Source organism: Larus michahellis, chromosome 9 (genome assembly GCF_964199755.1).
Source record: "Larus michahellis chromosome 9, bLarMic1.1, whole genome shotgun sequence".
NCBI classification, from domain to species: domain Eukaryota; kingdom Metazoa; phylum Chordata; class Aves; order Charadriiformes; family Laridae; genus Larus; species Larus michahellis.
In genome coordinates, this window is record NC_133904.1 from 1284381 (window position 1) to 1353209 (window position 68829).

General features: G+C 59.3%; 1 protein-coding gene across 16 annotated transcripts; it reads left to right on the forward strand.

Moving 5' to 3' along the window:
* The first annotated feature begins 24581 nt into the window (after window positions 1-24581).
* On the forward strand, window positions 24582-55131 carry TLE3 (TLE family member 3, transcriptional corepressor). 16 transcript variants are annotated; one of them, XM_074600159.1, is made up of 21 exons: window positions 24582-25001; window positions 25559-25674; window positions 25747-25847; window positions 25948-26011; window positions 26949-26993; window positions 35438-35500; window positions 35969-36073; window positions 42563-42767; window positions 44127-44143; window positions 46471-46590; window positions 46838-46888; window positions 47072-47227; window positions 47369-47501; window positions 47778-47959; window positions 48623-48699; window positions 48936-49185; window positions 49347-49594; window positions 49878-50025; window positions 51201-51351; window positions 51828-51904; window positions 52181-55126. In XM_074600159.1, the coding sequence occupies exons 2-21, from the start codon at window positions 25651-25653 to the stop codon at window positions 52286-52288; spliced, it is 2325 nt and encodes a 774-aa protein (XP_074456260.1). In that variant the 5' UTR covers window positions 24582-25001; window positions 25559-25650; the 3' UTR covers window positions 52289-55126. The 16 variants fall into 16 exon arrangements, with proteins under 16 accessions (XP_074456260.1, XP_074456258.1, XP_074456262.1 ...); XM_074600157.1 differs by having other exon boundaries at window positions 42566-42767; window positions 47778-47974; XM_074600161.1 differs by having other exon boundaries at window positions 35969-36043; window positions 42566-42767; window positions 47778-47974.
* The last annotated feature ends 13698 nt before the right edge of the window (window positions 55132-68829 follow it).

The following is a 68829-nucleotide window of genomic DNA, read 5'->3' on the forward strand; positions in this document are numbered from 1 at the left end:
CTAGTCCAACCGCCAACCTACCACTGACAGAAAACATCGCTAAAAGTCGTGCCAGCAAAATGATTTGTCTCTCCTGGGGATGGGTGATGGACCTCTTCGCCTTGCCCTGGTACTACCTTTGGCTCTGCCTTGGCATCGGCGTCCGGAGTGCTTGGAGGAGACGCCTGGCTGTGGTCCATCACCTCTCTAGGGACGCAGCCCAAGCGCTTGGATGAAGCTTGCTCCGATGGTCAAAAATCTCTCCGTGTTTCTCTGGCTGGAGTTTGCAGAACAGAGCCTGGACCTCCAGCATCTCCCCGCAGCTCCATCGTTGCTGGGGAGAAGAGCCCAGGGAGCAAAGTTGAGCTCTGCCCATGGCCGGTGCGTCGAGGAGCTTGTGTTGGTGAGGGTGAATTTTCCAGCAAACCAGCCGTGCATGTTTGATGTGGTTTAAATTAATCTCTATTGCTGTCTAATATTTTAAAAAGACACTTTTTATAACATGCAAGAATAATGTAGGAGAACTAATGTTCCCTTATGAAATGCCTTTCAGAATAATGATAAAAGTGCACTTTAATCTGCTGTGAGAAGTCTCCGTGAGGGAGAGACATCCTACGAACAGGTGGAATCGTGGAATAAAAAAAATAATTAATGAGAAGGAAGAATTTGCATCTTCTGACTTTTCCACAACACCTGCTCTTTTTTTTTTTTTTCCAAAAGGCTTTATTTTGTTTCCTGAGGGGGTCAGGAGAACCTGGAGATTCAGGCTTCTGGCCATTAGTAAGTTATACTTTCAAAGACTATAAAATGTCAGGGAAGCAGCGCATGGGAACTAAGTGCTCCATTAAGTTTTCCCTATGAAATTAAGCACCTTTATTGCCTGAAATGAGAACTACCGCCTAATGATGGACCGATGCAAATTCCCATCTGCATACCCGAGCGCGAGGGCTGGTTCCCACCGTGGCGGGCAGGGAGGTGCTGCCAGCCCGCTCCTTCCCTGCCCAGCCTCATGTCCCGCAGGAGGGACCCCGGGGTCCCTTGTCTGAGCCCACGGCGATGGCTGCCAGCTGCCGTGGACCAGGAGGAGGGGGTTTGGGTGCTGGCCACCCCTGGTCCCACACGTCAGGCCGTTCTGTGGGGCAGCAGTGTGAGCCCAGGTTTGGCTTGTGCTTCCCAAAAGCGAGATTCTCATGGTGGGGTCGGGGCTGCACCTTTCCCGGCTCCGGGGCTGCCTGTAAGCAGCTGCTCCCGGCCGGCAGGGCCAAATCCTGCTCCTACGCCCCCGTCCCAACCGCTCACAGAGCCTTTACTGAGCGGGATGGCTCACACCTCACCCCACGGACAGTCTCCGCTACAGACACTGCCACCACACTGTGCCCAGCTGGTGTCACCCTGAAACACCAGCATCAGCCCCAAACATCAGCACCACCCCTAAACACCGGCACCACCCTTAAACACCGACATCACACCCCGACACCAGCATTGCCCTTAAACATCAGCATCACCCCCAAACATCAGCATCAGCCCCAGACACCAGCATCACCCCCAAACACCAGCATCACCCCCAGACACCAGCATCACCCTTAAACACTGGCATCACTCCCAAACACCAGCATCACCCCCAAACACCAGCATCACCCCCTGACACCAGCATCACCTTTAAACACTGGCATCACTCCCAAACACCAGCATCACTCCCAGACACCAGCACCATTCCCAAACACCAGCATCACCCCTAAACGCCTGGCATCACCCCCAGACACCAGCATTGCCCTTAAACATCAACATCACACCCAGGCACCAGCATCACCCTTAAACACCGGCATCACCCCCAGACACCAGCATCACTCCCAAACGCCAGCATCACCCTTAAGCACTGGCATTACCCCCAGACACCAGCATCACCCCTAAACACCAGCATCATTCCCAAACACCGGCATCACCCCCAGACACCAGCATCACTCCCAAACATCAGCATCACCCCTAGACACTGGCATCACCCCCAAATGCTGGCATCACCCCCAAATGCCAGCATCACCCCCAAACACCAGCGTCACCCTCAAACACCAGCATCACCCCCAGACACCAGCATCACCCCACACCGGCATCACTGAAATGGGAACCGCAGAGGACCCGCACAAGCCGCGGATGCACTCGAGGTGCTGTTTAACGTCTCCACGTGAGCAGGGGCCGCCCAGGTCAATTTTTTAAGCCCCGTTTCTGCTTGTTGCTGAGAATGTCCCCTTTCTGGCGGCCCGCAATGCCACCGGGAGCTGCGGAGAAGCAGCGCCTGGGAAGAGGTGTGCAGCCTCTCACGGCTCCAGACATTGAGTTAGTAACAGGTTTGGACACAGCAAACAAATCATCCATTCGTGTTTAGAATACCTCCCTTCCAGAGGTTCTACTTTTTCTACGGTTTCTGGAGAAATCTTACGGTTGCCTTCATTGTCTGAAACCCTGGTGTTACGGCAGATAAACGTTTTGCAATTGCCACCCAGGCAAAGCCCTTGCAAAATGGAAAAACCTTTAGCAACGGGTTAATTCTGGCTGGGAAGAGTTTCAAATACGGAAAGTTGTGCACTGCGTGTTATTTCTTGCTAATTGCAGCATCTCGGGGTGACTTCAAAGATCCCCATCAAAGAGCAGAAAGCTTAATATACGGGCGGCAGCGGCGGGCCGGGCTGTCGGCACTTGCCGAGCACCCACGGCCGTCGCCGCCGAGCCGCGCTGAGCCCGCCAGGCTGCAGCCAGCACACCAGCACCAGCACTCCTCTCCCCGTGTTCCCGCAATATCGCTTTGAAAAGGAGGAAGATGTAAGAGGACAAGCATGCCAGACAAATTACTGCCATTGTTAAAAAAAATAATGTGTCAACAGCCGTTTGAAAGAACCGGCTTCTGGTTCGTTTTGGGGTTTCAACCATGAAAATTTGCTGGCTGCTCAATTTGGGTGCTGCGTCCCGCTGCTCAGCCCCTCCGGCAAGGCAGGACCTCTGGAAGTGTCTGGGAATGAGCACCCAAGTGCCCTCATCCCACCTGGGAGAGCCCGGCCTTGTTACTACCTTGTCAATTATGAACTATTAAATTATTTTTATCTTTTTGATCTAAAGGACGCAAAAAAAAAACCCAAAACCAACCCCGAACGGTGGAATCCAAATTAAATCACAGGAAGGTTGTCTGGTTTGTTGTTGTTTTTTTTTTTTTAACTAACCTTTTTTTTAACTAAAAAAAAAAAAAAGGAAATTTGGATGGCAGCACAATTATTTATTTGTTTAAGCATTGGTAAAAACTCGTGCTAATTCAAACACGGTAAAACATTGTGGAAAAAAAGAAAGGCAGAAGGTCTCAAGCCCTGCGTGCGTAACGCACCCAGCCTTGGAGGGACCCCGGCTCGCGCCCCCTTCATCTGGGCACGGAGCAGGCAATGAGAGCGCCTTAAGTGAGATGTATAATGTCATTTATCCACCCATCACCATGCGTGGAGGTACGCTTCTAAATATGTTAAGTATGTCCTTGAATTACTGAAATAAAAGCTAGCGTCACTGGGGTTAAATTTGAATCGTCCCTGCGAGTGTTTAATTAGAGCCATTGCCCTCGGGACAGCAGAAATGGTGATATATACCTTGCTGTAAAGTGTTCATTTTATATTGTATATCTGTAAAGTATTCGTGAAGATCAATACTTGCTTTTTAAGGCGTTATCGGGATAATCTTCTGCAGTCATCCTACAATGGCAGCGATTTGGCTGGGAAAATCTTCCCGAAGGGTTTCAGCAGGACGCCCGTGCGTGCAAGCGGTGGCTGGGGAAAAGCAGAAGCCGCGAGGGGGCTGGGGGGGGGGCGGGGGGGCTGCGAGCTGGGGCCTCGTCCCATTCACCCACACTGTGCATGGAACCGGGAATACACGAAAACAGGAGGAAAACGCTCCCCAGCAGCGCCTGAGCCAGTCAAAGGACAAGTTGAGTCATTTCGTGGAGCAGGAGGACAAGGGTTCATTGATCTGCTGCTGGAAAATATGTCCCCAGTGCGGACGATGCGCTGCCAACGCTGCAACACCGCAGCGGTGCCTCTCCTTAGGGCAGAAAAACATGCAAGAGCATAGAAAGTACCAAAACTGAGCGCAGCGGTGAGGGTGCCTCTCCCGGGGCATCGGCTCGTGGCCGGTGCTGCTCCATCCCTCCCCTGGCAGCGCCCAGGCGGAGCCACCCCACGCAGGGACTGCACCCGCAGCCTTTTCCACGTGAATCATCCCAGCTCTGCAAAACGTATTTTAGCTCCATTTGATTCCCCAGTGGCGGAGCAGACACAGCCAGGGCATTTGGAGGCCATCAGCCCGTGGGTCATCAGCCCCTGTGTGCACAACGAGGGACCTCCCAGGGTCCCCCAGGAGCTGCAATGGTGCCCGTTGGAGGGACGTCTGGGGACAGGAGCGGAAGGGTGTCCCCGGGGCTGTGTGGGGAGGTCTGCGGCAGTGCTCCCAGCTCCGCCATGGCGACTCGGAGGGCAGGGCTGGGGTGTCGTGGTTTTGGCCAAATTGGCCAATGGCCGGCGACAGGTGCTCCTCCCCCGCCTCTTGCGCATGGAGAGGAGGAGGAGGAGAGATAAAGGGGTTTACGAGTTTAGAAGAAACTAAACCACTTTAATGAAATATTAAGAATAAAATAAAAAGGAAAATAAAGAAATCGATACAGTATATACAAAACCATATCAAGCTCCCAGGATGACGTCACCGGCAGGCACTGGGGAAGTCCCAGACTGGGCTCAGCGACGGGTGGGAAGTGGGTTCCAGAGCTGGAGTCAGGAACACACGGATCGGGATCAAAGTCCGATGAACAGACTGGGTCCTCCTCGGACGTCAGCCATTGAAGGAAGAGACTGACCCTTTGATCCCTCAGCTTTTGTACTGAGCGTGGGGCAGATGGGATGGAATACCCTGTTGGTCAGTTTGGGGTCCCCTGTCCCGTCTGCTCCTCCCCGCAGCTGGGACTAACCAGGCGTCCTCTAACCAGGGCATGGGGTCACAGAAAGCTGCCGGCCACGCCAGAGACCTGCCTGCAGGGTCCCGTGCCGTTCGCAGGCGGCAGAGCCACAACGAGCAGCTTCACGCGCAGTCGGAGAGGCGGCAAATCCCTCCGCTGGCAACGGGGCCGAGGGCCGGACCTCCTCTGCGAAGGGCTGCGAAGGCGCCAGGCAGGAGCGTGGGGAGGCTGGAGCCCATGCTCCCCCCTAGGCAGCGTTCGCTCCGCGGGAGCACGTCGGGCGGCCAGGGACGGCGGCCGGGTCGGGGCTGCCCTTCCCTCCTCCTGCCCTCCGTAACCAGCAGCAATCAGGCAGCCCAATTTACGGCTAATCGCTCCCATCCTTCGGAGAGCTGGGGAGCCCAGGCGTGGAAGCAAAGCTCTGCCACCAAAGTTTTCAAGGAAACACTTTCATCTGGTAAATAACATATTATTAATTTGCATGAGGGTTAAACTACTGCGCCGAGATGTGTCTGCTTCAAAGCGATGTAAAGAGCAGACATTGAAGTGGTAACTCAGGCATCCTCTGAACAGCTCTTAACCAGTCTTCCCTGTTTTGTAAATGGCATTAGTATCTTAGCTGCTTATTTAAAGCTTTAAAAAGTAACCGACTTCCTTGAAGTCATTAAAGTCTAACCTTTAAACTCCAGGAGTCTAATGGTTCAAGCCAAGCATAATGTTGAGGCACATCTGTGATAAATCTGCTTTTAATCTCCACAAAGTGCTTTTCATAGATTCCAACTTTAACGTATTAGGTGTTAGATGAACACACTGAGTGCTAGTAAAATACACTAGATTGTAATCTATTACCTTTTACACAAAGCAGCATTTAGTTTTATTAACTATTGAAATATACTGAAAACTGTTAAAAAAGCACCGTGTAAATCTTTAAGATTCATGCTGTTTGATTTTATAGAGGCCTAATTCCTTGCAAAAGTAGCAGGAGAGTAGTTTGGCCAATGACTTAATAGTTTGTAGCTGATTAACAGAAACCTCCCATCTAATTCCGGGGAAGCGCTGGTTAATGAGGGGCCAGATGCGGCGCAGGGACAGAGGGGGCTCTGCAGGAGCTGGTACCCTGACACCCCACTGCACCCCGAAACCGCTCTCGGCGTGGGGCCAGGGGCTCGGGCGCAGCTTTACAAGCGGAGTGTTTAATACCAGGGTGTCTCTGGCCCCGGGTGTCTTCAGGGGTGTGCTGGGGCCAGAGCCCAGCCTGCAGCCAGAGGACGAGCACCGGCGGGGACAGGTAAGGCCACCTCTTTTCCAGGGGGTCCCTCTTCGGATGTGTGGGAGGGAGGACCTCTGCCCAGCTGGCGATGGTGGGAGAGCCTGTCGTAACGTCCCTGCCGCCCAAGAGGTTGCTCTCGCTGTGTTTTAGCCCGGCGTGGAATTCGGCAGAGAGGTGCCTGCAGTCCGCTGGGACTCCCCTGGCTGCGGCAGGAAGGCGGATGGGCTCTGCCTGGGAGCGGGGCCGGTGGGCTGAGCGCCGGGCAGCGTTACCGGAGTGCGGTCGCATGTCCTGTATCCTTGTAATCGTGAGGTTACACCTCCCCGTTGCCTTCAGTGGTTATCCGGGTTGCGGTGCGCAGGGGCTGGTGCGGAGCCAGAGGCTCCCTGGGAGCCCGGCGCACCGGAGGGGTGATGAGCATCCCCGGCAGCGCTCCCAGCTCGGCTCCCGCAGCACCGGGGCAGGGGGTGGGTGCCCACGGGGGCTGCCACCCGCCGTCTGTCCCTGCTACCCGGTGCCCTCTGTATGTCTGGCACCCTCTGGGTCAACCCCCTGTGTGCCCTCGCCCTGGCCGGCAGCCAGGTGCCGGGTTGTTTGCACATGTGTAAATCCCCACTGACTCAGCCAAAGCCCAGCGTTATTTTTGGGGTTTCCTCAGGTGCAAAAGGGCAGAAGATAACCGCCCGGTGGGGCTGGGACCCACGGCCAGGGGTGAAGCGGGGATGGGGCCCGCATGCCGGCGAAGGACCTTTCCGCCCCGTACCCGCACACGTGTGTCCCGGGAGTTTCCAGCCGCGCAGCCGGGCACCGGGCAGGATGCGGGATGAGTCAGAGCGAGAAACGGTGGGGCTGGCTGGGGGGGAGGCCTGGGGTTCCCCTCCTGCCGCTACCTTACGGTGTTGCGAGGGAAAATAAAGCCCACGCATGAGCCGTGGGACATGGCCGGGGCCGCTGCTGCTGGAGCGTGGGGTGCGTGCTCCCGGCCCAGCTCCGCTGGAGCAAACGCCCCGACGTTTCCAGCCACGCTTGGGACGCTTCGAGGCCCTGGTTGCAGGGGCACCGGGGCCGTATCCTGCTCCAAAGCAGGGCCGGGCAGCAGGAGGCTGAGGATATTGAGGGTCTTTGGGTGCATGAACGTCTCCAGACCCTCCCTGCACCCCCGGAGAAAACCCATCTGGGCTCGGGGATGCCCTCGGGCAGCGGTGCCCTCCTGCTCCAGCCACGGCACGCCAGACAGGCTCGGCGAGGGGCAGCGGCAGCGCTGCGGTTTGCTTCTCTGTTCTAGGCAACAATGCAGCCAAGCAAAGCGGACCCCCCGCCCGGCCGCTGGGGCGGGAGAGCGCGGCGAGCACGCACGGACCCCACGGACCCCCCCAGAAAGCAGTGCTCGGCCCTGCGACCGGCCGGGGGGGACGGGCTGGGCCCCCTGGGGAGGGCGAAGACGCGGCCACCGCCGAGCAGGTCCATGTGAGCCCGGGCTGGCGGCACGGAGAGCCGGCGGCGGGGGGAGCGCGCCCAGCCATGGTTTTAATTTGCTCGCTTGCATGCGAACGTCGGGGCTGAGCTTGCACGGGAGGCTCTGGGCTCGCGTGAGCCCACGGGACCCGTGCCCCACGGCTGCCCGGCAGCCCATCCTTCGCCCCACAGCAAACCCTGGCTGCTCCCAACCTCTGGCTGTGCCACGCTGACCGCGGGGCTGGCCGGCTCCTGGCTTGCTTGGCTGGGGGGTCCCAGCCCAGGGCACGCATGGTGGGGGTCTGGTGCTGAGCCAGGACGGGGATGAGCCTGAGCTGGGACTGGGCTGAGCTGGGACCGGGCTGAGCTGGGACCGGGCTGAGCCGGGACCAGCCGCCGGCACCGCAGCGAGGAGGGAGGTTTGGATTTCGGAGCTGGGCTCGTCTCCGTCTCCAGCTCCTCATCCGCGTTTTTACAGCCAGCAGGGCTAATTGTCAGGCAAACAGGCATTTAAGGGGGGAAAAAAAAAAAATCCTTTAAGCCACAGAAAACTCTAAACATGGGAATAATTAAAAGATACGCAAGGCCAGAAAGTCAGCACAACAGTAGGTGATTTAAATACGTGCAGAGGGATCTCTCACCATACTTCCTAGCCAGCCGCTCCCAGAGGCCTCTGAAACGGTGAAGGAAATGTTTGTTTGGATGCCAGCAGCACAAGTAGGAGCTATAAAGCCGGGTACGGTCACGGCGGCATGGGGAACCTCCGTGGTCGCGGGCGGCAGCTCTGTGCAGATTTGCCAGGGCATGGCTTTATTTTAATAAAATGCTAAATTGAAAAACGTTGTTCGAAAGGCTGTTCCAGATCTAGAGGGAAATAACTCCGTTTCAGAGCTGATGAAGCCAAAATGTGTTTTGGTTCTTTCCACTTTTGGAAGAACTGTTGATAGATTATTTTTTTTTCCCCTTGCTCTTTCTCCTTTCCTCTCCCTCATGTGATTATTCAATTTGCCATGAAAGCTGGGACCAAACCAAAACCTCAGTGCCAAAACCTCCGCACTTGGAGAATATTTGGACCCCGAGCTGGAGCTTAAATTACATCTTGCACATGGCCCCAGCCGCATTGGATTAAAATCCAAAATATACATGAGTTCCTGGTTGTCAGAACCCGGCTCTGAAGCGAGCCACTTTCCACCCCGGGGATTTCTCTGCCTTCCACCAAACCCAGGGGATCAAAATCCCGGGGGCGCTGGAGGGTGTTCCCCACGCCGGGACCCCCCGGTACCGACGGGGGCTGCGGTGCCGGGGCTGCCCCATGGCGTAGGGGGTGAGGGTTGCGCCTTTGGGGTGTTTTTCACTGTTTCTGTGCCGGTGAGAAGGAGCTGGGGGTCCCTTTACTTATGGGTCAGGCAACTGCTCCCTCCCCTTTGCTCCCACCACGGCCAGGGAGGAAGCACCTTCAGCGGCTCGGTCCCTGGGGGGGCGGGATGGGGAGAGAGCGGCTCCTGCCAAAACCTGCTCCGCTCTCCGGCTGCAGCCAAGAGGGTGGGCGCTGGGTCAGTCCCCTGCCGTCGTCCCTCCGTCACCCAGCTCAGGTGGGGTCTGCGCGTGGCCGGACACCCCTCAGTGATGTCCTGGCAGGGTGAAGTGGGACCGGCAGCAAACGCAGGGGGTTGCCCGAAGCCTCTGCTTGCAGCTGAACCCATGGACCCGCTGGGAGGAATTGCAAGCCGTTCTGCTGGGAGTCTCCCAACATCTCCCCTCCTTGTGCTGCGGAGAGCCGGCTTTGCTCCCCAGCCTCCGCACTGGGATTTCACAGGGCTTTGAGCTGGGGGGGATTGTGACAGCCTTGATGCCATCACCAGGGCTCGGAAGGAGACCTTGGACATCGCCCGGGCTCCCAACAGCACCCATCCTGCAAGCCAACCCTCCTGGCGATGACGGCCTCCGGGCATGGGTCCCTGGCAAACAAACACAAAACATGGCAGGAGCAGAGGGGTCTGGGTGCAAAGCAAGGGCGAGGTGCTTGCTCCTGTGCTGACAACCGGCTGAGAACACCCCTGGCCTCATGAAGAGGTGCCAGCGCCCGCCATAGCCTTGATGCCACCAGCCAGGGCAACTCCCAGCATGTGGCCGAGCCAGCGGGACCAGCCCTTTCCATCAGCGGGATCAACCTTTTCGATCAGTGGGATCAGCCCTTTCCATCAGTGGGATCAGCCCTTTCCGTCAGCCTTTTCACCTGCAGCGTTATCCTCTCCATCCCCACCATCTCCCTCTCCATCCAGGGGTCTCCCTTTCCGTGGGATCCCGCTGGGGCCTGAGCCACGGCCACCAGAGCTGTTCCCCTGGACCCTCTCCTTTCACACTTCAGCAATTTCCTTTCTTTGCCCCCATTCCCACATCTCTGCGCTAGTGTTCATCAGGCAGAGCCCGTAAACAAGATGCGTCCTCCTCTTGTGGAGCCCATGACCGGGGAGCTCTGGGCCTCATTTTAGCAGCACAAGGTGTTCCAGTGATTATTACCCCTAAATAATGCGGTTTAACAATTAACAGCTTGTTTAAACAGTATTTGCATTTTCCTGCTACTGAAGAGGAGACTTTAATCTCCGCGCACAAACAGCGTCTTGTCAGGACAAGCTGCGGGATCTTGGGGCTGCGGCGCGGCCGTCCTCGCCCCGGCTTGCTGTCCCTCCGCAGGGTTTTGCCTTAAATTCCTGCGACGTTGCCGAGACCTGCGGCGTCAGCCCCGCACGCTGGGGTTCAGCCGGTGCCGAGGGGCTGGCGGGGGGCTCGGCAGGGCCCCGGTGCCGGGGGTGGGACGGCGGGGAGCAACCGGTGCCGTGCGACAGCGCAGCCGGCTCCAACGCTCCGCCGGGGCTCGGGCTGCTTTGAATGCGCTCGCTTCAATTACCTCTAATTACACGCGGTGTATCAGAAGCCAGACGGCTTTGAACCTGCAAGAGAATTTGTGCCGTTTCCAGGTGCAGAGCAGCAAGCCGCCCCAGCCACATGAAAAGTCGATATTTCTGGAACTATTAAAGAAGTGTCTTTTAATGATTTAATAAAATGGCCAGCGTACCAACGAGTCCTCTCAGAAGTCAAAACCCCAATCCAATAAACCAGCACTCTGACGACCGGCTTCCTCCGATGCAGCGTCAGGGAGCGATTTTCCGAGGCAGCCTGGGATGTCCGTAATGATGGAGCTGAGAGGGACTGGAGAATCCTAGAACGGTTTGGGCTGGAAGGAACATTAAAGGCCATCAAATCCCACCCCTGCCCTGGGCAGGGACACCTCCCACCAGCCCAGGTTGCTCCAAGCCCCGTCCAACCTGGCCTTGAACCCCTCCAGGGATGGGGCAGCCACAGCTTCTCTGGGCAACCTGGGCCAGGGGCTCACCGCCCTCACAGCCAAGAATTTCTTCCTCAGATCTCATCTCAATCTTGTCTCTTCCAGTTTGAAGCCATCACCCCTCGTCCTATCGCTACAAGGGTCAATAGAGAAGGGTTGTTGGTGCTCGCCAGCTCCGGCCGGGGCAGCTTGTCCCCGAGTACGGGCTGCAGCGTGCGCAGAGACGAGTGAGCCACGGGGCACCTGAAAATAGCCCTATTTATTTTGAGGATGCCTGGTGACCTTTTGCAGGCAAGGCAGATAAATGCTGGGCCAGGCGGCATTGTTCTCTCTTAAACCAAGAAATAGAAACATTAATCATCTAACCAGTCATTTATCGTGGTTTGGGGGCATTAATTTGATGGTATGTCATTTCCCATTTGGTTTGTGTGTTGTGGAGGTTGCATTCAAAACACCTTCAATTAGATGTAACTAATGATATAGAGCTATTTTAAGGCCGGATGATCCCTTGTAGCAGGAGGTTGCCGTGGCCACCTCTGACACTGATTAGGAGCAGGGGGACAAGCCACCACCGGTGTCCCCAGCGAGGGCTGCCGGGACGCGAGGCTGCAACCTTGAGTGGCGCAAGGGCCTTGCCCCATGCTCAGGAAATCATGAAAACCCCCCAGAGGCCGTGAGTTCCCCCCTTTCTCCTTCATCCCAGATAGTCAGTGGGCTCGTGGTGGCAAACCCGGGAGAAGTTTGCTCGGTACCCAAGAACCACGTTTCCCTCCTACCCAACAATCAGCTCGTAGGTGCCAGGCTGACATTCCTCGTCACCGTGATGCCTTCACTTCGGAGCCTTATTTGTCGTGCAGACGTCGTGGGAGCGTCCTGGACCGCCTCTGCCTCGCGGCTACCGGGCTGAGGCGTGCAGCTGTGGGGTCCAGCTTTGTCCTGGGGGTCCGCAACAACAGGATGGGGGCTGCAGGTGGAGGAGGCTGGGATGGGCAAGGGGGCAGGGAGGCATGTGTGAGCAACCGGGCACCTTCTTTCCCATCAGAGCCTGAGCACATGCCTGGGGATGCTGCAATACTTAGGGACAAACAAGTGTTTGGAGCAGGATGAGCCGGGAGTTTGGATCAGGACGGGGCAGACAGAGCTTGGCCCTCCTCCTCCTCGTCCTCCACGAAGCCAGGCAGACTACAATGCCCAGATCAAAGATGTCCAAAGGAGAGCGAGACCTGTGAGGGCACAGTCCCCGTGCAGGGAAACACCCCCCCAGCTTGGAGCCGAGCGTGCCGCAGCCTGCGCCCACCAGCACCGTGCCGCTGTGGTCCCGCAGAGAGTCCCAGCCTGGCTCCCAGCGCCGGGCGAGCCGTGGCCCGGTCATTAGGTGTGGGTTTGGCTCCTGGCTTGGCTCATTGCGCAACTGGGGTGAAGCACATAACCTCCTGCCTCGCTCGTTTGACTTTAGAGAGCTGTTAAGTCTCTGAATGGAAAAGCACCCCGTAATGACTTGGGTTATTAATGGTTGCTCGGGGAGTAATAGCAGAGCTGGGCAGATCAGAGGAGCTGCCTGCAAACAGCTCTGTCATCCCGCCTCCAAGCTGGCCTGCAACACCCTTATCTTTCCCAGACTGGGGCAGCTCCTGAGCAAAGGCTGCCCATGGTGCCAAATTGCAGAGCGCAGCAGGCAAACACTCATTAGGAGCCGGGTGGAGCCTTCCAAACCCCTACTCAAGGGCCACCTAGACCACAGCAAAGCCGGGCTGCAGCAGCAGCCTGAGCTGTCAGCACCAAGCAGAAGGAGCTGCGTTACCACAGGTCCGAGTCAGAGCTTTGCTGGGCCCTGGAGAAAATCTTTTGCCGGGAGAAAAGCGAGCGCCTGCCCCGCGGCCGTGCCTGCAACACACCCTTCCCACCGCGGCAAGCCATAATGCTCCCTGCCGCTCACTGGAAAGTCCTGTCTCCTAAAGACCTGCTCCAAAGCAACCCAGGGAACGGCAACTGCTGCCCTTTCCGAAAGGTGGATGGTTTGCTCTGGAATGATTCATGCGGAGTTGGTCTGGTCTGTTTGGTCAGGGCCGTTTTCCAGGTGGGGCTCTGGGTTCCTGCTGCAGCATCACCCCGGCAGCCCTGGACGCGGCAGCTCTGGGTTTCTTCCGACACGGGTGCGCGGTGGGTGCCGGAGGGACTGCCCATCTCCCACATCGGAGACCCCCGAGCGTCCCCGTGTCCCTGGGCAAGCGAGAGAGACGAGGAAGAGGGAACGATCCCAACAGACATTTGACCTTCACTGTCCAAAGGCTTCGTCAACACAGAGAAACTGCCTGGAATAGATGTTGCAGAATAAGCTGTTCCAGCCCGCTGTTGGAGGCAGAGAAACCCTCTTTCCCTTTTGCAGGCTGGAGAGCCTTGAAAAAACAAAACAAAGTAAATTACACTTGTGTCTTTTGCACCAGCTTCTGGCTTTTGTACAGGAAATGTGGCTGAGACGATGGCTTTAAATAAAAAGAGATGCTGTCCCTGGCTGCGGGAGGGCATTCTGCCCCGGCTGCCGGCCGGCTGGCTTGGAACGCCGCGCCAACGCTGGCCGGGCTGGGAATCCTGCCGGAGCTCAGCCCAGAGCCGGGCTGGGAGGACACCGGTGTCTCTCCTGGTCTCTCCATCCCCAGGTGGCGGCTGAGTCGCTCCAGCCTGGGCAAGGGCCGGGGGAGATCAGCTCCTGCGCACCCCGACCCGTGCGGCTGAGGCCGAGATCTTCCTGGGGTGCAGGTGCTGGTGCAGGGCCATGCCCCAGCGGTGAGTCCCGTGGTTTTCCCCTGGGAACTGAACGGCCCCCCCGCCCCCTCCCCGGGCTGATGGGAGGAGATGGGCCAGGCCGTGCCCCGTGCTGGGCATGGGGACTGCCCCCTCCCATGGCTCCGGCAAAGCCCCCCCCCCAGGGAAACCGCCACCGGGGACGTCACCACGGCCACTTACTGTCCCCCCCACCCAAGCACCTCTCGGGGGGCGAGCTGGCCATGCCACAGCAAAGCCGCTGTTACTCACAAAACCCGCGCCGTTGTATTTTCGACCCGGCTCCAGGCAGTGGCCTGGCTGTCTCTGAAAGAGCGCGAAGCCCTTCTAAAACTTTCCGGCTAGCTGACAAAGTCCTCCGTGATGTAGCGGTCCCAAGTATTTGCTTGATCTTCTGTTGCCACACATTCTTCCGAGAACAAACCCGCACAGCGACGCGCGCACGTCATTCTCCTCCGGAGAGCTGGCTGCTTTTCCCCGGTTATAAACCAAAGCTGACAAGTGTCAGACCTCCTGCCAAATTCGCACTGACTGGCATTCTCATGAGTGTTGGTCAAACAGTAAAATCCATTCATTTGCCTAAAAGCAAACCCACAGCATTCTCCCTCTCTTGGGCTGGGACAAAGTCTGTGCCTGTCAGCTCCCAACGCCCTTCCGATGGTGGCAGCGGGCATCGCCCCCTCCTAACCCCGCAGCCCTCGCGAAGACAGGCTCTGCGGGGTGCCACGGCCACAGCCCCGGCCCCCCAGCCGGCGTTGGGTGGGGGAGGCTTACGCAAGCCCCCCAGCAAAGCAGGAAAGCTGAAACTTGGGAGTTATTGGAGGCAGGGAGGGAGGGAGGCGGCGGGGATGGTGCTCCAGCTGGGCTCGGCTGCGAGCACGAGGCTTGGTCCCCTCCATCCTCCGGCGGTGCAGCCCCGTCTTGATGTCCCTGTCCCCAAGGACCTGTGTCTGCCCCCACGGACCCCCGGGAGGCTTTGTTGTCCCTGGCCACGGCACATGGCAATGAGCGGCTTGGCCGACCCTGCCTGGACCACTGCGTTTCTGGCTGACGGCAGCATCAGGGCTCGCCGCTCGGATTGACGCGCGTGCGTGCGCTCTCCGTGTCTGATTAAATGCTTCCGAGGGGGGAGATGCTTCATTTCCAGACCAGCAACAGATTGAGCACCAGAAGCATCTCTCTCTGTTGTGGAGCCTTCAGGAAGCTGTGGGTATTTTTTTTTTTTTTTTTTTTTTTTGACGTTGGAGATGTGCTGGGAGGAAAGCGGAAAACACAGGGCGAGCGTCGTGCGGACCTGGCAGTTCCTGTGAGCAGCTTGTGCTGGGCATTCAGTGGGAATAAGTGATGGATTTGAAGGCCGGTATGGGTGCCGCTGCTCCCGGAGCTGCTGAGAGATGGGTGCCCGGGCCAGGGCAGAGCCCCCGGGGTCGGTGCTGCTGCCCTGGCACCCCCGGAGGCCTCTAAGCGAGGGCTAATCCTGCAAGAGGGAAATCGCCGGCAGCCTCCCAGGGAAAGGAGCATCCCTCAGCCCAGGCAGCTTTTGGGACAAGCCCTCTGCAGATAAACACCATGTTTTATCGGGGGTGATCAGGGCCGGGGGGGGGGCATCTTCTTCTTCCACCTCTTCCATTTTCTTCTTACTTTGATGAAATTTCTCACGCGCCCTCGCAGGCATCACGTAACTGTTGACCCCTTTGCCAGGGCGACAGAAGCCCTTTGTGGGACCGCCGGCTCCTTCCCGGGGCTGGAGAGCACAAGGCAGCCCGGCTGCACGATGCTGGAGCCCCGCCAGCGCGACGGGGCATCCCAAACCCCACGCTGCGCCTGTCATCCCACGTGGGTGGTACGGGGAGACGGGATCCCACACCCGGCAGGGGCGCGCTGGGGCTGGGGGGGCCCTACTGACATCCCCCCCCTCACCCGGGGTTGGGGGCTCTCACCCTTTTCCCTGGGCAGGGGATGCTCAGGGTGGGACACGGGGGTACCCGGGCTGCGCAGAGCCTGCCGGAGAGTCACACGCCGGGTCTTGGCCAGCGTCGGCTATGGAAGAGTGGGACCCTGCATGAAGGACAGCTTTGATTTCAGAGCTGCACAGAGACCGGCCGAGCAGCTCTGAAATCAAAATCGTCCTTTACGCAGGGTCCGGCTCTTCTGCAGCCCTCGGCTCAGCCCGGCCTGTGGGGGGCCGCGGGTGTCTCTGCGGATGCTGCACCTCGCTGCGGGCTGCATGGGGACCCGAAGGTCCCCGGCGCCGTTCCTGGGGACTCCTGGGCTTCTGGAGGGCTCGGAAGTTATCACTTCTCAAATGCTGAAAGCTCACTGCTTTAGCCCCAAAGCACACGATTTAGAGTCGGGCTATAAACCACGGTTTAATTAGCAGAGGAGCGGGGTGCGCTGGGACGCGGGGGTGCTGCCCGCCCGCGCTGGCAGCCACCTCCTGCCCACCGACGGGGGGGAAAGAGCCCCGTCCCCGCGGGAGACGGCAGTGCTGGCTTTGGGCGAGCGGTGGGACCGCTGCCACGGGCTCGTACAGTCATTATTCCCCCAAAGAGAGACCACAAAATAGCTCCTGCCCAGCAGATACTTGCTGCAACTGAAACCAGTCCTGAGCTATCGCTGAAACCCGTTCTAGGCTGAGCCCCAGACAAATGTGCGCGGCTCTCATGTATCAGTGGTAAATGTCTTCCTGTTTAAAAGCTCTCAAAATCACAGGGGTAGCTTGTTTTGACATTTGATTAGCCACAGAGAACAACTTGAGAGTGCTTGAGTGAGTGAGTGAGCAAACTCAGAAGCAATCCTGGTGCTGAATGCTCCGGCCTGTTAGCGATAGAGGCGTATCGGGCAGGGGAGGGTGGGCACCGCTCCAGGGGGAAGATAAGTGGGCTGCTGGGAGAGACGAACCCGAGGAGAGGAAGTGGTGAGTGAAGTCAGCTGAAAACGGGGTGGTTTGGTTTTTTTTTTTGCTTGCTCTGACTCATAAATTTCATTAATCCCCGGGTTTGCTTGGGAGCGAGCGGAGCGGTGCAGAACTCTGTCTCCCCAGTGGAGCCCAGCCACTGCGCAGGACCCAGGGGGCTGGAGACCCACCGTCGGCGAGTGCTTCGGCTGCAGAGAACCCCCCTGTCCTTTGCTGCCTATGGCCTGAGCAGGTCCGTGAACAGGACAAGGTGCCACGCTTGCCGATGCCATCCTGCTCCTGCTGTCGGAGCCTTGGGTGTGAGAGCTGGTCCCGGGACAGGGTGTGCAGGGCAAGGCAGGGGCTGCGGGGGCCAGAGGGAGCATCCCTGCCTGCACAGCCCCCATGGGCAGCAGGAGCATCCCTGCCCGCACAGTCCAGAGGGGCAGCAGGAGCATCCCTGCCTGCACAGCCCCCATGGGCAGCAGGAGCATCCCTGCCCACACAGTCCAGAGGGGCAGCAGGAGCATCCCTGCCCGCACAGCCCCCATGGGCAGCAGGAGCATCCCTGCCCGCACATCCCGGAGGGGCAGCAGGAGCATCCCTGCCCCCACAGCCCCCATGGGCAGCAGGAGCATCCCTGCCCCCACAGCCCGGAGGGGCAGCAGGAGCATCCCTGCCCACACAGCCCCCATGGGCAGCAGGAGCATCCCTGCCCGCACAGCCCCCATGGGCAGCAGGAGCATCCCTGCCCGCACAGCCCGGAGGGGCAGCAGGAGCATCCCTGCCCCCACAGCCCGGAGGGGCAGCAGGAGCATCCCTGCCCGCACAGCCCCCATGGGCAGCAGGAGCGTCCCTGCCCGCACAGCTCGGAGAGGCAGCAGGAGCATCCCTGCCCGCACAGCCCGGCCCCGGCAGCCGCCCTCCCGCAGCCCGGGCAGTCGTGACCTCGCAGGGGTTTGTTGTTGTTGGGTTTTTTTTTCCCCCGGACCTAAAACGTGTTGTGTCAGGTTGGTCATGACACTGCAGGGCTGTTTTCCTTTCCCTCGCTATCGCTGCTATCAAGTAGGAGTTAACAGCTCTTGTTTATACAATGACTATCTGGCCAGAGGCTGATTTAATACCTCCCACTTCTTTTAAGTGCAAATAGACTCTAATGTGTGTATTAGGCTACTTGAATGGCTGTTCTGGTGAAATACTCGCTTTCCAAATAACTTATCTGCAGTTAATGCTGGAGAGAGGAGAAGAGCAAACTTCTTTCGAATTTAGCAATAATAAAAAGAAAACAATCCGTTTAATATTTCCCTCTCTCCTTGGCTAAGCCTTTGGTCATACCGAGCCTCGCTGGGCTTTCGCAGGCAGAATCCTGTAAAGGTTTGTGGGCCGCGGCCCTGATTCAGCAAGTTGCTTATGAGCATCCCCAGGCCTGAGCCCAACAGCTCATCCCAGGCGATGCCGCGTCCGAGGACACGGAGCATCGCGGGACGGCTGCCATCGCCCCCGCTTCCAACCCCGCGCAGATGCCACCGCGCCACCACCATCCCGCATCCCTCCCGGTCCCCCAGCCGCTCGCTCCGGGCTGGAGGGCAGCCACCGGCGGGGTGGGAGCGGTAGCCGCGCGGCGCAGGCAGCCGTCTGTAGCCACGCTTGGCAGGAGAGACAAAGAGTAATATCATCCCTGAGCGAAACTGCAGAGTTTCTGCTGAGTCACAGTCATCAGGGAATGGGGAGAGCAATTACAGACGAAAACTGGGAAGGCATCCCAAACAAATTGGTTATAATTAACAAGTAGAAGAATAACACCAGTAATACCATTAGCAGGCCCAAAAGCCATTTGCAATATAATATCTATAATTAGACAGTATACAGCGAAAGCCTGGGCTGAGCCGCGCGCCCCGGGAAGGGCGGGCAGGTGAGTGTGGGGAGCAGAGTGCCCGCGGACCCGGCTCCGGAGGCGACGAGCGCTGGCGAGCACCGGCGAGCATCCGCGAGCATCCGCGAGCATCCACGAGCAACCTTGCTCCAGCCATGGGGACTAGTGAGGCTGGCGAGGGGCTGGCCCCGGCTCCGGCATCCAGGGAGGCTCCATGGGCACAGCCGAACCCGCTCTCTCTCTCCCTCCTCCATCCCGGAGGGATGCAGAGGGCTCTCCCACGCCCTGTTTTCCCCATTTGGGTTGGACACCGGCAAGTTGTTTGATGGAGCCAGCAGTGCCGGACCTGCTGGGTTTGGACCCAAGCGGTGGCCGAGTCCTGCTAGTGAGTCTGGTGCCATCACCGGCTCCTCGTGTTGGTCCCAACCTCTTGGCCAAGACTCTGCAGATGTGCGGATGGTACCCATCTGTAGCCCTTACCCATCTCCTCACACCTCCCGTCCCGACTGCAGGGGGATGGGGGAGAAAAAATGTTGCTCGTGAGGCTCAGGCCCGTGTTCAGAGCTTGCGGCAGGTCCCGAGCAGGTTCGCCACCCCCCGGCCCCCCCTGCCCGGGCAGCCCCAGGGTGCTGGGCTGGGCGAGGGCAGGGATTGCTCAAGCAAATCCCGCGGATGAGGGTGAGGTCAGTGGGAGTTTTGCTTGTGAAAGGACGGGGTAATCAGGGCCTGTTGTGGCAACACTGGCAACCGATGACGCTCTTCCCCATCTGTCCGCCTGCGTGCGGGGTGGCCGGGGATCGGGAACCTCCGGCTGCTCCTCGGTGGTGCGGGCTGCGGCCCTGCGGAGCGGGCACATGTGGCCACGGAGGACAATGGCGATGCCCACCACTGCCCACTCCTGCCGCCGGCCCCGAGGAGCCCTCACGGTGCTTTAATTTGTCTTTAATGGCTGTGGAGCAGAGAGAAAAGTCGCAGCCGTGTTCTGCCGCGTGCGAGGAGGTGGTGTCTGCCCTGTGGAACAATTCGGGCCCCTTCCTGCAGGAGGGACCCGCGTCTCCGCCATTTCACAGGTTTGCGCGGGTGCTTTTTTCCACCCGGAGCCTCCAGATTTGCTCTGAAGAGGGGAAAAAAAAGAGAAACTGGAAAAGCTGGAAGGCAGAGCCCGCTCTGTTGTGCAGGCGTTGGCTCAGGCTGGCGTTGGGTGCTCAGAGCATCCCTCGTGGGAGCACCCAAAACTAGGAGAGGCGTTTGCTGTCCCCAGCCCCCGGGGGATGCTGGTGGGAGAAGCGGCTGCAGGATTGAACCCTCTCTTGCCAGGGGGGCCGTAAAACCTTACTGCCAAGAGCAGATAAACCCGAGCTTCCCCACAAAGCAAAATAAACTGGCTGATAGCTCTCCTGGCTCTCCGTGCTCGGTCATTAGTATGCGTTTCACTGCCTTCCCGGCTCTGAAATCCTTGTTTAGATAAACTTGAAAGCTAAAGGAAATTTGGCAGGCAGGGTCCTGCCCTGCGCGGAGGGCAGATAGTGTCACCTGAAATGTAAACACACACTATTGACTGGGGCCGGGACCGGCTTGTCAGCGATAAAGCCACCTCTCGGGGCGGCTGCTGTCAGGCAGGGAGCTCCGCGGCGGGCCAGCGTGGCTGGCGGTGGCAGGGAGCGAAGGGGGGACAGGGGTGGCTCGGTGACCGCCGGGGTCTGCGTGCACGTGTGTGGGTGTGTGTGCGGGTGTGTGTGCGGGTGTGTGTGTGTGTGCACGGGTGTGTGTGTCTGTGTGCACGGGTGTGTGTGTGTGTGCCCGGGTATGTGTGTCTGTGTGCACGGGTATGTGTGCACATGTGTGCGTGTGTGTGTGCACGGGTGTGTGTGTGCACGGGTGTGTGTGTGCACGTGCGTGTGCGTGCCCAGGTTTCCCCTCTTTCCCTCGCCGCCCACTCCGCCCCCCAACAGCAAACCCGGGGGGGCCTGAGGAAGCCGTGCTAAAAAGCCGTCGCAGCCCCTTCCCAGAACACCCAGCATATGAAGGGGAGAAAAAAAGGATGGATGGGGGAAAAAATATGTTTCCTATCATGGGTGTTTTGGCCCCGTTTCCCTGCAGGGAGCCGGGGGTGCGCAGGGTGCCCGTGGCTGTGCAGGCGTTTGGACCCAGCCAACTGCAATAAACCTCATCCCGCGGGTTTCTTTCTCCCCTGTTTCCTCCAGCCGTTACCAGGGCCCCCAGGACGGCCCAGCCCCGGGAATGGGGCTGTGGGGGGCCTGTGTACACCCGCCAAGGGGGGCTGCGAGCGCTGGGGCCACTGGGGCCGGCCAGGGGTGGCCCTGTGGGACCGGTGGCCGTGGGAGGATGGGGCGCAGCAGCGCTTCCCCCGCAGAGGCCATTTGGGAAGAGGAAGGGCAGCTCGGAGGGTTTCCCCGAAGGGCGGCATCGCGGTGGGGAGGGGACGGTGTCACAACACCCTGTGCCCAGAAGCCGAGCCCGCGGTTTCTCCCCAGACAGGGCGGGTGAGGACATCTCTCCCCTCTCCCCCGGCCGTGAGACCTCGCAGGGTGACCCGGCTGCAAGCCTGCTGGGCACCCCGGCACCGCCGCGTGGGGCACGTCATGGCCAAAACCGCTCTTGGGACAAGTGACCTCCCGAGGGGGACGTCACCTCATCGCCCCAAAGGACCCCGGCTCCTCACCCTGTGGTGCCCCACTGCCGCGTCCCCGTGGGGAACTGCCCTTTGCAGGCACTCGGGCCACGTGCACGGGGCTGAGCATCCCCAGAGCCCTCGTCCTCGTCCTCATCCTCACCCTCACCTGGTGGTGCTGGCCGCCCCACGCTGGGGGAAGAGGAGGTGCCTCCCTCCTGCCCCGCGTCGCCCAGGGAGGAGGGATGCGACGTCCCCAGCCCCCGGTGACAAAGGCATCTGGCGGCAGCTGGCTGGGAGAGGAGACGGTGGCTTCTCCCACTGAGGCTTTTTCTAATACCATTAAGGAAAAAAAAAAACTCAGAAAAAGAAAAATAACTTATGGGAAAAGATCACCGTTTATAATTGGGATGTGCAAATATCAATTTAAGTAGATTTTAAATCAATATGAACTAGAACGTTTCCTTTCACCCCTAATAGTTCTTTTTTTTTTTTCTTTCCTTCCAACCAGGTGAGTTTTAATAAGCTAAAATAAAACATCTGCTATTTCAGTACAGTCCTAGCGTGAGGAATATCAATTAACGAGAGGCATTCTCGGTCGTTTAAGTTCACCACAACAGCACTGGAGCTACGGCTAGATGGGAATGTGAAGAAAATTACAACCTTTTCGGGGAAACCATTAAATAAAAATCAGAATTTGTCCATAAGTACCACTGGGGGAGGGAAGCGGCTCATCTAATGTGTTCTATTTTGAGCAATGAAATGAATTTTCAGCGCAAACCCGCTGCTTTCCGTTCCTGTCCCCACGTCCCCGTGTCCACCGAATTAGGCCCCAGAAAGCCCCTGGGGCAGAGGCTCTGGCTCAGCCCCGCCGCCGGGATCACCCCGGTTTTTGCGCTTTTCTTTCCCGGCTCAGCTCGGCGCAGAGCGAGGACGGATGGGGAACGCGGGGGCTCAGCACCCAGCGGCACCCAACCCGCACCCGCAGCCGCGGGGTTAGCCCCAACCTGCCAGGGGGAAGATCAATTAACCTTCCCCAGCCATGAAAAATTAAGAAATAGCTGCGGACCCGAGAGCGAGGGCTGAGGGCCAAAGTGCAGCGGTTTGGAGAATTATCACAGAGCGCCCCGTCCCCCGGGCGGCTCCGGCAGCCCGCGGCCATGCCGGGCGGCGAGGAGGAGCAGGGTGGTGAGGAAGGGCGGCGTGTCCCGTCCCTGAGGGCCTGGCGGAGGGCAGGATTTTTCGGGCGCTGCCGCCTTTGCTTTGCCGTCCTCCCGGGACCGAGGCGAGCGTGTGACACCGGGAGCACCCGTCACGTTCCTCCGCTAAATGGATGTCGCCCTGGATGTACTTGGCAGAACGAACTGCCAGAGCGAGCACTTCACCGGAGAAATAAGTACCGGTTTCACCACTGATATTTCCAGGGTTACCAGTTGCCATTAGTTTTTTGCTGTTTCCGCGGGCACCGGCGGTCCCAGGAGCCCCCCCGGTGCGGCTCGAAGCACCGTGGGCTTCTCCCGCGCTGGCTTGCACCGGCGCACTCCCAGGCCGCTTGTCTGACATGGCAACACCGGGGCTCCTGGGGACGCCCTCCCAGGGACGCTTTGCACCCCAGTGTGTACCCCACTGTGCACCCCAATGGCACTCTAATGGCACCCCGCTGTGCACCCCAATGGCTCCGTGATGGCATCCTGACGGCACCACAGTGTGCACCCCAGTGTACATCCCAGTGGCACCCCAATGGCACCCTGAAGGCACCCCGATGGCACCCCGTTGTGCAGCCTAATGGCACCGTGGTGGCATCCTGACAGCACCACAGTGCGCACCCCAGTGTACCTGCCAATGGCACCGTGGTGGCACCCCGATATGCACCCCAGTGTGCACCCCGATGGCACCCTGATGGCACCCCAACGTGCACCCCGGCGTACCTGCCAACGGCACCGTGATGGCACCCCGATATGCACCCCGATATGCACCCTGCTGGCACCCCAATGGCACCCCAGTGGCACCTCGACGGCCCCCCAATGTGCACCCCAATGTAGCCCCTGAAGGCACCCCGACGGCACCCCTGTGGCAAACCCTGGGGGCTTTGCGTGGCGCTGCCGATGCCTCCACAGAGGAAAAACAAAGCAAAAGGGAGGCGACGTTAAAGCACTATCAGGAGAGGGGGGAGACGGAGGAGGGGGCCGGGAGGGCGGGGAGGCGGCGGTGGGGAGCGCGGTGGCTCCGGCTCCGGCGGCCGGTTCCGCGCCGGGTTTCGCGTGTCGCCGCCGGCCCGGCCGGTCCCCACGTGGGGGCGGGGCGTGGCCGGGCGCGGCGTCCAATGGGCAGCGCCGGGCCCTGACACCGCTCGGCACGTCAGCGGCCGGGACGTACCCAATTAGCGGCGGGGTGAGGGGGGGGGGTGGGGGGAAACACAACGCCCCCCCGCCACGGGATGGGGACCCCCCCCGGCGACGCGGGGGGTGGCTTTTTGGGGACGTTGTGGGGTTGTTTTGGGTTTTTTTGTTTTTGTTTTTTTGTTTTTTTTATTAATCCAACGGGCGCGTTTCACGGCGAGGGGAGGGACGAGCGAAAATACCCCTTTGATATGCGAAAAATCAAATTGATATTTAGCCCCTGCGTACGGCTCCGTGCGCGGCCGCCCCCGCCGCGCGGCGGTGACAGATTGTTTGAGCTGGGAGGAAAAGCCGTTCCGAGCTAATTAAGCCGCCATGGCGGGCGGCACCGCCGCTTGTCACCGCGCCGGCCCCGCGTGGCTTTGATTGACAGCGCCCTCCCCGCGCGCGGCCGCCCGGCGCGCCTCGGCCAATGGGGTGGCAGGACGGCGGCCGGCGGCTGTTTGCTATTGGCCGGAGCGAGGAAAGGGGGGGGGGAGGCGGGGTTTGCGGGCCCACGTGGGGGCCGGGGAGGCTCCCGCGTGACGTCAGGGAGGGCAGCCATTTTGTGCCACCGCGAAGCGTTCGGCCGGGCCCACCCGTTGGGTCGCGGCTCCCCCCTTCCCCGGTACCCCCCACCCCTCCCCGGTACCCCCCCCCCCTCCGCGCCGGGCCGGGCTGCGGCCTCCGCCGCACCCGTAACATCAAAGGCAGCGGGGATGGGGGGAGGAGGGCGGACTGACAACGTTAACGTGACAAAGCTGTTCGGCTTGGGGGCCTGGCGGGGTGTTGGCCCGCACCGGGGAGCGGCGGGGCCGAGCGCTGCCGCCGCCGGGGGGAACCGGGCGGTCGCGGCGCGGCCCGGGCGGCGGCGGTGTCGGGCGGGGCTTGCGGGGCAGTGGGCGGGGCTTTGCACTGTGGGGCGTGGCTTGGGGGCAGCCCCGCCGCCGCGCTCGGCTCCGTCGCTTCAGACACAAGCTGGCATTGTGACGTCGGCGCCGCCGGCGGCCAATCAGCGCACGCCGGCGCCCGCCCCCACGTGGGGTCGCCGCCTCCCCATTGGCCGGCGGCGGAGGGGCCGCCCGGGTTTTGTTCCCCCTCCCCGCCCGCCCCGCTTTCGGCCCCAGCGCTCCGGCGGCGGCGGCGCGGACCGGACCGGACCGCGTGCTCCGGGGCCTTCCCACCACCCAGAAACCCCCCCCTCCGCGGGTCCCACCGGCGGCACCGGGTTCCGCAGGGCCGCCTGCCTCACCCCCCCCGGCCCTCCCGGAGCGGCGGCAGCAGCATGGCTCGTGGAGGAGTTACGGCGATGCCGGCTGGACGGAGCTGAACGGCCGCCCCCCCCCGGGGCGGGGGAGCCGCGGCGGAGGCACCGCTCGCACTTCGCATGTCCGCGGCGCCCGGGCAGTCGGATGTGTACGGCCTTCTCCCCCCTCCTCCTCTCCTCCATGGCCGTCGTGCTCCGGCGTTAGTTCCTGGCTTTGCTTCCCCCTTCTCCGCGCAGAGGAATACGGGGGTCCGCCTCCCCCCGCGCCGCCGGGCTGGCGGTCGGGCGGTGCTGCTGCTTCTTCTTGTTGTTTGTTTTTTTGGTTTTTTTTTTTTTTTAATTTTTTTCCAGGGGTGATTTTTCTTTTTTTTTTTTTTTTTTCCGTGCCGGAAGGAGCGGGGAGGGGGGCCGGGTGAGGAAGCGGAGCACCGCGGAGCGGCCCCGGTGCGGGGCGGGGGGGGGGGGGGCGGATCGGCACCTGGTCCCGGCGGTTGCGGGCGGCTCGGCCGGGGCTGGGCCGGGCTCCGCGGGTGCGCAGCGCCTCCCCGCCGGTGCGGAGCTTTGCGCTGGGGCTGGTGGGATGGGGGGGGGGGGGGCACGGAGAGAGCCGGGCCGGCCGGGTACCCCCCTTCCTCCCCCGCCACCCCCCCCCCCCTTTCTCTCCTCCGCCCCCCGCACGGACTTTCCTCTCCTCTCTTTGTTCCAGTTCTCGGCCTCTCCGGGAGCGCTCCGGGCAGCAGCGCACGTCGCGATCGCCGTAGCGAGGCACGGCTCCAGTGACCGCGCCCCAGCCCGGCCATGTACCCCCAGGGCCGGCACCCGGTGAGTCCCGCTCCCCCCCTCCCCTCCCCCCCCCCCAACCCCGCGGTGCTGAGCCCCCTCTGCCCCCCGCAGGCTCCGCACCAGCCGGGCCAGCCGGGCTTCAAATTTACCGTGGCCGAATCCTGCGACCGGATCAAGGACGAGTTCCAGTTCCTGCAAGCCCAGTACCACAGGTGAGCCCGGGGGGGCCGCGCCGCCCCCTCCCCTGCCCTCCCCTGCCCTGCCTCCCCCTGCCCGCGGGGTCTCACCCCTCTGCTCCCCCCCCCTCCCCAGCCTGAAAGTGGAGTATGATAAGCTGGCGAACGAGAAGACCGAAATGCAGCGCCATTACGTTATGGTAAGAGACTTTAATCAGATTTCGGATCAGGCTGTAAATGTCATTAGCTGGGAGACCCAGCGGTGCGCTGGGGAAGGGGAGGCGGGGGGGGGGGGGGGGGGGGGGGTCACACAGGGCGGGACACACCCCCCCGGCCAGCCCGGGGACCCCGCCGCCGTGCCCGGGGAGGGGGCCGCCCGCCCGGTGCCAGGGCGCAGCACCGACCGGGAAGGCTGGAAGGGAAATAACCAAGTTTCCTGTTAACCCCTTTCTGCCGGGGGGGGGGGGAGGGAGGGAGGGAGGGAGGGGCAGGAGCAGCAGCCCCGGGGGATGCCCCTGGGGGTTGCCCCCCTCGCTGCCCCGGAGCGGGGTGAGGCCACCCCGGGGCATCTTCCCTCCACACCCCCCCCCCCCCCCCCCGCCATCCCCCGGGGGAAAACGGGCTCTTTTGTTGCCGCAGAAACCCTTCTTTTTTTTTTTTTTTTTTTTTCCCCCCCCGAAATTAGCATCGCGGGGCCCCGCGGTGGGACCGTGCCTGGGTCTGGTGGGTTTAGCAGGACCCAGCACCCCCTTTCCCGGCCGGGGTGGGGGGGGAAGGGAATAAATCCACACACACACCCCCAGTGAGAAACTGGGTTTTTGGCCAGACTCCGGGCTGTACCTGTTCTGCCAGGGCTGTGCAGACGCCTGTCACACAGCTCTGCGCCTCTTTGTTTTTCTAAGTAGCTTAGGAGGAGAAAACAGGAGTAAAAAGGAGTGTCCTCTTGTTAAATGCATGCCAGTTAAACCCCATAAACATCTGCTTATTATAAGGTATAATTTCCTTGGCTACGAATGCTTTAAGCGCAGTTTTGACCGGGATGCTTTCTGGTAATGATCTTATGCAAATGCCTTATGTTAAATTAATTCAAATTCTTCTTGGCTCTATTTTTCCTTTTTTTTTTTTTTTATTCCCCAGTACTATGAGATGTCGTACGGTTTGAATATTGAAATGCACAAACAGGTGAGTAATTTAAAAAGGGGGGAAATTGTGATTGATTGATCTCTCCTGTTGCCCTTTTCTCAACCTGAGATAAAATAGGCCCTGATTGCACTAAATGGGGAGTAAGTGCTGAAGTCTGGGATGTGATTCCAGGTGGGATCTGGTGGCCTGGCAGTTCTCTTGGGAAATGCAGGTTGATGGCGGGCCAGTGGGGTGGGGTTTTTTGCCTATATTTGGGAGAAACGTAGGTTTGGAAAAGAGTGTTTATGAGAAGAGGTGAAAATAGCCTTGCCTTCCACGCTGGGAGGTCGGTACCTGGAATAGCGCGTTCCCAGCACTCGGAAAATACTGTTATCTCCTGCGTTTTCCTCTGGTTTTGTTGTTGGTACAACGCGACTGTTTCTAAGGTCATAGCCCTGATACTCGCCGTGCTGTAGCGTGAGACTTAGAAGGGAATTATCTTCAGGGATACCGATATCTTCTGGTGTGTTGCTCAATGTCACGGATTTGTCTTTGCATCTGGAAAATGAAGCAATGTTTGGTACCGGGTTTCTTTTTTTTTTTTTCTCCAGTCTCCTCTAATATGTAACTTGCCCGAAGGAAAAATATAGAAGGCCATAGCAGAATGTGGTGTGCTACCTTGATAAGATTATAGTTAAAGAGCCTAAAGGCTGGGCACATGATGGTAAAACTTAAAGGAATAAAGTTATTATTGAGATTAGACCTGATTATTTGTGCTGCTGCTGCTTACTGGTTTTAGAAGTAGTTCTAATTAAGAACTTAAGGCAGATAGAAGTTGACATCAACTTTGCAATTCGCAAATCAGCCCCATTCAGCTCCAGAGTGGTTTTGCTTAATAGCAGCATCGCAGCCCTGAGTAAGAAAGTGTCGTTAGCCGACTGATGAAATTCAAAGCAGCCTGTCTGTGAATCTGCCTCTCTTCTTCTTCGCACACGCTTCCCTTTAGCTTTCTGCTACGTACTCGCCGGGTAACAAAAATAATTACTGCTTAGTCTTCAGTTTTTTAAAAATATCTTCTTCCATGCAGATAATCCCGACTTACACCGCTCCTGCCTGGGCGAAGGCGTCCTGGCCCAGCGGCGCTGTTTGTGGGGAGCCCTGGGGGGGCTGCGCCAGAGCCGGGGTCCCCCCATGCCCAGGGTGAGCGGGGGCACACGGGGCCGGTGTGCGGCCTGGGGAGAGCTCGGGCACGGTTCTGCCGTGGTGCAGCCGGGAATGCTCCTGAATGCGGGATTTCCGCTTAGGCCGGCGGTGGCCTCCTGCGAGGACCCCGTCCCCGTTTTGCGTGTGCGTCCGGAGGGACACGGACCCTGCGGCCTCTTCAGAAAAGCTCGAGGGACCGGAGTAACGCAGGCGTTGGGGAGAGGGGATGGTCGCTCGGTGATGGAACAGCTTCGCTCTGTGCAAGCGCTGGGAGATGCTGAAATAATATGGCAAGATATTGAGCTTTTCCTCTCCATCGAAGCTTTGGAAGCATTTTTGGTTATTTCCCCGAGATGTGCGGTGTGTTTTCCACCAGTGCGTGCTTGCGAGGAAAAACTGATGGAAGAGGGTTATGGGGGAGGGTCTGCGCCCCGGGATGAGCCTGGGGGCTGGGGCTGAGACCCCGGCGCAGGCTCTGGCTTCGGATGGAGCGTTCCGTCGTCCACTCCATCCCGCGGTGTGACCACGGAGCGTGTCTTCCCCGCGGCGCTTGGCGAGGCGAAGTGTCCCGGGGTGGTTTGGGAAGGGGTAACTTGAGGAGCCTCAAAATGCCCTGGGGCGCTTTTCCATGTGGGACTTGGGGGCAGGACGAGCCGCCGCTGCCCTCCCCGACCCGGCTTTTGCGGGGTGGCAGCTCCCGCGCCGCCCGAGGGAGCCCCTGCGTGGTCGGGGTGCCTCGCCGGGAGCGGATAAATCTTTGCTGGACGATTCCAGCCCGCTCCGAGCGTCACCTCCTCGCCTTGTTCCCGCTGACATATGCTGCGTGCCTGGTGCTGGGCTGACGAGGGGGGAAGTTTGGGGAGGTGAAGCTTGTCTTCTTCTTTAATTGACAGCGATGTGCGCGGCGCTGGAGGGAAACAAAGCGGCCCGAGCTGCTCCCAGGCGAAAATGGGGCGAGCGGGAGCCGGAGGGCTGGGAGAGCCGGGCCCGGTGGGTGGCTTCACCCCTTCTTTTGGGCTGCAGCATCCCCCCGAAAGGCATCGTCCCGCCGCTAATTGCAGCGCGGTCCTGCCTGCATCTGGTTGAGGGTGGCTAGTCCTGAACAAACAAGTTTATCAGCTGACCTGTTTAGCGGTTGACTTGTGTTTATCTGCACACAATCAAGTAGACTGAAGTGCTTGAATTATTCATGCAGTGTCCTGCCCTCCAGACTTGACTGCTTGTGATTACATCTGCTTGAGACAAACATTGATGGATACTTCATCTTTAAGCAAAAGGGGATTGTCTGTCTGTGGGCTTATATAACAGATTATCTCTTCTACGCTGAATATTAAGTGTGTGCATATGTGGCTGCTGTGCGGTGGGGTTTGGTCCCCCCCCCCCCTTCTTCTCGTTTTGTTTCTCGTTAAGAGAAAAGAAAAGGAAAAAAAAAATGTAGTTTCATAAACAACTCCATATGCAAGGAAATATTTAGGAAGTGACTACCCACTTTGTTGCATATAACGCAGCAAATTGCTCCTTACATCAGTCTTCCTGCCGAATGAAGGAAGCTCTTATCCCGGCTTTGGCTTTCTTAAACCTGAGGTCGGTCGGGAGTTTTCTTTTCAAACCTGAGCGAAACTCTCTCTCTTTTTTTTTTTTTTTAAGGGTAATTGATTTTTACAAAAGCAACTTTCGTTCCCCTGTTGTTCTTGCATTGTTTTTGTTCAGATCTCTGTAGATAATCGCCGAATGCAATGGGAGGGAATAACGATTCCAAAAGAAAAACTAATTTTGCGTGGGGAAACGGGACACCTCGGAGGGGAGAACCTTTGTGCTGATTTTTTTTTTTTTTATGGCTGAGAACTCTCCACATAAGCACTTCTTGTTTTTGTGCTTAAACACTTAATGCTTGGAACAAACCTAAACCCTCCTGACGCTTCCAGGGGAAGAGAGGCAGGCTTTTCTCTTTTTTCTTTTTTTTTCTTCTCTCTAGAATATTCTAAGAACACAATATACTTTCTGTCATGCTTGTTAGCAAGGAGTGCCAGGTAATAATTTGCTAAATACTTCAGAAGCCAAGTAATTTGTTAGCGTGATACTCTCAGGTCTCCTAAGGTGGAAGGGAATGGCTGTCAACCAGCTTAACCTCTCCTTCCCCTTGGCTTTGCGGGAGGCGCTGGGGGTCCCGGCTGGGTTTTGGGGGGTCCCGGGTGAGCTCCGTCCCCCCGCAGCCCCGGGGCCGGCGGTAATTCCGTAATGAGGGGTTGTGGCCCGCCCCTCCACACCCCCTCCTCCCTGAATTTAATTCTCATCAGTGAAGCTCTCCACTTTGCTAATAACGATAGCAGCCACAAATAGCTTTCAACATGCCATTGACAGCCTGGTTGGAGAGAGCACTTGAAATAGTGGTAGACAGCTGAAAGTACCCGTAATTGTGCGCCGGAGTGAGAACCACACTGCTCAAGGGCCTTATTTTCATGTGCTTAAAGAGACAATATCCTGGTTTCAACAGATGCTTCTGGTGCTTCACCGGTGGTGTGATTTACTCCTCGCCTTTCTCCCACCGCCCTGCCACCCTCTTCCAGGGCTGAGCTTTGGGGGGGGGCTGTGCAGCACGGGGGGAGACCCGGGGTGGCTGAAGGAGGGTTGTGGTGGTCCAGACCTATCTGGGAAACGTCGCTGGGGTGTTTGTGGAGGGAGCTGTGGTTTTGGAGCCAAGGAGAAAGCTGGGGGCTCGCCGGTGGGTGCTTCTCCCCAGGAGTCTCGTGCGGAGCGTGGGATGATGCTGATGCCCCATTCCTGCATCCCGTGGACTTTCCGCAGCCCTGCCAGCCCCATTGCTCCGGGGGTTTAGGCTTGGGGTGCAAAGTCTTTGTGATGTTTTGGTGTGTTTTTTCAAGAGGAGGAAGGGCTGAATGAGCGATGCTCGGCGTTCAGCCCCTTGTCTCCAGCCTTCGGCCCGCCATTTAAATCAATCAGCTAGGGCAGGTTGGAGTTTGGTCTCGTGTGGCCCAAAATCTGTTCTGAGGCCACGTCTCAGACGGCCTGGTCCGGTGCGCTGGTGGGACTCGCTTCAAAACTGCGTAGGCTGACGGAGGATGCGTCCCGCTCGGGGTGCGGGTGCTTTGTGCGGGGCGTTTGGGAGGGCTGGGGTGCTCCCCGCGGAGCAGTGGCTGCAGGGTTGGTTTCTGCAAGCTCCTCCATGCCCAGAGCGTGGCTGAGCGCTGGCCCCGAGGGCTCCTGAGCGCTCCCGAGCTCTGGGAGCCCACGAGGGGGTTTGGGTCTGATGTCCTGTGCCCCGGGGTCCTGCCCCAGGGTGGTGGGATGAGCCCGGGCGGCGACCCCCAGGGCAGCGATGGGGCTGGGCCAGCCCTGTGGCTCCCCTTTGCTGCTCGGCTGTGGCCAGGGCCGATGTATTTCGGCAGAGAGAGCATCTCCGTTGCCCAGCGCAATGTCTGCAGGGCGTCAGGACGGCGCAGCACACCGGGGTGCGGGCTCAGGGCTGGGGCTTTGCTGCGATTCGGGCCATTTTTAAGGTTGCTCCTTTCAAGTCCGCTCTGCGTGTTCCGTCACTGGCAGCCGGCAGCGTTATTTTTAAACTTCCCTCTGCCAGGTCCAGGTGTAAAGACGAGAGGCCGGAGAGCCGGGGCTGCCGGGGGCAGCCAGCCCTGCAGCTATTTCTCACCGTGCCGCTGCAGCCGGAGCCCCTGCCAGGCTCTTGACGGGGCTCCAGCAGCGGCTCCGTGCCCCGAAGTGCTTTGGGTGCTGGGAGAGCTCTGGCCATTTTAAGAGCGGGTGACAGGACTCGCAGCCTGTGGCCAAGCTGTCTGGCTCTTGATTTATAACCGGCGCAAATGTTTTCTCCGATCCCTCCCTGCTCGCGAAACAGCACGCGGAGTGTTTCATGTCTAGCAGCAGGTCAGATTCCCAGCAGGAGTGGGGGGCAAGGCTGGGGGTGGGGGGGGATTAGCCGGGATTTCAGGTTCTCCTGACTCCTTGCCCTTTTTTAACGAGTGGCATGGAGCTGCTGTCGGCATCCCGCTGCCCCCGGGGGGGAGCGTCCCATGGGTGCCGGTGCTGGGCTGCGCGCCTTTCCCCGGGTGCCCTATGCAGCCCCCGGTCTCTTACCAACTGCTCCTTTGCATCCCGGTGGTGTACGCCGTGGTCCAGCGGCGATGCAGGGCGATGGGAGGGGATGCGGAGGCTGGGATTGCCATGGCAACCCACAGCGGAGAGGGGGGAAATGGAGGTTTTTCTTGGCAGGAGCAGCCTGGGGGGGGGTCGGGGGCTCCACCGCTCTGGGGCGAGGTGATGAATGGGCTCTGTTATGGGGAAGGTGTCGGGCATGAAACCCTCCCCTGTTCCCGGCGCGCCAGAGGATCCCCTTTCGCTCCCGATTAAACTTTTAATGGGGACAACTAGAGTTTAATAAGCTGGGGAATGGGAAAAGTTAAAGTGAACAAATATTTAAAGATCATTGAATCTCGTGTTAACAGGAAACCTCACGGTTGTAAACATAACATTTTGGACATCCAATATCTTCTTGCTCGCCGAGTCCCACGTGGGAAGTCTCTCTCTTTGCAGAGCACGACGTTTTTCTTCAAATCTTTGTTGGAAGTTTGGGCAGGATTGGATTTAAAGGTGGAGGCGATGGGTCGTCGTGCGTCTTGGGTGTCTGGACCGTGTTAGTGCCCGATGGTGCCCGGGGAAAACCCAGCACCTTCCCTCCCTCATCCGCGGAGGCGCCCTGTTTGGATGTTGCGTTTCTTCCTTTTACGCCTTAACGCCCTTTGCGAGAGGCAGCCGGAGGGACCGCTCCTGCTGGCACCGCTGTTTTCACCTCAAATAAGGATTAAATTTGTTCTAGAACTTGTTGGGGGCTGGCAAGAGCGAGCTTTTGCAGGAGAAGCAGCCGTGCTGGAGGAGCAATGCGCCGAGTGCTTGTTGCGCCCGGAATCCAATAGACTTCATCTGAAGGAATAAATATTTAATGGAGCTGCAGTTTATATATAATCTAATCGATGCGTCGGTGCCAAAAAGGCCTTTAAAGAGGTTTACCTATCGCTGAGCAGGGCGCGATGCGAGCACCGGGCTGGTTATCGGTGGCACTGCTGCCACTTTGAAGTGGCAGAGCTTTGCCGGGGTGGCCGGTGGCACGCCGGGCGCCAGCCCGCGCTCCTCCCCGCGCGGCACCCCAGTTCTGCAGCTTTAACTTGCAGCCCGATTTTTGTGGGCGCCGGGCGATGGCACGTGCACGTTGGGTGTTTAAAAAAAACCTCCCGCTGGCCAGAGCCCTTTCCCCTGGGCAGGGAGCACGGTGGTCACCGGCCGCGCGATGACCCCTGCATCCTCGCTTTTGGGTCCGTGGCCACCCCGGCAGCTCCAGCGCTGGCCTGGCTGTAGCCAAGGTGTTTAGATCCAAACCGCATTCGCTTCCAGCTGCCTCTGCCCGGCCCCGGCGTGTTGCCCTGACCTCTGGAAGGGCTAATAAAAGCATCAGGTGTAACGCGATCACCGGGGCGCTTTCGGAAAAGACGAGGGCCAGAAATATCCCCGTCGCTTTGAAGCCGGGAGCGGCGATGCCCGCGGGAAGGCGCTGCGGGAGCGGCCAGCGGGTCGTGGGGAGCCCTCGCAGCAGGTCCCCGAGCTGCCACGGCCGGGGGGGTCTCCGCAGGGTGGTTCCCTCTGTGTGTGGGGGGTGAGGCAAGGCGGGGGGAGAGGGGGGCTCTCCTGGCATCGCCTTGCTTACGGCCGTCCTGGTGGTCGTGCTTGTTAGGTTAGTCTCGTAGTGACGCCAGCCACTGCCCAGCTCCTCAAGGCAAGAGTCGTGTGTCTGTTGGGTTTGGATTTTTTTTTTCCTCCAAACTATGATATTTGGATTATTTCTTTTCTTGCAGTTCTGAGAGCCCCTCTCTGGGTTGGCACCCCGCTGGGTCTGGGATTAAAAATCCAAGCTGCTGCAGGGTGCATCCCGGGGACGCAGCGGGGACCCGGGAGGGTGAAGCCTTGTGGGGCGGTGATTTGGGGAGCACATGGGGGGTGCTCCCTGAGCCGGGGCGGGGGGGGAGGCTGCTGGCCATCGCGGGGAGGAGGCACCTTGCCAATAGGAAGGCTGGAGCGAGACCCGGTTAATCACTTGTGTTATTGATAACGAGCTGCTTGGGGCTGTCGGAAGGAATTTCTGGGCGTTTGATTCCGCGCCAGGGCTCGGCTCCGGCCATTGTTGCGGCGCTGAATCCTCGCGGCTGCTCGGGCGGTGTTTGAGTTGGACCAAAAGCTGTTTTAACAGCTGCCGGGGCCGGCGGAGTAGCCAGCGTTAACTCTTGGGAGCCGGGCGGCGAGGATCCGGGCAGCTCTGCATGCCGAGCGCGAGCATCCCTGGGGTGTGCGGTGTGGGGCAGGATGGCACCTCCCGGCTCACCCCACACACGTGCTGGGGTTGTCACTTGAGGAAAACGCCATTCCTGGTTAATGGAGGTGTTGTAGAAACCACAGTTTGACAGCGCAAGTTTGTTGTTAAACTCCTAAATAATGTGGTGGAGCCGACGGGCGTAAATGGTTACGGGTTAGATTTGCGGGGCGTGAGGCGAGGATGGCGAAAGGAGCCCGAACGGCTCCGGCTTGGAGTGGGGAAAGACCTCGGCGGTGCTGAGATCAGAGCAAGCACCCGGCAGCCCTCGCTGTTGACTAAACACTCGCTGCGCGGGGCGGTGTGTGTTTGCCGAGGTTTCTCCTGAAGAAACTCGACGCCCGCAAATAAGCGCTGGGAGCGGGAAGCGATGGCGAGGGGCTGTCCTTTGTGTGTCATCCCGGCTGGAAGCACAGATTGATTTTACATGACCCGGCCTCTTTGGAGGGCAGGGGCTGCTCCAAGGGTGGGGAGCCGTGCTGGTGCCTGGCCACGTTTTCTTGAGGCCAGGGAAGCCCAGGCTGGCGTGAAGCTGGTTCGTGATACTCGGTCCCGTGATGGGAAGGGGACCAGAGCGTCCCGGGGGCACGGGGAGTGGGACCGTGTCCCTGCGCTGGCGAGCACAGAGTGTGCACGAAGGTGCTTTCGTTGCCTCTTTTGGGAATCCCCGCTTCCTCTTGCACGGCCACGGGAGGGGACCGGGAGGGGGATGCACGGGGACAGAGGGATGGGGAAGGGGATGCACGGGGCCTGGGGGGGGACCAGGAGGGGATGCACAGGAGAGGACGGGGATGGGCAGACCAGGAAGGGGATGCACGGCGCTGCTGCTGGGAAGCCTCGTGCAGGCAGGAGGTTGCTGGGTACTAACTGTTGGTTTTTTTTCTTCTTCCCTTTTTTTTTTTTTTTCCAGACAGAAATTGCTAAAAGGCTGAATACGATTTTAGCTCAGATCATGCCTTTTCTGTCACAAGAGGTAAGGACTCTTTCACACCCCAGATGATGGACGCCGCTTCTGCTGCGGGGCAGGGGGGGTTCCCTGGGAAGGCAGCGCTGTGCCCCTCGGGGTGTCCCACGAGGGGGCATGGACCTGCTCCAACCAAACCCAGATTTTGGGGGTGTGGGGCTGCTCTGGGGTGCCCCGTGAGCAATGGGGCTCAGATCCCATGTGTGTGTTTGCAAAACCCTTGGGGTGGAGGAGAGCTGGACCCTGGGGAGGACGGTCTGTGCCGAGCTTGTGGAGCAAAAAAGGTGGCGAGGGGCTGCTCCGGCTCCCCCTGCACCCCGGGCACAGGGACGGGAGCCTGCGCTGCTGCTCTCGTGAGCAAAATAGAGGCCAAAAAAAGGGGTGACCGTCACCGGGGAGGGGGGGGGGGGTGTTCATGCCTCAGCTCGGTGCCCCCGTGCCCGGCTCTGACCTGGCGGTGCACCTCTGTCCCCGCAGCACCAACAGCAAGTGGCACAGGCTGTTGAGCGTGCCAAGCAAGTGACAATGACGGAGTTGAATGCTATCATCGGGGTACGTGGACTTCCCAATCTGCCTCTCACCGTGTGTATACCCCTTTTATTCCTATCATTTACCATAACCAGAGGCAATCCTGCGCTCAGGCGGGGTTAAAGAAGGGCGTCTCGCAGCACCCTGGCTGTCCCGCGGCCCCCCCAAACCGCCAAAACTCCCCCAATCTGGCATCGAGTGAGATGGGGGGTGGCAGCCACTGCTTGGGCAGCCCCAGTCCCCCTTCCCGGGTGTTAATGCAGCACCGAGAGCCTCCGCCAGCCAAATTTGATGTTGTCCGGGGAGCGTTTGGGGAGTGGAGCGGGGCCGGGTGCCCGGCAGCCCTCCCGGAGCCCCCTGAGCCCAGGCATGTCTCTGCGTGTGCTGTTGATGTGAAATGTGCTGTAAACTTGACAGAGTTGTTGTTCCATGCATTGACTTACCCGCTCCCGTCTTACCGGGCTCTCTCTGGCAGATCTCAGGCGGTTTATAAGACTAACGATTTTTATTGTCTCTTTAATTGATGTAACAGTCTCAGCCCTGCAGCAAACCTGCTCCCTGTTGGAGCTCCCTTAACCCTGGGACATCGGTGTCCCCACGCAGCGTCCTGGGGAGGTGGCTCCAGAGCTCCTCTGGGTTTGGGTGTCTGTTTTGCAAAAAAACCACTGATTTTCAGTTGTTTGGGTTTGTTGTTTTTTTGTTGTTTTTTTTTTTTTTCTTTTGGAGTAACTATTTGCACTTCTTTCTTAAGCTACAAGGATCTTTGGGATTCTCTGCGTTTAACTTGCTTTTCCGTACATTCCTCCGGTTTTCTGGGTAGCGCTAAGCGTAGAAATGCGCCCTGGGCTCCTGCAGCCCTTGGGGCCGAGGAAAGTCTCGGCCGCAGCCGGATCCCTCCTGGTGGGTCGGGTGTGATGGGGACACTTGGGAAGCGACTGGGACGCGGGAGCGTGTCTCCCTGGGTCCGTGCTGGGGGAGCTGCTGCCTGGCCTCCTGCCGCCCCTCGCACCTTCCCGGCAGGCCGGGAGGTGATGGGAGCATCCCTGGCAGAGGCGGCAGGCGAGGGAGGTGCTTGGCTTTGATGAGCTGCTTTAAGTCGCAGCCAGGAGCCCAGGCAGCTAGAGGCAGATATTGGAATTCAATTAAGGTAAATGAGCGGGGCCTGTGACCCCCATTTTCAAGGTAATTGCTTCCTCGGATCAGAGAGAGTGTCTGTCCTGTCATTAAGCAGCCAGGCATTTAATCGCTTTGCCTGACGAACTTTAAGGAGGCAGGAGTTATGGGCAGCCGGGGGGGAGCGCTGGGCTGGGACGGCAGCGGGGAGAGCATCATCATCCTCCATCCTTCCTCCCGGGAGGGCGCGGGGCGGGGAGCGATGCCCTGCGCGCTGACGGCAGCAGAGGAGAGCAGAGCCCGTCCCCGAGGTGTGCTTCGGGCAGACGCGGAGCCGCTTTGGGTCGCGGGTTCCTGCTGCTCAGTGGCTGCTGCACCGGCCCCGGTGCCCCCCGAGGTGTGAAACCGAGAGGGGTTTGGGTTTGTTGGGTTGGTTTGGTTTTTGTTTTGTTTTGTTGTTTTTTTTTTTTCCCCAGCAAACAGAATTTCTCCCCTTCCTGCGCGCGGAGGGGTTTGTTGTTGTAGGGTTGCTCATGTGGGGCAGATGGCTTGAGTTCGTTTGTTCTCGCGGGGAAGAGGGCAGTGCGCTGGGGCGTACGGGGACCCGCACCCCCTGTGTCCCGCGGGGACGGGCCACCAAGTAGGGGGGGGGCAGGTGGCTCTGCTGTCCCCTGCCATGCCTTGGAGTGAGAGAAGGCGACTCTAGTTATAAACTCCACCAGCGTCTTGGTGCAGGTGCCGCAAACGAAATTGACTCGCTAAAAAAACCACACCAAATCATTAAAACCTTCTTTTTTGCCCCTTTTGAGGTCAAGAACTGTTAATTTTATGCATCTAGGCCATTGTCTCACAGTTCCTCTGCTTCAGGCTTCTGTGAAATTGAGCCCTTGATTTGGTTATAGCTCTGGAAATGATTAGACTACTTTACTAAATTTAACGCAAGTGGTGAACTTAAGTGGTGAACCATTAAATCGGTTAACAAAGGCATGAAGCATGATGTACATAATCCAATTAAAAACACTCTACATACGAGATATTCCTTGCCAGCCTTTCTCGTAAATTGTAACCTCCTTCATATCTTAACCATATTTGTCTGGCACATGCCGAGGGACTGCGGAAGGAAAACATCTCCGCGTCTTCGTATCCCCGAGCAGCTCCTCTCGCCTGGTCCGGGCCTGGGGGCTGGGCGATGCTGATGTCCCCGCTGTCACCCGCGGATGGCTTTGCGGCACCTTTGCCTGCACCCTCTTGCTGTGGGGAATCGTGTCCTGGGCTTTCCAGGGAAACCGGCCCGGTTCGGGGTCCTGCCCCAGTGCAGCCTCCTGAGCGGGTCTGAGCTCGGGCCCCCGAGCTGGGGAGGTGCGGGGGAGGTCCCTGGCCCTGGAAAGCTGCCCCAAACCCTGGCACGCACCGACCGCGCTGTGTGCACGGCTTTGTGGGGCAGGACCCCCATCCCGCTCGGAGGGGAGCACCCCGTCTTGTCCCTGCCGCCAGCTGAGGTGCGGGGCAGCCGGCTGCAGGGGTGTTTTTCGGGTGGCGAAGGTGGCTGGAGAGCTCTGCAGCCTGCCCTCCCCAAGGTTGTTTGCCACAAGCCTCCACGTGATGTGTGTGGTTTTGGGTTTTTTTTTTTGTTTTTTTTTTTTTTTAAAAAAAACCAACCTTTTTCAGGGAAGGGAACAAGGGGCAGGGGAGGGAAGGTGGGTTTTCCAGCAGAGAAGACGCCAAGCGTGCAGCATTGCTGAGCTCCGCTGCATCCCTCTGCGCCGTGGAGTTCCAGGCGGGTTTTATCCCCCTCCGTGGAGTCTCCAGGCCGTGATTCCGGAGCGCTGCGCAGGAGGGACGTGCATCGACCCCTCCCTGGGCTAATGGGCACGGACAGCCGAGCGATGGAGCCAGGAAGGATGGCAAGAGGCATCTGCGGGGAGCTGCGAGCGGAGCCTGGGGATTCTCCAGCATCCATGTGGGCACCCTCGGTACCGGCGGGGATGTGCACTGGGCTCCTCGGCTCATCATCGTCTCCTTGCCACGGGGGCGACGTAGCCAAGGCACGGCTCCTTCCAGCGGAGCCGGGATGGGGGTCTGCAGCCCCGAGATGTGATCTCCGCTGCCCGGCGGAGCTGCGGGCGGCTCGGCCCCGATGACGGATGGAGGGACGAGGCTTCGAGCCAGAGCTTCCCGGCAAGGAAGGCTTTCCAAATGGATTCTGCTCACCGGTTCCTGCCTGCCAGAGGGGAGAAAAACCATCGTTAAAGTGGGATGTTGTCTTGACGTTTGTTTCCACCCCCCTGCGCTGGAGCGGGGCTGCTGCAGGGGGGCTCCGAGCCCATGGGGCCGGTCCTCCTCAGCTCAGCGAGCCCTTGGATGGATGTATTTGCTGGCAGCTTAAAAAAAAAAGGGAAGAAACCGGTGGTTTTCTGCTTCGGTGGAGGGCCAGGCTTGGGGTGGCGATTCTTCCTGCCTTCCCCGCTCTGCCCCAGCTGGGTGCTGCTGCAGTTGCTTGTGGTGGGAGCTCCGTTGTCTCCTGGGGCCGTGCCAAGGCTGTGACCCCTGTCGCCGGGCTGGAGTGATGCCGCCTGGACCTAGAGTGCCCACGAGACCCTGTCCCCCCTTCCCTGGGGCTCCTGCTGCCGCGGGGGGTCGTCACCCCAGGGTGGGGAGTTCCCGGGAGGAGCGTTATGGGATGCCCACCGTGGAAGTTGGAGATTGCTGAGGATAAAGCATCGGATCTCTGCGCATCCCAGCCCTGTGGGATGGGCGCCACTGGAAATCTTGCAGGAGGGGATCGTGCCCTGCGGGAAAAAAACCATCAGGGGCCGTTCTCCAGGGTGGTGCTCTGATACAGCAGCCAGCCCTGCCTCTCCCTTAAATGGGTGGAAATCATGTGAGACTGGGGCTGTGAAGAGCCTCATTGATTTCAGCAAGAGCCCAGGCTCTGTTCCTCTCACTTTGGTGTCGGAGGGATTGATCTCGGCGTGTGTGTGCGTGATGAGGAGGCAGGGACTGCGCTCCGTGCTGTCAAGGGACACACCGGCACGGCGCTGGCACCATCCGGCAGAGCCCCTGGGGCTGGGGAACCCCCCCGTGGGCCGTGGTGCTCCCCTCGCCCCGCCAGCGAGCTCTCCTTGCACGGAGGTCCTCCTTTGAGGACCTCCCCTCAGGTGGGGGTCCTGAGGATGCTTCCCCTCCTCTGCCCTGGGGATGGAGCAGCCCAGCAGAAGCCAAAAGCTCCGGCTTTTGAGGGCACGGTGATTTATGCTTTTCCTATAACAGCGCCGCGGAGGCCTAATTGCCTTCTCGATTTGGCTTCTGCCCCAGCTGGGACCTCTGCGCTGCCCAGAAGAAGCTGCGTTTTAAGATAATGCGTCTCCCCTGCCTGGAACTGCCGCCGCCGCCTTTGGGATGTGACCCCCGGCCCGCGTTGCTGCGCGGGGATTTCCCTCTGCCCTCACACCAGGCTTAGAAACAGGCGCCTGGCAGGTGTGGGTCACCCACCCCCCCGCCCGCTTTTCCCTGCGACAGGCTGCTCGGTCCCGTGGTGCTCGTCGGCGTGTGACAGCAAGTCACCCCCTCCTTCTGCTACCCCCTAAAATAGGTCCGTTGGCCGGGAGGTGGGTGGAAGCTCTGCTTCCCCTGGAGACGTGGCCTCGGTGCGGGGGTTTTTCCGAGAAGCTGCACCCCGGCTCCTGCAGCCGGGCTGGGGGGGGCGTTCGCAGGGTGCCCTCGGCCTTGCCAGGGGTCTGTGTGTGCAGCAGAACCGCTTGCTGCGCTGGGGGCACACGGGGGGCTGCCAGGACGTGGCGGGGGCTGCAGCCTGGGTGGCACCAGCCTTGCTCCAGGGCAGGAGGAAGACTTCAGTGCACCTTCTGTGCACGGCGGGGCCGAGCTGGGAGTGCACGCCTCGGGTCAAACCCGCTCTCGGCGCTTTCCCGGTGCGTTTTGTGGGTTGTGTCGCAGTGACTGGTGCTGCCCCCTCAGGCTGTGCTGGGGTCACCCCCCCTGGCCACTGTTGGGGGGCACCGGGGTGCGTCCCCTTGCAGCGCTGGGGAAGATGTGCTGGAAATTTCCTTGATGGAAATGTTGGAAATGTAGGGTCCCTGTACCCGGGAGGTATTTTTGGGGTATTCCTGCCGAGCTTTGAGCTGAGCCGTGCTGGCAGCCCCCTCTCACTCCCCGGCTGTTGTGGGGCTGGGGCTGAGCCCTGCTGCCCCTTGCAGGAAGGGTCCTCTCCTGCTCTCCCTCCGCGCAGGGGAGCGGGCTGGGGGTGCGTTCGCTCGCCGTGCTGTGGGATCCTCCCTGCGACAGAGCTGCCCGCTCTGGTGGCACCAGGGAAGGAGAAAACCTGACCCGAGCCGGTCCCGGGGACCCAGGGGAGGCGTGGGGGGGCTCTGCTGCAGCTCGGGTGTCCCCCCCAGCCCGTGATTCACACTGGAAGTCAGTTGCCCAAATGCACCTTTCACCGGTGGCTAATTGGGTGCTGCTCGGGGTGGCCGTGGGCGCAGGCAAGGAGGGTCAGAAACATGGTGCCAGCTCCGAGAGCCGCCCGGCTGGACGGCTGGTGTCCTTGGGGTGGAGAAGCTGCAGGAGTGGGGCTCGTGGAAGCCTGGGGTTCTTGGAAGTGACACCACCGAGGGCAGACTGTTGACCGATAGCCAGCGACTCGGATTTCAGCTTGTTTTCAAGTTTGTATCTGAAATAGAAACGCAAGGGATGCGTTTGGTTTTGGTTTTTTCCTTCCTCCGATGCCCGGCCCTGCAGCCGGGGGAGAGGCTGCCCCCGCGGCTCGGCCGTCCCCATCCAGTGCAGGGGACATCCAGCCGCCCTGGGAGGGGGACGGGAGCAGGATGGGGCACAGGCACCCTGTGGGCAGATTTCTTCCCACCATCAGGCGCCTTAAAGTTGGTCCTGAACAAATAAGCGAAACTTTTCCTGTCTCAGGTGGCCTGGGAGGATCGTGGCTGCTTGAGTTTTCTTTCTCTGATCTGGTTTAGCACTGGCACTCCAGCCAGAGCCGCTTGCTGTGTCCTGGGTACTATTTCTTTATTTTTTCTTTTTATTTTCTTTCTTTTTTTTTTTTTGGCTTATTATCTACTGAAAAGCAAAACCAGCCAAGTCTGCGGCTTTGAAGCGAATTACCTTGAATTGAGGGTGACTCCTGCAGCCTGGCCGGGGCTGCGTGTGCCGTGCGGGTGCTCGTGCCGCCCGGCCGTGTCGTGGGTGGCTGCGGCGGGGGTTGTCCCCGGGGCCGCGCACGGGCACCCTCCGTCCCTCCTGCTAACGGGGCTTCTCCTTGCAGGCAGCCGAGCGGGCCAGCTCCCCGGGGCGTCTCCGTGATGCCGGGCATCCCCTTTCCTGGCACTGCTCGATGCCTCGATGCCCCCCTGCCCCCGGTCCCGCTGCCCCCTCCCCGCCTCACTGGTGGTTTCATTGCAGCAGCAGCAGCTCCAGGCCCAGCACCTCTCCCACGCCGCCCACGGGCCCCCGGTCCAGCTGCCGCCGCATCCCTCGGGTCTCCAGCCGCCGGGCATCCCGCCGGTCACCGGCAGCAGCTCGGGGCTGCTGGCTCTCGGCGCCCTGGGGAGCCAGGCACACCTCGCCGTCAAGGACGAGAAAAACCACCACGACCTGGACCACAGAGGTGAGAGCGAGGGGGCGGGAGGACGTGGTCCCCGGGGGCTGCTCGTCGCTGCATCCCCTGGTGCTAGAAATGCCCTGGGCCGGGCATGGCTCTGCTCCCACCGCCTCGTCCTGCGGGGGAACGGGCTGCAGGGGATGGGCTTGTGCTCTTTTAGGGGTGCAGCTTTCCCTAAATGATGCTCGAGCTCCTTAAATCAGCCCGGGCAGCCACGGGAGGTGCTGCCGCTGTTGCGGGCTATTCCCAGCAGCAGCTTCGAGGCGATCCTAAAGCTTTCCCTGCTCTCTCGCTGGCTGAGGTGAGGATGCTCGGGGATGGTGGGGTCTCCGGGAGGCGGCGGGGGAGGAGGAAGCTGCCTCCGGACCGCTCCTTGCTTTGCTCCTTTAGGGCAGGGAATGCAAATTGTCCCAAGAAGTGGCTCCGGCTGGTTGACCTCTGTCAGGGTGATTTGCTCGCGCGCAGGTTTGAGTCCTCGCAGGCTGCCGTGGAGCCTTGCTGCAGATCCTGCATCCCCAGTCAGCCGTGCCTTAACGGTGCAGCAGCCTTCCTCCTACTCCTCCTCCTCCTCTCCATCACTCTCAGAGACTTTAAACGGTCTGGAAACCCTCAATATTCGCTGACAAACTTGCTGTTTTCTGTTATTAATAGCAATAAGTCAGTTTTTTAGAAGGGAAAAAATGATGCCTGGGTTTGGTTGCAAACCACCAGCGTTGAAGATCTTCCTCGCAAATCCTCCAGCCCATTAACACGGGAAGATCTGGGATCTTCCCCGTAACGTGCCCTTTGCGGGGCGGTTATCCAGCAGCCTCACCGGGGCTGCGGGGCCCGGCTGCTGCTGCTTTTGGGGTGTTTTTCCTCCCCGTGAAGAAAAACTATTGGTAGCTATTATTCAGTTACACTCATTTTTCTGCGTGGATTCAAATTACCAGGAGATCCCAGGGGAAAACAGGGCTGTTTGTCTGCAGATTAATGCCGAAACCGCATCCCGCTGATGTGGCTGCGGAGATGGGCGGCCGGGCCCTTCTCCCGGGTTTGTGACTTTGGGTACGAGCGCCTTGGGCTGATGCCATTCCCTTTGTGTTTCAGGACATTTCCCCTTTCCTCTGTGTGTTTTGCCAAATAAATCACGTCGACAAAAAGAAAGAGGCAGGAGGCAGCGGGAGCTGGATGGGTGGGGGACGGGAATTTTAAAGCGAAGCCAAAGAGAGCCCAGATAGGTTTTGAGTTAAGGCAGGAGACCGTGCAAGGAGGAGCTTCTAGGTTCATTTTCCTGTTTCAACACTTATTCTAACTTGCTTTATTTATCTGTCTTCTCTTTATTTTGGCTGTGACCTCACCTCTGACACCGGCTTCTTCTAAAAGAGCGCGACTCAAGTGCAGTAAGTCCCGTTACCTCTTTTTTTTTTTTTTTTTTCTCAGTTTCTGGTGGCTGTGTGGCTTTTGTTTTCGCTGTTGGGATGCCTTTTGCCCAGGTCCTATTTAATAAAATTAAAAAAAAAAAAAGGCACGCATTAAAAAAAACCCCAAACCCACCCCCACCCTGGCTGGAAGAGCTGCTGGGCTGTGCCAGGGGCGAGCGGAGCCGCCTCCTTCCTCCGGGCCGGTTATGAGATTTGGTTTAAATCTTTTTTTGATTGCCGCGGAGCTTCGCGATTCAGTTTCAATTGACTAAGCCCTGTGAATGAGCGCAGTCAAGTCTGCGCGGCTAAAAATCCTTTGGCGATTAGGAAAGCTATTTTATTCCTGATCACTCTTCTATTATCTTGGGTCATCTAATCTGTCGGGATGGGTTTTGGCTATTACGCCGTGTTAAGTAGGACTTGGAAGGTCAAGCAGTTAACTAACCAGCTAAATAACCGTGGTGGAGGGCAACCGTCACCTCCAGCGCGGCTGCTTTTTATTTGCGTCCCTGACATCTCGATGGCAATGGCAGCGGTTTGCTGCTCGTTTTGCCTGGGCGCAGCCCCTCGGCGTGGTTGGAGAGGGCGGCGAATGCATTTTTTCGGTGGGCAGAGGCTGGTAGGAGCCGTGTTGGGGGCTGCCCTCCCCGTGGCGGGGGGGGTGCTCAGCCCGTGCCCCCCGCCCCTGGGGCGCACAATGCCGCCGTCTCGGGGAAAAGCTGGCAGGACAAAGCCCGGCTGAGCCGCGGCTTTGCAGCGATTTCCTGCCATCCCCAAGCCCACAAATGGGCCTTTTGAGAGCTGGGGGCGGATGGGAAGAAAAATGCTATTTAAGGGGGGAGAGGGGAATTGGGCATCATTAACCCGCTCCTTTGGCAGGGAGGGGGCCGTCAGAGATGGGAAGGTTCCCGATCTATAAAATAAAATACGGGGTATTCCCCACGGAGGTTTAATGCGCACGATAATCAGAGTTAGTCATTCATATTTTCCTAGCCTTGCCTGCGCAATAAAAAATATTTAGTTTCTTGGCGGCGGGCCAGCGGCGGGCTGAATGGATCGATGCCTCTAAATGCTTGACATGATTCTCTGGTAGCTGCGAGGTTTTTCAGCATGACTGCCTGAGAAGAAAGACCCCGGTGTTATCCAAAGCCGCTTATTGGGTACCGAGGAGAAACATGAACTGCTTTAGTTCTCCCTTTCAGCGGGGAAAGAAAGGCAGGCAGAGGAGCTTAGGAACATTTCTGCTTAGCAGGGGTGGCAGGCTCTGCTCCGAGACATGAAATGATGGTAATTTCTCCTGCTGCTCCGAGAAACTAATTGAAGGGCATCTGCGCGGGGCCGGGGCTGTGCCGCAGGGCCGTGCGGGGCCGGGCTCTCGCCACCGCTCTGGAGGGGGTTTTGCGCTGCCATTTTTGCTCCCAGCCCGATCCCGGCTTGTTGAGGGGTTTTCCAGGGAATGCTGGTGGCTTTCCTGGGAATGCCAACGTCTCCTGGGCTCTGCCGCTTGAAGGGAGCGCAGAACACCCCCCCCACCCCCCCCCGAGCGGAGCTGCGCCGTGGGGCGCTGGGCTCTGCTGCTCCCGGCGACGTGGGTTTTTCCAAGTGTTTTTTTGGATGCCCTTTGTCTGAGCAGAGCTCAGCTGCCGGTGCAGCTTGGCCGGGGCTGGGTTGAAGCGGTGCCTTTGCTCCCCTAATGAACATGGCGGGGGTGAAGCCCTGGCTCTCCTGATGCCGGAGGAAGCACCCGTGGGCTCTCATGGGTGCCAGCCCTTGTGCCAGTCCCTTCCCCTGCCCTGGGCTGGGGAGAAGCTGAGGCCAGAGGATGATGGTGACGGGGCTGGTGTTCCCCGAGGCGGGCAGAGGATGATGGTGACAGGGCTGGTGCTCCCTGGGGGGGCCAGAGGATAATGGTGATGGGGATGATGCTCCATATGGGGGGCAGAGGATGATAATTATGGAGCTGGTGCACCCTGGGGGGCACAGAGGATGATGGTGATGGGGATGATGATCCCTATGGGGAACAGAAGATGATGGTGACAGGGCTGGTGCTCCACATGGGGGGCAGAGGGTGATGGTGATGGGGCTGGTGCTCCCTGTGGGGGCCAGAGGATAATGGTGATGGGGATGATGATCCCTGTGAGGGCCAGAGGATGGTGGTGACAGGGCTGGTGCTCCCTGAGGGAGTCAGAGGATGATGGGGCTGGTGCTCCCCGAAGGGGTCAGAGGCACCTTGTAAGCTGCTGCTCGTCGAGTCCTGCCTGTTTTCCTTCTGTTTCCACCTTAAAAAGTTTCTTCTGTTGCTGCAGAATAATTCTGTTTCGCCCTCGGAAAGCCTGAGAGCCAGCGAAAAGCACCGGAGTTCCACGGACTACAGCATCGACTCCAAGAAGCGGAAAGCAGAGGAGAAGGACAGCATGAGCCGATATGTGAGTGACAGGGACGGTGACGCTGCGGCTGGGGGGCTGAGAGCTGCAGGGGCATGCGGTGGCACGAGGCACAGGGCGTTCGGGCAGGACTTTGGGTGGGAGAAAGCGGGATTTGGGTAATACTTTCCAAAGGTGACCTGCGTCCTGCTGCTGTGCTGCTGGAGGGGGGGTTCGGCTTCCCGGGGGGCTGCCTGTCGCCCCAGGGTTTGGTGGCTCTCTGCGGGATGTAACTCGCTTTGTGTTTCAGGACAGCGATGGTGACAAGAGCGACGACCTGGTGGTCGACGTCTCCAACGAGGTGAGCCGTGGGGGTGTTTTGGCAGGTCCGCTCCTCTCCCCGCGGCACAGTGGGGCTTTGGGGGGGTCGGGGGGGGCGATGTCTTAGGGGTCCCCCGACACCAGCCCAGTTCTTGCCTGAAAGAGGAGCCGGAGGGAGCCCTCCCCGCTGCTGGGGGTGCCAATGCTTTCTCCTGTCTCGCAGGACCCCGCCACCCCCCGGGTCAGCCCAGCCCACTCCCCCCCGGAGAATGGCATAGACAAAGCCCGTGGGCTGAAGAAGGGGGATGCGCCGAACAGCCCGGCCTCGGTCGCCTCCTCCAGCAGCACTCCCTCCTCCAAGACTAAAGACCTGGGCCACGTACGTCCTTCGCTCTGCCGGGGGGGGTCAGGCCCCCCTGGCCGGGAATGCTGGCCCAGTCTGGGGGCTTGCCGAGCAGGGGCTGCAGATGCCAGTGGCCGAACCTCATCCTTTTCTGTTTTTCATCCCTTCTCCATCCAGAATGACAAATCGTCGACGCCCGGGCTCAAGTCGAACACTCCAACGCCCAGGAATGACGCTCCGACCCCGGGGACGAGCAGCACCCCGGGGCTGCGGCCGATGCCTGGCAAGCCGACCGGCATGGACCCCCTGGGTGGGTACCGGGTCCCCCAGTGCCACCTCTCTGCTGCTGTCTCCGGCATGGCTTCAGCCCGTGCCCTCCAGGGGCACAGCAGCTTTGGCGGCGGGGGGTTCAGGTTTATCAGGGACCCAATCCAGCTCAGGGCAGGGGTGCCAGCAGCTCAGGTGCTCCCCGTGCCAGAGATGGGGTGAGGAGGGAGGTCCAGCCCTTGCACCTTCTCCTCTGGGGTGAGCGGGGCTGGATGCGGGTGGGCTCCGTCCCCTGACCGCGTCCCCATCCCTCCCGCAGCCTCGGCCCTGCGGACGCCCATCTCCATCGCGGGCTCCTACGCGGCTCCCTTCGCCATGATGGGACACCACGAGATGAACGGCTCGCTCACCAGCCCCGGCGCCTACGCGGGGCTCCACAACATCCCCCCGCAGATGAGCGCCGCTGCTGCCGCCGCCGCTGCCTACGGCCGGTCGCCAATGGTGAGCTTTGGAGCTGTACGTAGCACTTTTAGCTCCTTTTCTGGCTCCCGGTGGGGTGGTGGGAGTGGGGAGGGTCCGGAGGGGTGCAGGGGGAGGCTTCCCTGTGTCAGCTGTAAAACTGGGGCTCCTCACCGGCTGCGTTTCGACTCGGCCGCTGTCGAAAGGTGCTGGGTGTAGAGATGCCTCCCCTTGGGGTGATGCGCGTGTGCCACGACATTGGGGTTTGTCCTTCCCCGCTGTGTGTGGGAAGTACCCACCGTGCAGCCCCCTTTTCTTTACTCCTGCTAAACACTCAATCGTACGCTTTAAGGCAAAATACAGGCAAAAACAAGAAGCAAAACGCTGCCGTTAATGCGGAGATGGGGGTTCCTGCAGCCGGGGTGCTGGGCATGGCTCGGCTCCTCCTGTCCCTGGGGACTTGGGAGCAGCATGGGGAGGGTGAGCACGTCCCGCGCTGGTCCTTGCAGACCAGAAACCTTTGGCTAATCCCCCAGTCCTTCCCCTTTCTGCCAGGGAAAAAGGAGCGATTGGCTATTGAGCAGCAAGGGAAAAGAGGGAGCTGCCGAGTGTCCCCACACCTGCCCGGGCTCGCGGATGGGGAGCTGTTTGCTGGTGTGCCCGGCTCCTGCCCGGCCTCACCCGCGTCTGTGTGTCTCTCGGCAGGTTGGTTTCGACCCGCACCCACCCATGAGAGCCCCCGGCCTGCCCTCCAGCCTGGCGTCCATCCCCGGAGGGAAGCCGTAAGCCCCTCTTGGTCTTTTTGCGCTCTGGGGGGGATGCGTGTGCGCGGGAGGGAGATGGGGGCTGCACCCAGGGCTGGGTCCGGCCGAGCCCCCGAGAGCAGCGGTGGCCCCCGGCCCCTAACGAGGCACGAGCTGGCAGCCGGGTTGCAATGCCACCCACCCCCTTACGCTGGGTTTGCAGCAAACCTCTTTCTCCCGGGCTGATTCCCACCCCGTTTGCCCTTCCCCGGCAGAGCCTACTCCTTCCACGTCAGTGCCGACGGGCAGATGCAGCCCGTCCCCTTTCCCCACGACGCCCTGGCGGGTCCCGGCATCCCGCGGCACGCTCGGCAGATCAACACCCTGAGCCACGGGGAGGTGGTGTGCGCCGTCACCATCAGCAACCCCACCAGGCACGTCTACACCGGGGGCAAGGGCTGCGTGAAGATCTGGGATATCAGCCAGCCGGGCAGCAAGAGCCCCATCTCCCAGCTGGATTGCCTGGTAAGGGGCTGGGGGCTGCCTCGCACGGGAGCTGGAGCATCCCTCACGCCACCGCGGGTTGCTCCTGGTCCCCAAGCGCGTGTCCCCCCCCCTGCTTTCCCCTCCCTCTAATGTGGTGACTCATTCTCCGTCCCCTCCGCTAACGTCTCTGTCCCCTCCAGAACAGAGATAACTACATCCGCTCCTGCAAACTGCTCCCCGACGGCCGCACGCTGATCGTGGGAGGGGAGGCCAGCACGCTCACCATCTGGGACCTGGCCTCCCCCACGCCCCGCATCAAGGCCGAGCTGACCTCCTCCGCCCCCGCCTGCTACGCCCTGGCCATCAGCCCCGATGCCAAAGTCTGCTTCTCCTGCTGCAGCGACGGCAACATCGCCGTCTGGGACCTGCACAACCAGACCCTCGTCAGGTGAGCCCGCCTCGGCACCCAGCAGGGACGAGAGCCCATAATTGGGGTCTTTCGGCCATATTTTGGCGTGAGGACCTTTGGGGGTGGTGAGAAGAACACCATCTCGTGATCTCTGAGCGAGCACAGCAGGCTCGGTGCGCCTCGGCAGAGGATGCTCCCTGGATTTCCCGGTGCACTTGGTGCAGGGAAGCCTCCTAAATGTGGCCTGAGCACCAGCTCCCTTGAAGCGACCTTTTTCCCAGCGCTCCCCTTGGAGGTTTACGTTATTTTCTGTCGTTCAAAGGCAATTCCAAGGCCACACGGATGGTGCCAGCTGCATAGATATCTCGCACGATGGTACGAAGTTGTGGACGGGGGGTCTGGACAACACCGTGCGCTCCTGGGACCTGCGGGAAGGCAGGCAGCTCCAGCAGCACGACTTCACCTCCCAGGTAAGCAGGGGGGGCCCTGGGCGGCCGCCTCGTCCGGCTCCTCCTGGACACCCCCTGTAGGAGTTTGTCCCCCCCAGGTGGTGCCTGGCCGTGGGAGGGAAAACGACCCGCACAGGCCCGTTAGCCGTGTGCGTGGCTGTCCCCAGTGCTTTAGGTGTGACCGAGGAGTGTTCAAGGCAGTAAGAACTGCCGGGGGGGTTCCCCTGGCTCTTGTTTCGGCATCTCTTTCCTTGTTTTTTTTCATCCTCTGCAAGACCAGGCTGCCGTTAAGGAAGCAGCGCTTGCCTTGGGGTGCCCGTGGCTGTTACCGGCTGGCTCTGGGTGCCCCGCAGGTGGGATGGCAGCAGGGCTCGGGCTCCTGCAGACCCTCCCAGAGCCCTTGTCCCAGAGGGACAAAGCTGGGACCTTGTGTCCTCCTGGCACGTGCAGCCATCTCCGTGGGGCCGGAGCTGCCCTGGCATTTGTGGGTCTTGTGCGACTGCTCCGAACCGGTGGAATGGCCCCTCCGAGCCCTGCTGCGCCTCTTCAGGGCTGGCCAGCCGCCTCCAGCAATGCCGTACGGCTGGTCAGACTGGAGTTGTATGATCAGGGTCCAGAACGGCATCTGCGTGGCCGAGGTCTCCGCTGCGTCCCAGCTGCCGACCCCACGGCGCTGGCGGCCGGGACTTTAACTGCATGAACACTCGCCATCGTGGAGCTTGGGTGACCAGAAGCCGTGCCACCGCAGTTCCTAGCTGTGGCTTAGAGCTTATTTAGCCCTGCCGAGTTTTCCTCTTCTGGAGAATGCCAGGAGGGTCCTTTCTGTCCAAAGACAGAAGCGCTGTCCCCGCGAGAGGCTGCGTTTCAGCCGGGATGCCTCGGCCAAGGCAGATGCCAGCCGCCGGCTCCTGGCTTTGCTGTGCCCGTGTCTCGGCGGCCACTCGGTGATTTCAGAGGACCCGGCTGTGCCCTTCCCCCCCCCGCCGGGCTGTTTCTCTTCCGAATTGCTGGCCCTGCTGCCAGCGCTGCGGGCAAAGCCGTTGCGTTACTCAAATGGCCAACGGGATCACCTCCGGCACGGCTTGTGCCCCGGTGATCGGCATCTGTCCCCAGCAGGGAATTGTCAGGGATGCAGAGCTGGCGGGTGCGACCCCCCCCCGCCCCCGTGCTGAGCCACCCCTGTGTCCCTCCCGCAGATCTTCTCGCTGGGGTACTGCCCGACGGGCGAGTGGCTGGCGGTGGGCATGGAGAGCAGCAACGTGGAGGTGCTGCACCACACGAAACCCGACAAGTACCAGCTGCACCTCCACGAGAGCTGCGTCCTCTCCCTCAAGTTCGCCTACTGCGGTAAGCAGCTCCTTCGGCGACAGCTTGGGGACACGCGTGGGGACCGTGGCTGGAAGCATGGCACGGTGGTGGGGGGGGGCTGAGCAGGGCGGCTTCCAGCAGGATCCGTCCCACGGATGAAGAAGATAAGGATTGTCCCCACAAACCCGCCCTTAGCCGCTCTGCCCAGCGGTGGTGGCACGTTGGCATTGCGGGGGGTGAACCACCACCTGCCCACGTGCCGGCGCTGGGATGCGGCCCCTCGGGAGCGGGGCTGGGGAGAGCATCTCCGGAAAAAATCTGCGGGAAAATCTCCAGATCTTCCAGTTTCTGGAAAAATCTTCCAATTTCTGAGGGCAAAACCAGCCAGAAGCCCCCAGGGGCAGGGGCGAGGGCAGCCGTGGGGTCTGGCCCATGGCTTCAGTGGGGCCGGGGGGGGGGGGGGGGGGGGGCGGCAGCAGCTTTTGGGTGCTGAGGCCGTGTTTCCCCGGGCGCAGGTAAATGGTTTGTGAGTACTGGAAAAGACAACCTGCTCAACGCCTGGAGGACGCCCTACGGAGCGAGCATCTTCCAGGTAGGAGGCTCTTTCTCAGGCAGGGCGATGGAGGGGGGGGGGGGTGGTCAGCACCTGGAACCCCCCTCCCCTCTCGACATCATCCTGGGGGGCTGCCAGCCCTGGGGAGGGGCGGGGGATCCTTTTGGGGGGTGGCCAGATCCCTACCCAGCGTGATGGATGCTCTGTGGATGCTGCCCGGTGACACGTGGCTGCAGAAGCCTCATCGGGGGAAACCAAACTGATGGTTTTTCTCTTTCCACCCGCCCCCCCCCTCCCCGCACCTTGTTTTTCCAGTCTAAGGAATCCTCGTCCGTCTTAAGTTGTGACATTTCAGCGGATGACAAGTACATCGTCACGGGCTCTGGTGACAAGAAAGCCACAGTCTACGAGGTCATCTACTAACCGTGGATTTTATAGCACGGCTGGCAGCTCCCGGCACCGGCGGTGGCAGGACTCGGGCGGCCGGCGGCGAGCGGCCGGGGGCTCGGGGGGGCTGCAGCAGGGCAGCCTCCGGGGCTCGGCCAGGGACTGGCACGCTCCGGCGGGGCTCTGCCTCGAGGGCCCGGCGTACCACACACACGGATTTATTTGGAGGTCTGCAAATATGGCACACATTGAAGCCCTAAACGAATTTTTGTTTGGTTTTAGGGTTTTGGGTTTTATTTTGAATTTATTTTTTTTTTTTTGGTTTTCTGGTTCTTTCCGTCTGCGCTTTGGTGGCACTATAAAGGACTTATTTTTTATTGTGACTTTTTTTTTTTTTGTGCATCCTGCATAAGACTTGTGAAAAATGTAAATAACGGACTAGTAAATAGCATTGGAAGGGTGGGGGACCCCTCCCGGTACACTAGTTGTGTATTTTTTGTCTGCTGTAATTGTATTCCACTGATGGTTTTGGTGGTGGCAATTTTATTTTTTTTTTTACTTTTTTTTTTTTCCTTAACCCTCCCCCACCCACCCCCCCTCCCCCCCAAAAAAAAGCGTCCGTTGGGACGTGACTTTGCCGTGCAGCGCGTATCCAGGCTGAGCAAAGATGTCCACTGGTGAAAGTTGTTCCTACTGTCGTACCCGTGCGTTGTTCGGTGTGTTAGTGATGGTGGGACGCTGCTGGGACCGCGGGGGACTCGCTCGGATCCTCAGCTACTGATGGGACATCAGCAACACAATCACCTTTTTTTTTTTTTATATATGGATTTTTTTTTTAATTTTTTTTTTTTTTTTTGTGCTCGTATGTTTGAAGAAAAGGGGAAGCCCACGCTGCGGGATCGTCTGCGCAAGCCCTTCTTGGTCTTCGGACGGAAGCAATGAGGAGTGATTTCAAAGAAAGCATAGTAAATTCAGCTCAGGGAGCCACGAAAGATAATAGCAACTTACGTGTTTTGTATTCAAATGAAAGTAAAGAATTAGAATTGATAACCTTTAAAATACAGGTTTTTTAAAAGCAAAGTTTACTAACAAGTAGGGTTTGTGTGTGGTGGGGGGGAAGGGGCTGGCTTTGGTAGGGTCCTGTGGGCTGTACGGTCTCGTGTCTTCTGGTATCTAGGTTCCGATGAAGCAAACCCCCTCCCCGCACAGGCCTGCGTTTCAGCATTTTGTACTAAAGGGTTAAAAAAAAAAAAAAAACCAAAAAAAAAAACAACAAAAAAAAAACCATAACAGGAAATAAAAGTATTTGTGTAGCAGAAGCGCTCACCCTGTATTGTAGCATATGGAAGAGAATTTTTATACTACATTTTTATGGATTATTTTTTAATTTTTGATTTTAATCTGGTTCAAAAAAAAAAAAAAAAAACAAAGAAGAAATACTGAACGCTTAGGGTTCAGGTGAGAACTGCCTGGTTTACATGCGTGGGTGCAGCGGGGGGCCGCGGGGTTGGCATCGCATCCTTCCCACCAGCCCCCCCTGGGGTGGGGAGAGACGAGATGGGGCTGGAAGGGGGATTTCATGGGAAAGGGGGAGTTTTTTCCTGTCAAAAGAAGGGGGTTTTGAGATTTTTTTTGCCCTTTTCTGCTTGAAAGAAAAAGAAGGGGATTGTCCCAGGCGAAGGGCGTCCGTCCTGCGCGGCTCGTTAGTGCTCGCCGTGCGTCGCCTCGGCCGGGGAGATGGGATCGATCTTGTGCGCTAATTACCCGCCCAAGGAAAAAGCAGGCTCTTTCAAACCGCATTGAGGGGAAAGTGGTTCTGAGGGGGGTTTGGCTCAGAAAAATGTCTCTGAAAATGCCCCTGGTGCCAAGGGATCCGCGCCGGCCCCTGCCGAGGGCTTCAGGGATGCGCCGTGCGTCTTTTGGGGTTTGTGTTTGGTCCTCGGGGCTGGGGTGGATCTTGGGGGGGCTTTGCCCATCCCCCTGCACCCCCAGCCCTGGGCCTGGTTTCCGACCGCGGGGTTCTTGGAGCATCCCCCCCCTCTTCCCATTGATGGGGAGGATGTTGGAAAGGGCCGGGGGGGCTTTGAACTGTCCCCATGGCAAACTCGCCCCGTGGTAAGGCCACCGCCAGCTCGCGTCCTGCGTGGGCACCGGTTTGCAAGTCGGCGCTTCGTTTTCCTCCGAAAAAAATAGGAAAAAAAAATAAATAAAGGAACTGCATGTACCGGAGCTGGTGGAGGGTTACTGAGTCAGACTTCTCAACTTTACACCAAAGTATGTAGCAGAATATGTACAGCTGTTAATAACTACAACTGGTTTTTGTAAAAAAGGGAGAAAAAAAAAAAAAAGAAGAAAAAAAGAATAAAAAGTAAATGTAATGAAGCTCAAATGAAAGCAAATTGTCTATAAACCATTTGGTCTCTGAAAACCTGCACTGAGTTGTTAATAAAAGCAAGCAAAGCAAGCGAGGGGCCGTTGTTCCTGCATGGCAGGGCTGGGGGGGGGCACAGGACACCCCTCGCCCAGGGCCCCCCTCGCCCCTGGGGGTGACGGCGGAGGTCGGCTGGAGGAGACGGGAGCGCGGGAGCGATGGGAGCAGCCGCTGCAGCCCCCAGCCCTCGCCTTCCCCCCCTTCCCACGCCTCTGGGGGGGCTGGCCCTGCCCTCCCCGCCCTGGGATGCGCTGCCAAGGGACGTGCCCCTTCCTCCCTAGGTGTCCCCCCATCTCCCCTGGGGGCGAGCCAGCCCACGGGCACCCCCGTGTCCTCCTATTTCTTCTCGAAGGCATCACCCAGCTGCTTTGTTTCTGCTCCCGCCAGCCCGCAGCGAGGATGTGGGGATGGGGAGGAAGGGCTGGGAGCAGGGGACCCTGCGTCCCGCTGGGGACGCGGCCACCGAGGCGGGGTGCCAGCCAGCCCGCGGGGTGCCAGCCGCAGGCGGGGCGCTCGCCGTGGCTCGGGGACGGGGTCGGGCGGCTCCCCACCCGCGGGGCGCGAGCACCTGCATTCCTGCGCTCCCGGCACGGGTGCCCCTGACAGAGACAAAGCACTTTCCTTGAACTAGGACATATGTACCGTCCTACGGGGGCTTCCCCGTGATGGATTGAACATGACAGAGCCTGCTGCGAGGGAGAAATAAAAAGCAGGAGCAGCACTCTAACTGCTCGGGTTTCCGATAATGTACAGCGGTAAATGGTTATGAGTGCATTTAAATCTGATTTTAAGCTGGATGGAATGAGGGCCTTACACAGGGGACCATTAAAAGATAAAAATTGCAAGAAATCCTTTGTTGTAAGATTTCGGAGAGCCCAGCGCTGGGGAGCGGAAGGGTTCGGCGGGGCCCGGCATCCCCACCCCCGGCCCCCGGCGCTGCCCCTTCGGGCGCCTGATCCGCTGCAGCTTCTGCTTTCAACAGTTCCCGGCAAACTGTTGCCCTTTGCAATTAATTTGGTTTGACTACAACCTTTCCGAAAGTGCTGACGGAGGAGGTGTTAAAGCCGTGCGCAGTCTCTCCCATTCCCATTTACGCTATCAGCCAGCCGCCCGACGCCCGCGCTCTATAATTAAACTATTCCGAGCCCCACACGCTAATTTTTTTTTTTATTATATATTCATAAGGGCTTTTTTATTTTTTTTTTTAAAACATGCTTTTAGTTCAGGCTGGGCCGATGCTGCGCCACACCGGGGCGTGAAGGCAGAGACCTCACACATCGGGTGGGAATTGCAGTGGGGCACCAGGATTCCCCTCCCCGTGCCGTGCCGGTGCTCGCGCGCTCCAAGGCCTGGCACACCCGGCACCTTTTGGGTTGCATTACCCACTTTTCATTAGTCATTTCCTTTTCCATGAGCGTCGCGCTCCAGCAAGGAAGGGCTCCCATGGAGATGTGCAAGAGATCCGATCCCAGCAGCTGCTGCGCATCAAAACTGAGCCATTATCCATCTGGGTGGACTCTATAGCCCTTACCCTTCTGGGTGCACCCTGTAGCCCTTCCCCTTTCGGGTGCACGCCGCCGATGCTCCCGGCTGGTTCCCGCAGCCCTTGGGGCGAGGACGGCGGCAGGTCGCAGGGGGAGGCTGCGGCGGTTGGGTGCAGGTCACCACTCCGGGGCTGGGCGCCTCTCCCCCTTCCCAGCCCGGCGCTCCGGGGCAGCCGTCAGGCCAAACTGCGCTTCGAGTCGCCCGTAATGACCCAGTTCCAGGGTGCAGGTCCTGGCGCTGAGGCGGACCGCGAGCTCGCCGTGAAATAAATACCGAACCCCGCTGCCCCGGGTCGGGGGTGGCTGCTCAGGCTGCCGCTGCGACAGTCACCCTGACGCAGCCCCTGCGGCTCCTGCCCAGCCCGTGGGTGCACGTGTGTCCCCCGCCCCGAGCAGGCGGAGAAGGGGGACGGTGACCCCCCGGGGACGCCTGCCCTGGGGAGCCGGCCTGGCCAAGCAGCTTTTCCCACACGGCGTCTCTGGTCCTCCAACGGCAGCAATGCTGCAGGTGTAGGAGAGCCGTGCTGTGCCGTGCCATGCTGTTCTATGCTGTGCCGCGCTGTGCTATGCCATGCCATGCTGTGCCGTGCCATGCTGTTCCATGCCATGCCATGCCATTCCGTGCCATGCCATACTGTGTGGTGCCATGCTGTGTCATGCTGTGCCATGCTATGCCATGCTGTGCCATGCCATGCCGTGCCATGCCATGCCGCCCCATGCTATTCTGTGCCACATCATGCTGTGCCACGTCATGCCGAGCCATGCCATGCTGTGCCATGCTGTGCCATGCAGTGCCACGCTATTCTGTGCCTCACCATGCTGTGCCATGCCATTCTATGCCACACCATACTGTGCCATGCCATGCCATGCCGTGCCACGCTATTCTGTGCCATGCCACGCCGTGCCATGCCATTCTATGCCACACCGTACTGTGCCATGCCATGCTGTGCCACACCATGTTGTGCTCTGCCATGCCACACCACGCCATGCTGTGCCATGCCACGATGTGCCATGCCGTGCCGTGCCCACGCCGGGAGTGGAGCCGACCGCCGCAGGCTGTGCTCCCCAGGCAGGCGGCCGTGCAGTTCCGACCGCAGGGAGCAGGAATAACGGGGTGCCCCCTTCCCCCTTGGTTTGCCCGGGCTCTGTGCCCGCTTCAGCGGGGTGTCTCACCCTCCGGGGTGCGAAGGCAGCACCCCCCCGCAGCACGGCACCCACGGCAGCGCCATGCCGGGGGGAGGCCGGGAGCCCTCTCCTACCCCCTTTCCATCCACCATCCGCTCGGAGGCTGCGGCTCCTAATGCCATCCCTCGTCGCCGGCGCTGGGAACAGATGGCGGGAGGAGGCTCTGGGACACCATCAGCTGTTGTTATCGCTAGCTGATGACACGGAGTGTAAATTCTGTTGGCACTACTCCCTTCGTCTGTTCTGCCTCTGCATCCCACCAGTTTTAATTACTGTAATTGAGTTATAATGAATGATTGTGCATTACCATTGTCTGTAATGTGGCAGGGAGTATTCTGTTCGTTACACACTCCATCTAACAACATGCCCCTCCTCGTTGCTTTGTTTATCTGGTTGAAGGGTGTCATCACTTCAAATGGCAGAGATAAAACAGTACTCAGAGTGTCTGCGTTTAGATGTTTATCGCTTTTCTGTTCTCAGGCACTGGTGCTTCACTGAATCCCAGTGGAAAACTGCAGAAACAGATAAAAACTAATTTGGCTTAATCCCTCTTGGAAAAAAAAAAAAACAAAACACAACCAACAACCAACAAACCCAACACAAAAAAACAAAACACCACCACGACAGCAAAAAAAACCCCAAAACCTGCAGAGCTTTCTTTTGCCTGCTGAAAAAAAACCATTAGCGCGGGTGGCCACACAGGGCCCATGCAGGAGGGACGGGGAGAGCCTCTCCCAGCCCCTGGCAGCCGCGGGCTCTGGCTGCCAGCGTGTCCCTTCTGCAGGTGACACGGGCACCTGGAGCCCTGGGGCCCTGCTCTGCCCGTGCCCACCCCCCACGGTGCCCGCAGCCGCCCTCGCCTTTGCTGCGGGGCCGGGGGACGCCGCACGACAGAGCTCCAGGGCCCCAGCCTGGGGACAGCCCGAGCCCAGCCCACCGGGCTGCGCCTGATGGTGACATCCCAGCGCTGACCTGGGAGATGTTTGCAGAGCCCCTGGGATGGCGGAACCCCGCTGCAACCAGCCGGACTCCTCCGTGCGGGTCTGTACGCAGCACCCGAAGGTCTCTGCTGCTCCGGGAAAGGGAATTTATTGAGCCCAGCTGGAGCACTGCCTCCAGCTCTGGAGCCCTCAGGAGAAGGAGGACATGGAGCTGTTGGAACGGGTCCAGGGGAGGCCACGGAGATGCTGGGAGGGCTGGAGCCCCTCTGCTGGGAGGACAGGCTGAGAGAGCTGGGGGGGTTCAGCCTGGAGAAGAGAAGGCTCCGGGGAGACCTTCCAGCCCCTTCCAGTACCTAAAGGGGCTCCAGGAAAGCTGGGGAGGGACTCTGGAGCAGGGAGGGGAGCCATGGGACGAGGGGGAACGGGTTTACACTGGAAGAGGGGAGACTGAGATGAGATATTCGGAAGAAATTCTTGGCTGGGAGGGCTGTGAGCCCCTGGCCCAGGTTGCCCAGAGAAGCTGTGGCTGCCCCATCCCTGGAGGGGTTCAAGGCCAGGTTGGACGGGGCTTGGAGCAACCTGGGCTGGTGGGAGGTGTCCCTGCCCAGGGCAGGGGGTGCCACTGGGGGGGCTTTAAGGTCCCTTCCAACCCGAAGCACTCTGTGATTCTATGACTATTCGCACGGGGCACTCTGGCCTTTCCCAGACAGCGTTTCCCATGGGTGGGATGCGGACAGAGGGTTGGGGTGAGATGCTCTGCTCCTTCCCAGACCTGCCGAGGGCTCATGGGTGCCGGCGATGTGCTGGTGCCAGCACCTGAGGAGGACGCTCTCCAGATGCTCCTTTTACTGTCCCCCGCAAACCACCCCCAGACCCGCTGACCCATTGGCAGTGGGGGACAAGGCCGGCCAAGGCAAGTGCCGGCCTCGGTCACCGCCGGTCACTGCAAGTGCCACCACATACCCTGCCTGTCCCCTGAGGAGCAAGCCAGGAGGAACGGAAAGGAAAGGGGACATGGTGCCATTCGACGTGCCACCTCTGCTGCAAACACCTTGAGGCAGCTGCTGTGTGCTCTCCTGGCCCTAAAATGCGTGAAAAGTCTTATTCCAGCACAAAAAGTCTCATTCCAGCACAAAAAGTCTCAAAAATCTCATCAAAGCACTGCTGCAGCACCACCTCCCCGCCCAAAGTGGGGGGCCGGCGATGCAGCAGTGCTTTAATGAGATTTATCTCGTTTCTGATATAAATAGCTCCCAAGCGCTCAGCCACTGGGACGAGCCCAGCCCCGCACCCCCCGGGGACCGATCCTGCAGATCTGGGGGTCTGAAGCCGTGCCCGAGGGGCAGAGCTCTGCGGGGAGACGCGGGAGCACCGAGCCCACCGAAAACACGGCCTTCGAGGGGGGGGGACCCTTTTTCTTCTTGAGGAAGAGGCCAAGATCATATTAATTTTTCAAGGCGGCTCCACATTCGGCGAGCGCCCATCGCGCTTCTTGGCTTCTGCGAGGATAATAATGTGCGTGTGTGCACCTAATATTTCTTTTTAGGCCGTGCCTGGCTTCGGAGAAAAGTGTTGTGTGAGCATTTTTCTGTAAAAGACTTGGCTCCATCTGTACGCCGTCAGTTAATGGCTGAGCTAAATAACACGTTGTTATGAATAGTAGCATTTGATAGTTTTAAACCTTTTCTTTTTTTCTTTTCTTTTCTTTTCTTTTCTTTTCTTTTCTTTTCTTTTCTTTTCTTTTCTTTTCTTTTCTTTTCTTTTCTTTTCTTTTCTTTTTTCTTTTCTTTTCTTTTCTTTTCTTTTCTTTTCTTTTCTTTTCTTTTCTTTTCTTTTCTTTTCTTTTCTTTTCTTTTCTTTTCTTTTCTTTTCTTTTCTTTTCTTTTTTCTTTTCTTTTCTTTTTTTTTTTTTCCCCAAGGTAAATTCCAGTGGGATCAACACTACACAGGAATTGCCCCGGAGGAAGCTGGCTGTTCACCAACTCATCTTGTAAAAAAGATTCATTATTACTGTTGAGCCGAGATGAAACAATTCGCTGGAATTAACTAGTCTAATTTTGACCAGCCAATGTTTTGCTACAATGAAAGTTTTTATTGTTACACATAAAAGTCAACCCCCTCCCCCACCCCTTGCCCCTTTCCCCCCCTCCCAGCACCCCTGGGGAGAAGATGGGTGAGATGATAAAGGGAACTGAGTGGGGGGGGGGGGGAGCACGTGTGTGCACACACACACACACAACACACACACAACACACACAGAGCCCCCCAGGGCTGCCTGAGGTGCCCCCCCCACAGCCCGCTGTACTTATCCCGTCATTCCTGACCCCTGGATGGGCCACGCCATGGGGAAAAGCCCTTTTTCCCAGGCAGCGGGTCAGGGATGCCCCGGTCTCAGGGGGATGCGGGAGCACGGGGCGGCTCGGGCCGCGCATCCCGCACGTGGCTTGGGCAGGGGGGGCCGGGGAGGGGGGTGTTGTGTGTTATAGAAGTCAAGATTTAAAACAAATGCAGACCCTCAGAGCAGGTTTGGCCGCGGGACCGGACCCTGCAGCATCAGCGGCTGGTGTGGGGCAGCCTCGGGAAGCCACGAGGTCAGCGTGTGCCTGCCAGGGAGAGGTCTCTCCCGGGAACCAGGGGGATTTTGGGGAGCTGGATGCACGCGCCCTCCCTCCTGGCCTGCAGCCCCCACGGGCGGAACCGTGCGGCGTCTCCAGGCGATAAAGCACGCCGTCCGCACGTGGTGGGGTAACCGCCCTCGCCCGCGGAGAGGGTGCGCAGGCACCGCCCGAGGGGGGACTGCTCGGCAGCGACCGTGATGGGGTGGGGGGACGGGGACACCCTGGGACCCCCGGGATGTTACGGCGGCGCGGGCAGCACCTCGTGGTACCCCCCCCGGAGCTGCCATCACAGGCCCTGGACACACCTGGGACACTAGCGGGGCTGACGGGCGTAAAGGCTGTGACTGACTGATAACGGGTGTTTCACGCGTGCAGGTCTGATAGCTTCTGCTGGGAGGTTAATTAATGGTTCGTTTATCCCCCAGAAGGACTAAACAAGAGTCTACTGGCAGCTCTTGTTCACTCGGCATTTACCTTCCCACCGGCACTGGCAGCAGAGGGACAAACAGCAGCAGCCCCTCCCGGTCACATTTTGGGGTGCGGGGGTCCCCCCTCCAGCACGCCCCCACCTTCCCCGCCGCAGCAACCAAAGCAAAGCTTTTTGCTCTTTTTTTCAGGCTGGCGGATGGGGTTTTGGGCCCAGAGCATCCCGCAGCGGGACGCCGGGACCCGCCTCCGCCCGGGGTTTATCGGGGGAGAGGGTCACCTCCCCGCCACCGCCGGGGCGCGGGAGTCACGGCTGAAGCCCCGCGCTCTCATTTAGGCACCCGAGCAAATGGCCCAGCCGTTTTAAAATGCTTTATGGCAGCACAAAGCAGCTGTGCTGTTCTCAAGGCGTATTGAAGCAGTTTAATTACATTTTGACACTAAGAGCTGTTTTATTATCCCAATTTTTGTTGTATAACTAGAACATGCAATGGATTGCGGAGGCATAATCCATTAATACTCACTTGTGAGGATTTGTAGCTTTGGACTTGTGGCCTTATACCTTACTTGCAGATAATATATTATCCCCTGGTACAGCCTATGCGCTGAGAGATGCGGTATTTATGAACGCTCGTTACTCTGATCCCAGCACGCCGGGGACACATCCTTGGTGTCCCAGCCACCCTCGGAGGAGGGTCACTTGGTCTCGGGTACCACAGGGAGCCAGGCACGGGCACAGGGGGACGGTCCAGAGCTGCTCCCAGTGGCACTGCCCTCCCTGGGGGGCCGCTGCTCCTGCAGCCGGCACACGCTGGGTCTCTCCCCTTTGCTTAACCACTCTTCCTTGTGAAACAACGGCTTTAAGCCCTTCTGCCAAGCGGGGTGGAGGGGCAGGCGATGGGCCGGGGCGCCCAGGCTGCTCACTTCACACATAACGTTTGTTTGCCTGATAGTTCGGCTATTTGAAATGAATGCAAAAGTGCGAAATTTCGAAGCAGGGGTGGGTCCGCCTTCTTCACAAGGTCGGCAGGGCAGGGGAGCGAGCGCGATGGCGCTCCAACAGACGCACCGGGAGCAGGTCAGGGAGTCCCTGCCTCACCCTTCCATGCGAGCAGGCATGGCACGGCACGGCACGGCATGGCATGGCACGGCATGGCATGGCTCAACATGGCATGGCACGGCACGGCACAGGATGGCATGGGACAGTATGGCATGGCATGGCACAGGATTTTATGGGACAGTATGGCATGGCACGGCATGGCATGGCCCGGGACAGTATGGCATGGCATAGTACAACATGGAACAGCAGGGCATGGCATGGCATGGGACAGCATGGCACGGAATGGCATGGCATGATACGTCACGGCACACTGGCATCGGTTGTGCCCTCCTGATCACTGCTGGACAAACCACAAAGCCACCGGCTGCCTTCAGCTTGCTCTTCCGTAGGAGGCGAAATTGTAAAAGTCAGTATATTTCTGAAAACTCCGAGTTTCAAAGATAAAGCCCAAAGCCAGCAAGGTCAAAGCGCAGCACCGCAGCCCGGATGGCCACGTGGGTCCCGCCAGTGGCTCTGGCTCCCGGGGTGGCCCGTGCCATGGACGGAGGCCATCCCATGGCTGCCACCGAGGGCTGGGGGTGGCCGGGAGGGCAGCGGTGCCGCCCTGGGCTGTGCGCACACAGTGCGGACCCTGCCCGGGGAGGGGGGGGGGACAGGGCTGTGGGGCCCGGCAGAGCTGCGGATTCGTAGGATTCAAAGCCCTGGTTGGGGCTGACTCGGTCCCCCCCCACAGCTGCTGCTCTCTGCGCAGCATCCCAGAGCCCCACACATCTGCGGCACCAACATCTGGGGCAGTCCCTGCCGCCTGCTCCCTCGCAGGCTCCCCCCCGCTGCCCCCCCCCCTTCCCCCAAGGAGCTCCCACCCGGCCCCCCGAGACACCCCCAGCACAGCAGGGGAGCCCCCGCTTCTCCCCTGGAGCAAACGTGGCGCTCTTGGGTGGTTTGTGGCTCTTTTTTATTTTTAGGTTCTTTCCTAGTAATGCTGCAAGAACGAACAGGAGACCTCTCTGGCCGCGCCGCTGGCCCCAGGGCTCCCGGTGAGCTCCAACTCAGCCACGCTGGAAGTCACGGCTCCCCCCGAAAGCACCCGTGCTCCTGCAAAACCCGCCAGTGCCGAGACATGCTGCTGACACCCCCTGCCCAGCTTTAATAAATAAGATTTCTCTCTGTTCTGGTAAATACCAGCTGAGGCACAGGGGCCATGTGAAGGGCGCAGGGAGCGTCTGGGCTATCATTAGCCCGCGAGCTCTCCTGGGCCGTCACACCGGCCCTGCTGCTCCGCGGGGCACGGGCTCAGCCTGCCCGGCTGCCACCGATCCACGAAAAACCCATCCTTGGAGAGCCGGCAGCGCTCCGACTCCCACCTACGCACGGGATCCGCGCTCCCGTACAGCCGCCTTGCTTCTCGCAGCAGGAATTGGGACATTTTCTCTAGCAAGGTCCTCGTCCCCCCCCCGGGCTGCGCTGCCTGCGGCGTCCCCAGGACCCCGTCGTAGGGCAGCAGACACGGGGGGGAACGGCCGCCGTGCTGCTCGGCAGGACCAGGCCGGGTGTCCCCCGCCGCCTGACGTCCCTGTAATCCCCCAAAGCAGCTCGAAAAATTCCTCAAAGCGAGCCCACGGCTTTGCATGCTAATGGGAGGGCAGCGGGGATTAGCCGGCGTCCCCGTCCCCCCCCCAGCAGCTCCCTGGCCCAGAAAGTGCACAGACGCCCCGGCAGATGCAGGGACCTCTGCCCGCTCTACGCGCCGCTTTCTTAAATAAGTTGCTTTTCCCCTCCCCTTTCCTAACACTTAACCCCATGATCCTCCCTCTTTGAACACACACAATTTTGGCACGCAGCTCTGCGGACCACCCTCAAAAGCAAATCTCTCTAATTTATGGAGAGGCTCAGCTTAAAACATGCGGGTTTGGGGTTGTGGTTTTGGGTTGTTTTTTTCCCCTCTCCCCCTTTTGCATTTTGTCCTGACTATAAATTTTTAACGACAGTCTAGAAAACACGAGCAAATCATCGGTGACATTTTTATAACCTGCCTAATACTTTGAATAAAAGGTTCCCCAGAAGTGCGCGCGGGCAGCTGGGCACAGCAGCATCTCCATGGCTGATCAGCCTGGGCAGCAGGGGGGGGGGAATATCTAGGGCTGGGCAGGATCCCATGTGCCACCGTGTCCCCCCCAGGCAGACCGATTTGGGGCGGGGGGACACAGGCAGGGACACGCGTGCCAGGGGCTCTCCCCTTCCTGCAAGCCACAGCCCTGCAGCAGAGGCAGGAGCGCGCCGCCCCCTGCGCGTCCCCTGCCCTAAAGACCCCCCCAATCTGCATTTCCAACACCCCCCCGCCACGCTGTGGGTGCCAGGAGCAGCCCGGCCACATCCACATCCACATCCACACCCACACCCACACCCGCAGGGTGGGGAGGCCACCACCAACCCCAGGGATCGGGTACAAAACCTGCTGAGAGCTTCTGCCTGAAAAACAAAAGCCTGAAGAGGGATTTTCCTTTTGAAGACGCTCAAACTTTTTGTTTCTGATGTTTCCAAAATGGAACTTGGCCTATGCATTTACAAACGGTGGGTTGTTTTTTTGTTTTGTTTTGTTTTGTTTTTCAATTTTTTAAATTTAAAATCGCCTGAGCTTTTAAAGGTTGACAGAAGGTTTAAATAGCCTGAAAGCACCACGTTTCCTCCTGGGTCAGGCAACAAGTTTCAGGTGCCCCTAGACGTGCTTCTGAAGCAGCCCCACCTGCTCTGGGGTGGTGTGACCCACACTGGTCCCTCCTGCGCCCGCCGGTCCCCGTTCCCCCGTGAGGGGCTTCGCTTTTGGCTGGGTTAACACAGACACGTTCCGCCTGCGCCGCACGCCATGAGCTCTCACCCCTCCATCCCCTGTGCCACCCCTCCCAGGAACAGCGTCCGTTCTTCCTCCAGGTCACTGCTGGGCACGTCCCGCAGTCCCCGGGACCCCCCGGCCACCCGTCGTGCACTCTGTGCCTTCACGTTATTCAGGTTCCCAGCACCCGGGGACGGCACGAAACCCACGGCTTCGACGTTTATGATTATTCACCAAACTTGTAATCTCATCAAGGAGGTATCACAAGAGCTTGACAAGGGCTGCTTCCCATAAATCCACGCTGATTGGCATTAATTGCACTGTCCTCCTCTGACTCTCTATTAATTGAGTCCCGTATCAGCTGTTCCATTATTTTTCCTGGGATCGATGTCAGCCTGACAGGCCTGTAATTACCTGGGTCATCTTGTTTGCCCTTTTAAAATACCGGCACAACATTAGCTTTCTCCCAGCCCTCTGGAACCACCCCGGTCTTCAAAGACTTATTGAAAATCAACATTAATGGCCCAACCGTTCCCCTTGGCCAACTGTTGTTAAAGTTCCTTGGCTGCAGCTTAACCGGACCTGCCGATTTCCACACGCCCAGGTTTAGCAACTGCTTAACGTTTGTGCGAGTGACTGCAGGGCCGGGAAGTCTTTCATCACCAACCACCGATCCCAGCCCTTGGCTTCCTCTCAACCACCCGGCCAACAGCTATGGAACACCTCTGCCCTTTCCACATCCTCCTCCCGTAGACCAGGAATACGTTGTCAAGTTGTCCTGCTCTGAAAAGTCTTCTTCTCAGCCATATAGCTGCTGGCGTTAATTTTTACTTTTATCTATTCATAGAATCACAGGTTGGAAGGGACCTTAAAGCCCCCCCAGTGGCACCCCCTGCCCTGGGCAGGGACACCTCCCACCAGCCCAGGTTGCTCCAAGCCCCGTCCAACCTGGCCTTGAACCCCTCCAGGGATGGGGCAGCCACAGCTTCTCTGGGCAACCTGGGCCAGGGGCTCACCACCCTCACAGCCAAGAGTTTCTTCCGAATATCTCATCTCAGTCTCCCCTCTTCCAGTGTAAACCCGTTCCCCCTCGTCCCATCACTCCACTCCCTCATATTGCTTTTAAACGATTTGCAGTTTGGGGTTCAGTACCTTTCCTGTCTCTCCCGACGTTATGTGGAATGGCCGTTGGCTCCTGTCCTCCTGGCGAGGACCGAATTGCTGCTCTGTGCTGCAAAGCGCCGTTTGCGGCCGCGACTGGAACTGAGCTGGAGCTCCGGGCTCCCAGCAAAGCCGGGAATGGGAACAAGAGCTACCAGCTCAGCAGCAATAAAGTAAAGCCCCGTTCACGGTGCAAACCGCGGCGAGTGCCGCAAACAGCCAGGAGTGCTCCGGGAACGCTCGCAGGGACACCCAGCTTCCTTCTGATGCACCGGCAAGCAAAGGGTTACTGCCCATCTTCCCAGTGCTGGCTGGAACCGGGAATTGCTGGAAGAGGTTAAGATGATGTTCATTCTCCTCCATGAGGTGCAGGAAAGGCGGGAAGGAGCGGTGGTGGTGGTGGTGCGGCCCACGGAGGGGCCCTTTTCAAGGATCACCGTGCCTTTCTTCCAGGTAATAGAGACAAATGGAAATTGCCCTGAAGGCGTGTAAGTCATGGTGGCCACAGGGCCAGCTGTCTGCCCGGGGAGCAGAGGGGCAGCGGGGGCACCCGCTCAGGGAAGAGTCTGTTTCCACAACAGGGTTTTATTGACACCAGCAACAGCAGGAGGAGAGGAGGTGCCCGGAGCTGGCGGGTGCTTTGCTTGGATGGGTGCTGAGCATCGTCCCCGGCGTGGCATCACCCTGCCAGCGGCCCCTGGCTCCGTCTCGGTCCCCGGCGGGAGGAGGACGGGGTTTCTGCTCCCTCCCAGGGCGCTGCCAACCTCTCCCCATGCTGCCGGGCGGCCGCTGCCGTCCCCAGCAGCTGTTTGCTTACGCCGTTGGGCCACAACGACACTGTAAATCCGGGCCAACCCAGCGAACACAATAAGCAATTGTTTATTTGACAGCGCCGACTGCTTTTGAACCGTCATGCAACCTTCCGCGGTGGGAAGCCGGGGCTGTAACCCCCACTGTGTCCCCACCAGCCACCCCCCGTCCCCGTCCCCTTCCGGGGAGACCGCCTGCTCGCAGCGCGGTTTATGGCCTGGCAGTAATTATACCTAACCACAGCTCTTCTTAATTGGCTGTAATGGATAGCCACATGAGGATACGCTTATATTAAAAAGGTTAATTGGTTTGGGCCGGGTGGTCCCTTCTGAGGCACCCAGCGCCCAGCGAGCGTGGCACCTCGGCACGGGGTCCGGTGGGGGCCTGGCGAATGTGGCACCTCGGCACAGGGTCCAGCTCAACCGCTGCCGGCACCCGAGGCACCAGGACCCTGCTCAGCTTCTGTTTCTGCAGGTTCCTTCTCCACCTGCCCTCCCCTACATTTGTTTTTTAAAATAAATACATGCCTGTTTCCATTGGGCTGACGGAGTACACGCCAAAGAGGTTCCTCTGGCTGCTGAGCGATGGCATCGGTGTCCCCAAGGTGCAGCAGTCGCCCACAGCTCGCCACCGATGCCGGTGAGCGCTCCGGCCAGCCGGGCAGGTTTGGCAGGGAGCAGGGATGGCTTCGGGCTCCTCTTCCTTTTGGGAGATGGTCCCCTGGACCACCCCTGGGCCGCCCCAGCTCCCGGTTGGCGTTGAGGGATACCCAGCTTCTGCCCACCTGCCCAGGATGCTCTGGGAGGGACCTCGCAGGCTCCGGTGCTGCGTGTTGTCCCCAGCACGGGGGTCTCCAGAGGGCAATACCCCAAGCGACCCTGATGGCAGCCGAGCTGCTGGTGGGACCTTGTCGGCTACTGCTGAGCAACTAACAGAAAAAATCACCTAAAAAAGCAGCCGCGGCTGCGGGACGGATGGACAAAATGAGTGTTTGCTCCCAAGGCGAGGCAAGGGGCGACGTGTCGGGCCGCGAGTTGACACAGACGGGCTGCGTTGCCTCCTCTTCTGTTCTATCTCCCCGCAGCAGCTCTTGGAACTGCTGGGAAAAGAACAAGGTGCGCACAGCAGAGGAAAGGCAATATTGACGCAGGGAAGCACGGAGTCACCGCTACCAGGGGAAAGAAGTGGAAGGATCCATGCGGGCGCAGGGCTGAGCACCCCTGCCATGTCCTCCGGCACCCACGGCACCGCGGCCTCTGCCGGGAGGGGACGCGCAGCCCCCCGCGCTCCCACCCCGCCGGCAGCGGCGTTAAAGGAGCAATTCTGCCTGAAACGCACAGCTCCGGCGCAGGAAAAGAAACCCCAGCAATACTCCGAGAGCGAGCCCAGCACTCCAGAAAGTGCCTTGATTGCAGCAGGTTCTGGTGTAAGGCCATCGCAAAAAGGTTATCTCGACCCTGTGGGGTTTTTTTTTTTTTCTTTTTCAATTTTTTTGGTAGAGGAGGAGTCCTTTTGTAACCTCACCTTGCGTATTTAATTCTCCGAAGCAAGGCTGAACTGCAGGAATGTCA

Bases quoted from the DNA above. Each gene is read 5' to 3' on its own strand.
- TLE3 (XM_074600154.1), top strand. From the start codon at position 25,651: ATGTACCCCCAGGGCCGGCACCCG. The intron at 47,960-48,622 runs GTGAGCTTTGGA...GTCTCTCGGCAG, and splicing joins CCTACGGCCGGTCGCCAATG to GTTGGTTTCGACCCGCACCC. The intron at 51,905-52,180 runs GTAGGAGGCTCT...TTGTTTTTCCAG, and splicing joins ACGGAGCGAGCATCTTCCAG to TCTAAGGAATCCTCGTCCGT.